At 36.4% G+C, this 72,089-nt stretch overlaps 1 protein-coding gene across 18 annotated transcripts; it reads left to right on the top strand.

Moving 5' to 3' along the window:
• Nucleotides 1-38,567: 38,567 nt before the first annotated feature.
• Nucleotides 38,568-55,223, top strand: LOC131072598 (uncharacterized). Of its 18 annotated transcripts, none has more exons than XR_009112719.1 (5): nt 38,568-39,471; nt 52,130-52,206; nt 52,290-52,359; nt 52,688-52,725; nt 52,838-53,255. XR_009112719.1 is itself a non-coding variant. In XM_058008803.1 (4 exons), the coding sequence occupies exons 1-3, from the start codon at nt 38,777-38,779 to the stop codon at nt 52,337-52,339; spliced, it is 822 nt and encodes a 273-aa protein (XP_057864786.1). In that variant the 5' UTR covers nt 38,568-38,776; the 3' UTR covers nt 52,340-52,359; nt 54,774-55,223. The 18 variants fall into 18 exon arrangements, 9 of the variants coding, with proteins under 9 accessions (XP_057864786.1, XP_057864784.1, XP_057864785.1 ...); XR_009112720.1 differs by having other exon boundaries at nt 52,805-53,255; XR_009112721.1 differs by having other exon boundaries at nt 38,573-39,471; nt 52,309-52,359.
• The last annotated feature ends 16,866 nt before the right edge of the window (nt 55,224-72,089 follow it).

Genomic DNA, 72,089 nt, shown 5'->3' with positions numbered 1-72,089 from the left:
CCTTATCCAGGTTGAGTTGGAAAGTAGCTTTCTTGACCTCTTCCAAATCATTTTTTGATATAAGTCCTTGTTCTATTCTTCATTAATTACTAGAGGGATGGAGTCCAAGATTTTATCACTTATATGTTTGTCCACTTGATTGTCTTTGTTTAAAGTTGATTCAAAGAATTTTACTGCCTCTCTACTAACCTCTTCTATGTTTTAGGCTATGCCACCATCCATTCTCCTGATTTCAGATATTCTTTTCTTATTTCTATTAGCAATTGTTGATCTATGAAAGAATTTGGTATTTCTATCCCCTTCCCTTAGCCATATTTCCTTGGATTTTAGCCTCCAATGGATCTGTTCCCTTTTTAAAATCCCATTGAGATCTTATTTTAATTTATTTTATTTTTGAAAATCCATATTATCCATGCCTCTACTAACCACTTTTTCATTTAATGCCTCAAGTTTTGCTTCCACTCTTCTTTTCTCAGCAAAAATGTTTTTGAATTGCTCCTTGTTCCACTCTTTAAGTTTAGTCTTGATGTATTCCAGGTTATTGTTTAATTTGTATAAGTATGAGTTGTTTCCCATAATTTATTTCATTCTACCACTTAGCAATCAATTCTGATAGGTTGGCATCTCTGATCCATATTTTTTCAAACTTGAAGGGGATGCCTGCCCCTGGGTGATCTGGATTTTCTATCAACTGAATAGGAAAATGATTTGACCCCAATAGTGGAAGAATGTTTGTTTCCTGAAGGGAACCCTATTGATTACAGTCACCAAACATCATAAATTTGTCTAATCTTTCAGTTATATTTGTGAAACCCCACCTCCTATTCATCAATGTGAAGAGATTGTTCTTTGGGATGATGTCCATGAGTTGATCCCTATCCATAAAACTCTGAAAATCTCTTTGTATAATAGTAGTTTTTTGTAAACCTCCTGAATTTTCTTGTGAATTCAGAGTGGCATTGAAATCTCCTACAATGATACCCTTCTCATTGCAACATAATTCCAATCTACTTGAGATGTGTTGCCACAACTCCCTCTTCTCCAAAGTAGTCATTAGTCCATACACATTTATAATGAAAAAACATTCATTATTATTCAAAAGTCATTTTTCTATTTTGACAACATATAAAAATGATGTCAAATGATGCCAATACCCCCTGATGCACCTTCGGCTTCCACAAACTACCCTGACCATTATTTCCAAACCTTCATATTTTTGTTAATTTCATTTCTACTTCATTTTGTTTATTGCAATAGTCAAATATCCCCCTTTTTCCTCATCAATTTGACGCTTGATCAAGTGCCATTTGTCAGGGGTGTTTAAGCCCCTGAGATTCTAGGTTGTGATCCTCATTGCCCTTAGGGAAGGGGTATGCCCTTCCTTGTTGTGATTTTGGTTTGATCTGTAGCCATAGCTGTCATTTCCAATTTAACTTTATTTGATAAATGCACCCTCTCCTCCTCTTGGGTTTGATGTTTGGTCTACTGATCTTAGAGATAGTAGTTTCAAAACCCTTTTCCTTGCAATCTCCTAGCTCTTCACCAACACTCTCCACCTCTTCTTCCCATTTTGAGTCCTCCTCTTCATTTGTTATTTCTTTCATCGAGTTATTAAGGAGATCTTTGACAACAAATTTTGGTCCTACCACTGTATTTTGATTAACCTTACTAACATCCAAAGGCTGCTTGCTCAAGATGTCATGGGCTTTTTCCTGAGAAAATTGGGCCACCATCCTAACTTCCTCTTTGCTTGATGAGACTCCAAGTTCCTCCCTATTCTTCGCCTAAGACCATTCCATCTCTAGTGGTGGAAGGCCTTTGATCTAGAACTCAATTTCATATTGTAGTGATTTAGGTTCCATCAATAGGGCTCATAGATTTGCTTCATTAGCACCTCCTCTCACTATAAGGCTTTTTGGATTTGCAGAGATTACTGCACTTGTCTCCTTGCTTAATTGGGTGTTTTCTTTGAGGGCAGGGGATGGAGCACCCATAATTCCATCTAGAGATAACATCATTTGTGAATCACTCCTGCTCAATTCATCCTTCAGATGCACGGATTCCACAGATTCAACTAGTGGATCATTGAATTGCCTATTCCAACTCATTTCCTCTTTCTCAGTGCCATGAATTAGTGTCTTTGCTTGAGTGCATTGATGTGCCTTCGAGATTTTAGCTACTAGTTCACATTTCAGTCCAATGTGTTCTTTTTTGAAGCATTTAGGACACATAAACATTTTATCTTCTCTCTCAATCCTCTGAGTCCAGACTTCTCCTGCTCCATGAATTTTAACACATGTTGTCATGGTTGAGACCTAGCTTACATTAACACGTATTTTTGCAAATCTCCCCCATATTCTATCCTCCAGGATATCATCAGCTAAAATGAAAGTTTCAAGGCTTTTGATCATTTCCTTAAGCATCTCTATATTCCACTACTCCATTGGGATATTATATAACCTTACCCAAGTCGAGCTCTCTGCTAAGGTATGGGTCTTGGGATTGAAATTAGGACACCAACTGATCAGATGGACACCTATTCCATCCAGCATATAGGGACCGTTGTTTAAGGCTTTCCACTAATCATCTTTTTTTTCAGGAACTCTATCAGGTAGTAATTGTTTGGAAGAGAATTAACTTGGATTCTCATTCCCCACTGTCCCCTATACCAATCTGCCAAATTTCCTTTGTCCTAGGAACCCCCACCTCGTTTGACAAACATCCCTTTATTTCGAAGTTTTTCTCTAATTTTCTTGATTTTAGTTTCTCCCAAGTAAATCGATTTGGGGGGGGGGGGGGGGGGGGGGTGGGTTCACAAGGCTTACCTTTAAGTTCTTCAAAATTTTGAGAGAGGCCACCATCCTTTGAGCAACATGTTTTCCTTTTCCACTCCTTGCTGGTGTGTGTGTGTGTGTTGGGGGGGGGGGGGGACACATGATTGCTGGTTCTCTAGTTGTTTGATTGATCCGCTGGAGGTATTTCTGTTTGCCCGAGTCTTCCACCTTTAGCCTTCGATTACTTCTTCCCTATTGTTGAATCCATGGGGGGCTCAAACATTTTTTATTTCTTTTTATGAACCCTATGTTTTGGCTAGTTCCCATTTGTATGTCTTCTTTTTTCTACTCATGATTAAGGGGAAAGCATTTATCGGACCATCGGCCACCTTCAAAAACCCATTGCGTAATATGTGTCAACTGGTGATTTTGTTTCGGATTCAACAACCTACAATCAACATAGGTTCCATTTCTACTTGCAAAGGGGTTTCACTGGATCTCAGGATTCAGAGCCCTTCACTTCTCCTTTGTTGCATGAAGTCAAATGGCTTCTAGGGGGAAAGTCTCTTTTGCCTCTTGAGCCCAGATTCCTACTTCTCTGGTAGCAACTCCATGTCCATAGACACGCTCTGCAATGTTCCCGCCAATCTGTGCCGACCTTTGATTCAAATGTTAGCTCCTTTGCGTCACCTCAAACCTCAAAATGATTTTTATTAGGTTAATTATTATTAATGATCCACATCTATGTTATTATTAATAGAGTCTCTCATATTTAATTGAGTCTTGGAGGTCATTTTATTGTCAATGCACAACTAACTATCCTCTAAAGTTATTAAAGATAGTCGTTGGTTAATTTCTTGACTTGGGGCATCAACTTCACTCCTAAGTTGAGTAATCTCTTATCTATTAATTGCACTTGTCATATCCATCTGGTTGTATCCCTTCTTCTCCATGCCTAGCCTCTCGACCAAATAAGACTCTCCAACCTCCACTGATTTTGTATTACCTTCAATCAAGTCCAAAGATTCTCCCTCTTCAATATCCTTCTCAAGAACTTGGCTTGCGATGTCTTTTGGAGGCCCTACCTCCATGGACTTACCCCCCTTTCCTTCCTTTACTTAAAGACAAGAAGTTGTTAGAGTGATCCTACTATCTACCTCACCTATCAATGGGGATTTACCTTTTACACTTTCTATACTCCCCAGTTTCTTAGGATTTTTTTGAGAATCTACACCTGCTTCCAGACAATCTCTCCTCCCTCTCTATATTATGCCCAATACCAAAATCTTTCCCTTAAGAGACATCTGCCAGGTTGTTTGTCTTCCAATACTTTCACTTTTTTATGCCCAATACCAAAATCTAATAAAATTTCTATTTCTTTATAGATTCCTAGGTTTGAATAAATCTCCACATAAATATTTGCTACATCCCTTGATTTGCCATTGAGAAAATCCTCTTCCACCCCCAGAAAGGAGCCTAGGGCATCTCCCATTCTAATCAGGGCTTCCCCATTCCAAAATTTAGTTGGTAATCCTACCAAACTAAGCCAAATTGGTGATATTTTAAAATTGTATTTAGTAGGATCAAAGTTGGGGGTTCAATTAATTCTATGGGAACTAGATATTTTGCAGAAAATTGGTTTCCCATATAGGATTTCAATTTTTAAATTCAAATCAATGCATTCTATAAGGAAAAAAGCATTTTGAAGAGGTCAAATAATTATCTTTCCTGAGTAGAAGTTCCTCCACCAGTCCATTATCTCTATGTTGATTCCTCCAATGCCACATCACTTCACCAATAATGCTTTATCCTTTAATTGATATGCGTTTGGAGCTATGGGGTTTGATGGCATCATAAATAACTTTCTACGAAGACTCTTCCTTGTCTTATTTTTTTCATCTTATGATATCTCTTATTACTAAGAACCCTCTGGTTATCACCCTCTAAGCCCCGTCTCCTCCTTCTAATCTGATTTTGGTTTTGAATCGATGGTTTCCCCTATGGATTTAACCCTCCCTAGCACTCGCTGAAGTATAAAGAGGAACCTTGGAAGCTTCAAGCATTGAATATTCCTTATGAACTCTTTCTACTTTTAGGGTCCAAATCTGAGTGCTTCTTGAAGCACTAAATATTGGATGATCCACCCATGCCGAGAGGAATCCTATTTGATCATGTGACAAATGTGGGCAAATACTAATTTGTAGGTATGCCGACAGAGTTTGTGGGTCCATTTTGCTAATGACCTTAAACTTTGTTGGGAATACTCTGTTGGTAGATAAGCTGCAAAAAAATTTGTAGACCTCATTTGTTTTTTCCTTGATGATTTATTCTAACTCAAGTATGTATCTTTTATAATTATGATTTTGTATATATTTTTTTGAAATCGTTCTATTTTTTATTAATACTTTTTGAAAATCATAATTTGTTTTTTATCATTTTGATATATACAATATAATTTTATAACATTTAATCATAAAATTAAATATTTTTTATTTAGTCATTAAAAAATACCTATTTACACTTTTTTGTTTATATTATATAATTTAATAATTATTAATAATTATTTAATTAAGATCAGTTATAATTAATATTACATGTTTAAAATTAAAATAATATATAAATTAATAATTAAGTTTAAGAATAATTTTAATATTATAATTATAACAACTGGTATTTGTTTTAATTAAGTAAAAGCGGGTTTTTGAAAGGAACCCAAACCTTTTACAAAGCAAGAAATATAGAAAAGACTAGAAAACACTGTGCCTGATCACTTCAAAAAGATAAAACAGATCCCAACCTAACAAAAAGGGACCACAACATTTAAAACAAAGCATTGCATAAAAACACCAGGACAAGACAACATCCGGAAAGCAGAACGAAAGAAAAAGATAGAAACAAGACAACTGCCAAGACAGACAGAGACAGCTATATACTTTTCATAATATCCTCAGCTTGGACAACCATCAGCTTCATGTTGTCCGTCGAAGTCTTTAACTCCTGCAGCTCACGCCCTTTGATGTCGCCCTTGATCCTAGTATTGGCTCTAGTTCTCTTCGCATGGCCTTTTTTGTCTGGTTGTTCCTTATAAACTTCCTTCTCAGTATTGCTCTCAAATCTATTGATCGAGATGTTCATGTTATCCACCGAGGCTTTAAGGATCTGGAAATTTTGTTCTGCAATCTTCTTAACAGTGAGCTCCATCTTATCAATTCTGCTACCCAGATTGTTCATAGCAGTGTCCATTTCTTTCCCCTCCTTATTTTCTTCCATCTCTTTAACCTTTTTTTCAATGGCAATAATTTTACCCGCCATGCTTTCAATGGCTTCCGCATTATTAATAGCAACTGCCAGTTCTTTAACATTTTCTGTCAGGGGTTTCTTTCCCACCGTAGCTCTTTTGACAGACAGCATATCTTTCTTCAAGCTACTGGTATTTGTTTAATTTATGAAGGTTAATTTAAAAAGGTAATAAAATTTATTAAAACTAATTACTAGAGTTATTAAAATTATTTAATCTACGAAAATTAATTTATTAAATTTAATTATCAAAGTTATTTAATCTATTAAAGTTAATTTATTAAAGTTGATATTAAATTATTGATATTAGCTTATTAATTTAATAAATTATTAAAGTTAATAATTTATTAAATTTATTTAATAAAAATTATAGTTTTTTTTTTCAAACTTTAACATACCGGAGGCCACATTCCAAATATATATTTAAAACCAAATGAATATACATATTTTAATTAAATATTTGGTTAACCTTTGAGTGCTAGAAATATTAAGGAAATGTAGTAGTAAAAAATACACATTGATAAATTTTAAATATTTAATATTTTAACACTGATGGAGAGCTTGGAGTTATTATACTTATAATAGGCAATCATTTAACTTTAATCAATTGACTTTTTGTACCAATCAAAAGTGATAGACAATCACTTAACTCTAATTAGTTTGATTATTTGCACCAATCAAAAGATTATTTATTTTGCTTTCAAAATAAATTTGATTTTAATAAAGTTGAGATTCATATTTTTAAATTAGAAATTATTATGTCGAGAGGCATAACCTACAATGGTATCATATAGGGGTCATCACCAGTAACGGTGTAAGAAACAAGAAGTGCTTTGTATTCCTGGGGAAGTGAAGATTAACCTGAGTTGTCACTGTCCAAGCTGTCAACTCACTGTCCAAGCTGTCAACCCGAGCAGTTTCTTTAACAATAGCTACAAATGCAAAGTGGTCGTGCAAATGACAGTTACAAAATGAATCATCTGGCTATATGATTCACATTCTCACAGTTACAAATGCAACAGACAATCTGGCAATTACAATCACACATTCAACAACCGAATACAATATGAATTAACTAATGCTATATTTGGAAATCACTTAGTTGGCGCGAATGTTACATTTTATTATTGAGGTGGAAGAGCATCCGCGTGGTGGAAGAGCAGACATTATAGTTTCATCTTCAATATCATGTATTTAAATGAAGTAAAGACTTTTTATTTTTAACTCACAATCGCTACAATCTTTGTTATACTGGAACTCCTGAAAGAACAATGTATGTTTGTCTTTGAATTTAGTTTTCTTTCATTATTCATATTATTTGAGCTTACTTTTCTTGCATAGATTATGAATAGCTACAATATTTGGATGCCTGAAAATAGTCTTCCTCTCTAGTGAGTGCATGTCATATGAGTGCTAGCAATAATACATGTATTAAAGTTTATATAATCAGTTAGTGTGGTAGTTGACATAATCTAGTCAGTATTCATATAACATTGTAATAGATGGACACAGTTTCAGTTCCCATGGAGTTTCATAATTCAATGTGCACAAGCCCTAATTGCAGGGTTCGGGTTCCATTAATGCGAGCGATAATCGACAACATCAACCAATGGATTTGTAGTAACCGAACGCAAATAATGAGATTACTTGAGAAGCTAGAGTAAGGTATGTTTCCCTTTAATGGAAGCCATATAGGAGAGAGAGTGTAAATTGTGGGCTTTTGAGCCCAAAAAGATTATTTTTCAATATTTTTCATATCTAGCACACAGTTGAAGATGGCCACTCCTAGTGAATAGATACTGCATTGATTTCCAAAATCAAGAATAATCGCAAGACAACCATGTCAACATTTTGTTGTAAAGATCAGTGACTGTAAGAACCCTCGTCCTTGTCACGATAAATAAGCTCATGAAAATCGTAGTCCACATTTATGAGCTTCTTTATCCTGAGAACTCGAGATATATAGGTGCTATATTGAATATTGTAATTTGAGCACCGTTGGGCATCATACAGTGAATCATATCAATTAAGATCACATGTAGGATATGACAAAGTGGTTGTTTGCAATATGATTTACTTACAGTATGAGCCACAACAAATCCATAAAATTCTACTTATCCATCCTTCTTCCTGTTAAAAGTTGGGGTTAGTTATTGATTCCCCCCACAAAAATTATTCCTTGTATTAATCATTTATGGACTTATTTGAATGGTTGCCCCATCACTTCAGTCTCTGCCCTCTATCCATTTCTTTTCTCTCTTATCTCTGGTTTTGCCAATCATAGATCTATTTGGGTATCCTCAAGTATTGTGATGATCTTATAATTAGCTTTGCATGAACATATGTCTGGATGCATGCTTCCCCATTAGGCGTGCATGTCTGCCACAGGAAATCCTTTACACTATTGTTTTGTTTGAACTGTTTTAAAATGTCTACTATATTTTGAATTTATATTAATAACTTTTGGTTTTTATTAAGATAATGTTGCGTGCATAGGATATTATTGTTAATTATTTTTTCTTTAGAAAAGTTAAGAATAGGAATAATGAAAATAGAAGCAATATTTTGAAAAAAAAAAAGAGGAAAGGATCTTAATTTTCAATTTAGAAAGATCAATAAAAAATTTCATGTTTCTAAATCTTAACATTCTATATTCAAAAAATGAAAAAAAAAAAAGAATTTTTATGTTTCTAAACTTCAACCATACAAATATAATAAAAATATAATGTTTCTAAATTCAAAAATCTAAATATACTAAACAATTTCAAAAATACTATATAATATCTGATATAAAAATATATTTATTATAAAGTTTCTAATTTATCTTATTTTTCTATTTATTGTTAGTTGAGTTACACAAAAATCTAAAAAATAACATTTAATTTTTAATTTAGAAACATGAAAAACAATGTTTATGTTAATAATTTTAATTGCATAAATATAATATTTCTAAATTCACAAACTCAAAGTTGCATATATACACAATTTTTTTTAAAATAATATATGTTTTAATATATAAAATAATTATTATTAAAAATAGTTTCTAATTTATCATGTATATGTTTAATTCTTTTTATGAAAATTTGAAAAATTAGTTCCATTATAATAGTTTTCTATAAATTTTTAAGTAAATCTATAAAAAAATTAAAAGGTTAAAAGAAAATAATTTTAATTAAAAAAATTTAAGCTATTGAAAAATGTGTTTATTTTATGAGAACAAATTTTAAAGGTATGTATTTCATAAAATTAGTGAAATAAGGAGGAAAAATCATAAGAATTGTATGTAATGAAGATTTTTATGAATGCATAATCCTACAATAGTAACCCCAATTGTACCATAACTTTAACCATAAAAACCTAATCTTACCATAATTGAAACCTAAACCAAAACTTATCTCTAACCCTATAATTAAACATTACCTACATTTTGAACCCTAACCCTAAACCAATCCCTAACTCTAACTATACCCTAATCCTAATTTACTTCTAACGCAAACCCTTACCTTAATTAAACTATAAATCTAATTTAACCCTAAGCCTAAAGTAATTAGATCATAATCATAATTCTAATCCTTATTAAAATCTATTATATCTATAACTATACTTAACCACTTATAATCAAACCCTATCTTTGACAATATACCTAATCTAGACCTAATTGAACCTTAACCATAACTTAACCCGAAACTTAGTCATAACCCTAGAATTAAGCCCTAGCTACAAGTTAAACTATACCCTAACAATACTTTAACCCTAGCCCTAGATTTAACCCTAATCCTAATCAACTCTAACCCTAACCTTAATTGAACTTTAATACTTATTGAACACTAATACTTTTTCAACCCTAACCATAGTCTACCCTAAGCCCTGATCATAATTAAACCCTCACCATAATCAAACCCTAATCATCATTAAACCCTAAATCTAATTAACTATAACATTAACCCTTAACTCAAAACCCTATCCCTGACTATTAACCAGGATGTAGACCCCATCCCTAACTATAATCCTAACCCTAACCCTTGACCCTAATGCTAACTATAAGCATGATATAAACCTAACCCTAGATATAACACTAACAAAAATCTTAAACTAACACTAACCCTAACCATGATGTAAACCCTAACAATAATTTAATCCAAATCCTAGACAATAAACCTAACCCTAAGCATGGTGTAAATCACAACCCTAAACATAACCCTAACCCTAACCTAACCATAATTCTAACCCTAAATTTGATCATAACCCAAAACCCTAATCATAATTGAACCCTAACTCTAATTAACTATAACCTTAACCATTAACCCTAAATGTATCTCTAACTTAACCATAACCCTAAACTATAACCCTAACAATAATCCTTAGTCCTAACCCTAAAACCTAACCCTAACCATAACCTGTAATTTATCTCAAACCATAACCCTAACCCTAACCTTAACCATGATGTAGACCCTATCCCTAACTGTAATCCTAACCCTAACGTTAAACCCTTTAATACTAATCCTAAGAATTATGTAGACCTAATCCTAACCATATCACTAACAATAATCTTAAACCTTAGCACTAACCCTAACCATGATGTAAACCCTAACCATAATTTTATCCATAAGCTTAGACCCTAAACATATCCCTATCTCTAACCATGATTTGAACCCTTTTGTAATAAAACCAAATCCTAACCCTAGCCTAACCATAATTCTAACCCTAAACTTTATTGTAACCCAAACCCTAAACACGATGTAAACCCAAACCATAATCTTAATCTTAACCCTAACTCCTAACCCAAACATAACCCTAACCATGATGTAAACCTTAACCATAATCCTAAGCATTAATTGTAACCATAATTCTAAGCCATTAACCTAAGCACAATCCTTATCCTAACCGTAACCATGAGGTATATAGATCCCTAACCTTAACACTAACCCTAATCATTATGTAAACCATAACCTTAATACTAAACCCTAACCCTAGCCTTAATATTAACCTTTACATTAAATGCAAACTATAACCATAAATATAACCCTATACCTAACTTCAACACAAACCTTAAACCTAACCCTAACCCTAACCCTAACCATGATCCTAACCCTAACCCTAATCATCACACTAAACATAACCATGATGTAAATCCTAACCCTAGCCCTAGCCCTAAACCTAAACCTAACCCTACCCATTATGTAAATCCTAAATAAAATCCTAACCATAACCCTAACCATGATGTAAACCCTAACCCTAACAACAATCCTAATCATAGCCCTAAAACCTAACCCTAACCATAATCATAACCTTACCCCTAACCCTAATCAAAATGTAAACCATAATCGTAACCATAACCGTAAACCATAGTCCTACCCACAACTCTAAACCATTACCCTAATCATATCCCTAACCTTAACCTAACCTAATCATAACCCTAAACCCTAACTCTAAAAATAGGGAATGACTCTACAACCCTTAGGATCCACCAATCATCTATTACAATGTATTGATAATAAATGAAGGGTATTGATATCTTTGTGCATCCTAAGTGTTGGATAGTTGTTTCTCAAAAAATAACCCTAAACCTAACCCTAACCATGATGTACACCCTAACCCTATTCATAATTCTAACCATGATGTACTCCCTAACGCTATCCATAATTCTAACCATGATTTAAACTCCAATCGTAAGAATAATGTAAACCCTAACCATAAGCATAAGCATAATTATAACCCTAAACCTAACTATAACTCAAACCCTAAACCCTAACCCTAACCATGATGCAAATCCTAACCCTAACCATAGCCATGATATAAAAATTAACATTAATCCTAAAACTAACCCTTAACCCTAACTCTAACTATAATGTAAACACTAATCCTAGACATAATCCTAATGATAACTGTAACCATAAGCCTAAACATAAACCTAACCCTAACTCCAACCTCGACCATGTATAAACCATAACCCTAACCATAATCCTAACCATAAATCTACACCTTAACCCTATCCTAACCATAACCATAAACCCTAACACTAACAATAATCCTTGGCCCTAACCCTAGAACATGATCCTAACCAAAACCCAAACCCTAACTCAAAACCTTTCCCTAATCCTAAGAGTAACAAATCCTATCCATAATCCTAATCCTAACCTTAAACCCTAACCCTAACCTTAGCCTCAATCTTAAACCCTAACCCTAAGCATGATATAAATCCTAACTCTAATCCTAAACCTAAGCCTAACCATGATGTTAATCATGACCCTAATGCTAACCCTAATCCTAACCTTAACCCTACCCTAGCCATAATCCTAACTATAGCCCTAACTATAATCCTAAACCTAACCTTAACCCCAACCGATGTAAACAATAAACCTAACCATAACTCGAAACCATAACCCTAATCATAATCCTTACATTAAGCCTAATCATTAGGCTAACCTAACTAAAATCTAAACCCTAACCCTAACAATAATCCTACCCTGAACTCAACCCTAACCCAAATTGAAATTTAATCCTAATCTATTCCTAATATTAATCTAGCCCAAACCCTAATCCTAATTGAACTTTAATACTAATTTAATCCTAACCTTAATGTAATTGAACCATAACCATAACCATAATTTTAACTCGGATTACTTTGATGTAAACCGTAAACCTTATTGTAACCTTAACACTATACCCTAACTATAAACTTAACCTTAACACTAAACCCTAACACTAACCATAATCCTAACCATAATCGTAAATCCTAACCCTAACCATAATCCTAAACCAAAACAATATCCTAACCTTGATTGTAACCCTAACCATGATATACACCCTAACCATCATCCTAACCTAACCTTAAACCCTAACCCTAATCATAACCCTAACCATGATGTAAACCTTAACCTTGACCATAATACTAACATTAAATCTGATCTAAAACATAACCATAAACCGAATCCTAATCCTAACCATACCCCCAATTATAATTCTAACCCTAACCCTAATTGTAATTATGCTCACTCTAACCCTACCTTTGATGTAAACTCTAAAGATAATTGTAACCCTGACACTAAACCCTAATCATAAATTTAACCTTCTATTAAACCATAACCATAACCCTAACCCTAACCCTAACCCTAACAATAATCCTAAATCAAAACCAAACCCTAACATTGATGCTAACCCTAACTGTGATATAAACCCTAACCATTATCATAACCCAAACCCTAACCCTAATCATAACCCTAACACAATCCATGATGTAAAGCTTATCCCCGACCATAACGCTAACCTTAACCCTAACGCTAACCATAACCATAATACTTTCCATTAAATAAAGTTTAATATATCTTACATTTTAGTATTTGCTTTGATCTCTCAACACATATATATTATTAAAAATAGTCTAAATAGATATATAAAATTTCATATATCTCCACTTAAAAATATAATAATATAATTTATTTAAATAAAAAGATACTTTATAATTATATATTGATTTATTTTATGTTTTCCATGTCACGTCGTGTGACTGCTACTAGCATATATACCTTAAATTTTAATTTAATCTATATAAAATACACCGAGAGATATCCTTCTCGAGGTGCCTATTTGACTCTAGGGTGCAATTTCATTAAAAATAGGCACCTCGAGAAGGATATCTCTCGGCATATTTTATATAGATTAAATTAAAATTTAAGGTATATATGCTAGTTTATCTACAATATAATTGGATGAAAAAATTTGGTGTTATAGGAACAAATTTAAGGGTTTTTTATAGATTTTTTTATATTTAAAAATAAATGTCTATTTTAAATAATTTTACATTTTTTATTCATAACCTTGTCAGTAAAATGATTTTTCTATATAAATGTGTAATGGTGGGAAAATGATGAGTGATGGATCAAGAGGAAAACTACCCTTTCCCTCAAAGAGAGATCAGAGTTTCACTACCGATTATCCTTCAAATACTTTTCACCATTACATTAGGAACAAGGGGATGAGATAATTCACTAGATTCAATCTCCACACGAAGATGATAGATTGAATTCCGAATGAATTGAGAGTGTTAGGATGATCCCCCTTTTCCTTGTTTGAAATGGAAAGGAGTTTGATTGTCTTATCTAGTGCAAAAGTGAAAAAGAATCGATTATAACTTGAGATCAGAATGTGAGATGAAGTTGTGCACCTGGATCTAGCAGTAAAATGTTGAGATGAAGTCGCCCCGCGAATTTGATGAAAAGTTGTCCGGACCATGGCGGGAATGTACACGGTCCTCCGAAAAATCCGTGAAATGAAAAGGGTTTTTCTGCCTCTGCAAATGGAGCTCAAATCGAAAAGTACAGTTGCGCACCTGCAACCTACACATAGAAAAGAGAGGAAAATGGGTTGGGATTGGGGGTTTGCCTTTAGGTCAAACCCCAGTTTTGGAATTAACCAAGTAATGAAAGAAAGTACTTGCAAGTAGATGTAAAAGACTAAATTGTAGATCACCTCAAGGGAGGTTGTAGTAGCAATGTTGATAGAAGCGCTTGTGTGGAATTGTATTTTGAAATCAATCTCCTCTTAAATGGTTGAATCCTTGACTTGAATGCAACACCTAGTCTTGAAGGGAGACTTGAGAATGCTCGATGGTGGAAAAGAATGCTTGAATGCTTGATCGCTTGTGCATACTCCAATCTTATCCAGCTTCAACTTATTGAACTTATCTAAATGAGAGAGTGAATGCCCCCTTAAATACATGTTGGTGGATTTGAATTTCGTCATGGGTCGACATCGGGGGAGTTTCTCGCCTGAGGCACGACCAACAATGCAACCCTAGGAAGGGTCCTGCCCCAAAATAGGGCAGGGATAGGGGTGCCACGCCCCTATCCTGTGAGGACAAGGGCTCCACTCCCCTGTCCAAGGGGGGATAATGGAGCCACACCCCTGTCCTACCCCTTTCTCCAGGGCAGAATGTGGATGGGGTGATGCAGAGGCCAAGGAAGAAGTTGTTTTCACAAGCTGAGCACTCTCCGGTCTTCGATCAGGCTAGAGGATTCGAGCTTGCATACGTGGGGACCCTAATGCAGTCGAAAATTGATAGGGTCGCAATTTTACGACACTACATTTAGCCCCCACTTTAGCGGGAGTATAAGCATATGCTAATACTGTCGGTAAAGTTCAAGGAAACAAGATTGAAAGAATTTTACCACGTCAAGGAGGCAAGATGCACCAAGCCCCCAGTGACTTAGGATCTTACGACTTCGATTGACAAAGTAAAAGGAAAGATTGAGAAGGGGAGAACCATGACTACAAGTAGCTAAGTTCCCTTCACTATGAGTCATGAAATCAAGGATACAAAGATTACAAAGCAAAACAAAGTTTCACTAAGTAATTCTAAGTATCACAAGAGGGAAAATATGAGTGGAGTGTATGCCCCCATGTTAAAGCAATCGCACGCGCCTTATCAGGAGCGATTGCTTTAAGGTAGGATACACCCAAGAAAGGAGGGAGCACATTATTGCAAGGATTTAGCCCCCAATCGAGGTATAAATCCAAGGATAATGAATACAAAACATGAGGTAGTGTCGCTTTCCTCGGGGTCAGAATGTTGTATGATAACTCATGTATATCATGTATGTACATGCATATAATAACCTGCATTCCCCAAAGAAGGAAAATACCTTAGAAGAAAGGGAAGAGAGGATGTATTTTGAGTCAACATGAAAGAGACCAAGAGAATATCTTGATGCTTTGCATCGTCCCCAAGTAGACATTAAGGGAAAAATAGAAGAACAGGGATACACATAGAAGAATGGTCACAAAAGAGAAAGAAAGGAGAGAGAAAAAGAGCTGCAGTACTAATATTGCTAATCTAGCACGACATCCACCTCTCGATCTTGCTGATCACTATTTCGGGAAGGTGAGAAACATGCCAGAGGAGTGACATCAAGCACATTAGATGGAGCTATCACAAGATATAAACAAGGACTATGCTCATGTTGTAAGTCACTTTGTTCGATTCTAGGAGCTAGGATTAGGGTTTGTGAAAACTCATCCGATAAATGTTTGTCCACATCAACATACTCATACTCACTATCAGAAGAATTAGGAGTTGTATTGCCATTATGAATAACATTTTCACCCATTTATTCATCAAATTTTAAAGAAAGACAAGCAAAAACATGAATAGGAGTAAAATCGTCACATGCTTTATGCAACTTATGATTTGGAGATGTTGGTTGAATATCTTGCTTAGGAGAAAAGGGAATCATGTCAATTGTTGGAGTCTAAGGAGACTGAGTATTTTGAGGGATAGCTTCATGAGCTTGAACATGATGTCTTCGTCGACGTTCTCTCGCACAATGATTCTGTCGAGTCTTAGTGGAAGGCTGAGAAGGAGGAGGAACACTTGAAAAAGTAGGAACGTTTCTCTCCTTGGTAGTGGAAGGTTTAGGTTGAGGTCGATCTGGTTGAACAATAGGAGAAGCAGGCCTCTTCTCTCGATAAGAGGAAGGATGTGGAACTGCGCCATAGAAGGAGGAATATTAGGTGTAGGGAGGAGACCAAGTCCATCATGAGGAAGAGGTATAGTTCTAACCTTAGGAGGAATATTGTGATTCTCCTTAAGAGAAGGTAAAGTCACATCCATGGGAGTAGGTGGAAAATTTTCCTTAGGAGGGAGATTAGTTCTATCTGAGAGGGGAAGAACCTCATCTTGAAGAATAATAGGAATGTCAAGTGTTGGTGATCTAGGTTGACTTAAGGATAATATCATATCATTCTTCCATTTTTTATAAGATTTAAAAAGAGCATCGCTCCTTGATGGAAGAGATTGAAATTGTTGAGGCTAAAAGAGATCAATAGGAACACTGGGGCTTCTTTCAGATGGACAAAATAAGCTACGGTTCACAATTATGATTTCTCCATTGTGAGGAAATTTCAAACACTTGTGGATTGGAAAGAAATAGCCTTCATGGAAGATAGCCAAGGATAGCCCAACTTCACACAAAATTGCTTAGAAGAAGGTATGATAACAAAGTCAACATCCATGGATTTAGCATGAACTTCAACAGGAAGGGTGATAGAGCCAATGGTAGGACAAGAGAAGCCATCAAATAACTTCACAACTACATTAGAAGCATCATAGATTGGCTTATGCAATCGTAAAGTGAAAAGATACTCTTCAGTTATGACATTAACCATGCAAGAGGGATCAATCAGGACACCACGACAAGGGATATCCTTAACCTTTGCAACTATGTATAAAGGGCCATCGGGCACTCTAATGGTCTCGCTAGGGTCAAATGTAATGCAAGGATCCTGAGGCAAATCTTGGGTTTCTACCATATTAACCAAGTTTGGAGCTATACAGGTGAATTCTTCAGAAGTGAGAGAATTAGGCACAATCTCAATAACGTTAGAGGTATGAGATGGCAAGGGATCAGTGAAAATATTAAGATTTTAATTAGGAGGAGCAACTGATTTATTCCCTTTATCATTCACACCTGCCACATATATAGTATTATTATCAATCAAGTCTTGAACCTTCTTTTTCAATGCAAAACATTTCTTAGTATCATGACTAGGTTGACGATGAAATTGGCAAAAGGAATTGTTATCAAAATAAGGAGATGCAATTTTGGAAGGATCAATTTGTTTTATAGGAGGAAGTTTGATAACATTTTTATGCAACAAATAAGACATAATACTATGCAAAGATTCATTCAAAGGAGTAAATTGCTTTTCTCTTTGGAAAAATTTAGAAATAGAAGGCACACCTATTGTAGCATTCACATGGTTGTTGTTGATTGGATCATTGAACTTGATGAAACTTTTTGTTGGTTTGAACTTCGCAAACGGTTGTTGAACACTCTCCCCCTTATCACTCAGAGACATAGGAGTAGATTTCTCCATTTGACTCACAACCAGTTGATAATTGTGGAGTGTTGCACACAATTGCGGAAAGGAAGTAAACTCGGACAAAAGAAGCTTTTCTTGATATCTTTTTGCAAATTAGAAATGAAAATTCTTTGAATATAATTATCAAGCACATGAAAAGAGATTTGATCACACAAATGCTTATATCTACCAATGAAATTAGTCACTTTTTCTTTAACACCTTGTTTACAATGCATTAAATCAGTCAAAGTGAATTTAGGACCAATTTTGTTTTGAAATTGTTGGATGAAAGCATTTGCTAATTGTTGAAATGAAGTGATAGAATAAGAAGGCAAAGAGCAATACCATTGTAAAGCCTTATCTCTTAGTGTTCTTGTAAACAATTTTGCAAGCAATCTTTGATCATAAGAAAAATCAATACACAAGGTTTGAAATGTTTTGACATGCGTAAGAGGATCACCTTTTCCATTATAGAGTTCCAATTGAGGAATCTCCACATGTTTAGGTGGCACAACTTTAACAATATCAATAGAAAGTGGGCTCACAACATCAAATGTGGGCACACTAAACTTGGATTGACTCATAGAAGCAATTTGTTGTTGTAAAGAAGACACAGTTTGAGCAAGATTGTTAATTGTCATTTCAGTAGAAGAATTGATGTTAGACATAGGTGACTGAGAAGGTGGTGTGATGTTGTGGAAAGAAGGCATGGACTGAGAATAAGGTGGTGGGATATTATGATAAATAGGCATAGGTGATGATTGGGTAGGAAAAGGGACACTTAAAGGAGGAATAAAGTTGTTGAAGGAATTGACCCCTTGTGTCACAATGATTTGTTGAGGAATAGTAAGAATACTCATGGAAGTCATAGGTAACGATGGAGGATTAAATGAAGAAGAGGGATTGCCCCCATGACCTATGGTTGTAGGAATGACATTTTGAGTTGAAGTAGCCACGATGTTGGATGTGAAAGTAGGAATAATAGTCATAGGATTAGTCAAAGGAATAGAGGAATTGACTTGTGTTGAAGGTTGTGAGTAACCTAGGGTTTCAGCACAACTCTTGATAGGCATGACATTAGAATCAACAATATGTGCAATGCCACACAATATATCAATTCCATTCTTATCACTTTGAAGCATGCGTTTAAGACCTTCAACTAATGGAATAGCTTCACTATTAGGGTATTCTTGGGACATCCATTGTTGAAAACTGTCAAATTGATTTTCCAATGTGGAAAGTTGATCTAAAGAAACCCTAGTTAAAGCTTATTCTTCATCATGAGATTCATCAATAGGCACATGGTTAGGATGGGAAGAATTAGCATGATCCTCATTAAAGAAGTCACCCAAATTAGGCTCCATCTCTTTGGGAATTAAACCTTGGGAACCCTTAATCCTAATGCTTCGTCTAACAGGGATAGGATAGGTAGGACTAATAGTGGTAAAAATCATGCACTAGAGGGAAAATTTGAATTTTGAATTGTAGAACAAAGCTTACAAAATTGAGTAATGCAAAATGTAAGAAAATAATGATTACACAATTTGAATTTTGTTGGGGAAAGAGGATGACACAATTTCCAAAAATGAAAGGAAATTGGAATTTTAAAATTAGGGCCAAGGGAATACCACTTACTTTTAAAATTAGAATTTTTAAAATTAGGGCAGACAATTATTAACCTCTTAATTTTAAATTTATTCTTGAAAGTCGAAATGTTGAATTTTGAAGGTATTTCCGATACTAGAGGATTCAAAAATCGATAAAATTAGCCAATCTTCTGGATTTAAGCTATTAAATACAGTCATAATAGTCTCCTAAAATTTCAAGCAAAAAGCCAAGGATCGTGGTGGGAACGCACATGGTCCGACCAACTTTTTTCAAAATTTTCAGGGATGGATATTATGATGATTTTAAAGCTAACCCCCCAAAATTGGTGAATTTTACGATCTCTAGATGGGTAAATGAAGGCAAACAGGTGAAAACAGGACCCTATTAGGGTTTTGAAGAAAAAGAGGAATTGAATTGCAATTTTGAAAAGGGTCAAACCTAATGGATATGGACACCTTGGAAATTTTTTATAAATCTGAATGTAAATGAAATTGATTTGAAATTCACACAAAATCCAATTAATTTTAAAAATTAGGGTTTGATGACCTAACCACTTAATTTTGAAATTCAAATTTTGGGAAAAAGGGGGGAAATTGAAAATTTGAATTGTAGGATTGAAGACAAATCTGAGAACAATCAGAAAATCTGAAAATTAAGTTGAAATCCAATTTTTGCACTAGTTCAAGATGTTTTTTGAAAATTAGAGTTTTAACAAGTAACCTCTCAATTTTGTAAATTTTAATTGCAAATTGAACAAGACAATGAGGAAATTGACTTTGGCAAACAAAGCGATTCTCATATCGAAGATAACCACAAGCAATTTTTACAAATCACAAGTTCAATGTTAAATTGAAAAACTAGGGTTTTGAATGATTTAACCACTAAGTTTGCAAAAAGTTGAAACTTGTAAATGAAAAATATGCAATTTTGTTCAAAGGAAAGCATGAAAGATGTCGGGTTCACCAAAATGTAATGGTGGGAAAATGATGAGTGATGGATCAAGAGGAAAACTACCCTTTCCCTCAAAGAGAGATGAGAGTTTCACTATTGATATCCTTCAAACACTTTTCACCATTACATTAGGAAGAAGGGGATGAGATAATTCACTAGATTCAATCTCCACACGAAGATGATAGATTGAATTTTGAATGAATTGAGAGTGTTAGGATGATCCCCCTTTTCCTTGTTTGAAATGGAAAGGAATTTAATTGACTTATGTAGTGCAAAAGTGACAAAGAACCGATTATAACTTGAGATCGGAATATGGGATGAAGTTGTGCACCTGGATTTGGTAGCAAAATGTCGAGATGAAGTCACCCTACGAATTTGACAAAAAATTTGTTCGGACCGTGGTGGGAATGTACACGGTCCTCTAAAAAATCCACGAAACGAAAATGGTTTTTCTGCCTCTGCAAATGGAGCCTAAATCCGAAAGTACAACTACGCACCTATGACCTACACATAGAAAAGAGAGGAAAATGGGTTGGGATTGGGGGTTTTCCTTTAGGTCAAACCCCAGTTTTGGAATTAACCAAGTAATGAAAGAAAGTACTTGCAAGTAGATGTAAAAGACTAAATTGTAGATCACCTCAAGGGAGGTTGTAGTAGCAATGTTGATAGAATCGCTTGTGTGGAATTGTATGTTGAAATCAATCTCCTCTTCAATGGTTGAATCCTTCACTTGAATGAAACACCTAGTCTTGAATGGAGACTTGAGAATGATCAATGTTGAAAAAGAATGCTTGAATACTTGAATTCTCTTGAATGCTCTTGAATGCTTGATCGCTTGTGCATACTCCATTCTTATCCAATTTTAACTTATTGAACTTATCCAAATGAGAGAGCGAATGCCCCCTTAAATACATGTTGGTTGATTTGAATTTCGTCGCGGGCTGACATTGGGGGAGTTTCCTGCCCGAGGCACAACAAACAATGCAACCCTAAGAAGGGTCCTGCCCCAAAATAGGGTAGGGATCGGGGTACCATGCCCCTATCCAAGGGGGGAAAGTGGTGCCACGCCCCTATCCTACCCCTTTCTCCAAGGCATAATGTAGACGAGGTGATGCAGAGGCCAAGGAAGAAGCTGTTTTCGCAAGCCGAGCACTCTTCGGTCTCCGATCAGGCTAGAGGATTCGAGTTTGCATGTGTGAGGACCCTAATGCAGTCAAAAATCGCTAGGGTCGCAATTTTACGACACTACAAAATGTATATAACTTGTAATATTTTTTTTTATATTTTTTAAAATATAGGTAATAAAATGGATTGACAATTATAGAATTTGATTTATAGCATTTAAATAAAATAAAATTTAAGTTTAAATAAATAATTAAACTATTGCATTACAAGCATTACACAACAAATATTTATATTAAAAATAAATAAATCCAAGTATCTTTAATAATTATAATTTTAAATAATTTTTTTTGAAATCATTCTATTTTTTATTAATACTTAAATTGAAAATCATCATTTTCTTTTTAAGCATTTTAATAAATACAATATAATTTTATAATATTTAATCATAAATTTCAATATATTTCATTTAGTCATTAAAAAATACTTATTTTCATTTTATTGTTTATATTATATAATTTTATAATTATTAATAGTTATTTTATTAAGATTAATTATTACTAATATAACATTAATATAATTAATTTATAATATATAATCTTAAATTAATAATTAATAATGAAGATTAAGATTTTTTTTTTTATAGTATATTTATTTTTTATTAGGATATCGAGTTTTAGCCTAGCTCGAACCAGATGGGGTTACAACCAAGGAGCCACCTCCCCTGAACGATTTTACAATCACACATCACTTTTGACTCTGCCCGTCATGAGAACGAAGAAGCATATTGAAGGTTCTCTCTTCCTTCTCTCTTGTCTCTCTTCCTCTTCACCTTTGTCTATCCTTCCTCTCGACTTTTCGATTCCAACTTCTTTGCCTTTGAATAATCCACGGTAGACTTCCTCCTTTCATCCAAACTCCTTGACTTGTCTTGAATTACAACTTCCCTTACTGCATCACTCTACCCTACTTGTGGGAAATTCAATGCTCTCTCATCCAAATTTTTGCCTTTTCCTGCCTTGTCCTCATTGCTACCAGTGTAAGCACTATTAGAAGCCAGAGTTCCAGATTTCCCTGAGGTCATAGTAGACCAAGGGACTTTGCACTAGGAAGAGGGGTCTATGTTCTGCATGTCCTACCCAACAACCATTACATTTAAATCTTTTAGGTTTTCATCATGGCTAGTTTTTCAATCACATAATGTTGATTAGAAACCTCCTTCCATCATGTTCTCTATCGATTCAATTTCTTCTTTTCACAATGAGCAGCAAAATGTCATGTTTGGAAACATCTACGACATCTAAAAGCAATGCATTCATAATCCACCAGTTGAAGCCAACTTATTTTCTCTAGATTTCAAAAGGATATTGACATGGAAACCTTTTTTCAAATCCAACTCAACCAAATATAGGTGTAAGTTGTATGCAAAATCCCTAAAGAGATTTCATCTACCCAAAAATTTACCCAGAGAATCTCTAATAGCTTTAAAACAAAGACTCAAACCAGAATAATTGCAAAGGAAGGTATGGAAGCCTTACCCAAGTTGGAATTTTATCAAAGGATTATGTGGTAGAGTTGAAGGCCAGATACCAAGGTTTCAATAGAAGCAAAAACTTATCTTCCAAACTCCACCGGTACTCATTGAGGATTTTCTTCCTATCTTGTCCATTTTCAAATACAACTACAAAAAAGTCCCATGCACTAGGATAAATCTCAACATCCCCTTCAAGAATGGGCCTCTAGAACTTAGAAATCCACTTATGAAGTTCAACTAGACTTGGCCAAAAGCCTTTAAATCTATTGATCAAGCCCTTCTAAGAAAAATATTTCTCATTTTCTCTTACTTCATATACTATCTCTGCACCAAGGCAAACTTGTCGGTCTATCAATAAATGGAACATTTTTCTCATTAACCCTAAAGCCCTTGTTTCTACTGCCATCCCCAAATTGCCCATCTCTTGAGCATTGACCTGTGTTTTGCCTCTGCTCACCAACTTTCCTTGCTCAGATGACACACCTCTCCATTATGTGCCTCCTTTGCCAAAATTTAGGTTGCCCACATGCCTCACACCTCCAACACCCATCGTTTTATCAACAAAGGTAGTCACAAGCCCCGAATGCCCCCATCCACCTCAAAATATTTGAAAGAAGGAGAAGCTTGAGATGAATAATGCCCCCATGAATGAGAATCAAAGCCCTAACGAGAAGATTTTATAGAAACCCTATTGGTTGAAAATTTTGTACACTTGGGGAAATATACAAAATTGTGGTTTCAACCACAACACATGAGTAAAAACTCTCCTAATTAAGGGAAGGCTCCCCCTATCCAAGTACAACTTGGAAAATAAAATAGGATGGGACAACAATCTTTCTTCTTTTTTGAAGAAAGACAATATCCTTTTCTCTTCATAGAAAAGGATAGCAATTGAATAACAATAGTAACCACTTTCAAGTGAAATAAGAGAAAGGAAATGAAGTTTCCTGAAAGCGCAAAGACTTCCGTCACTTCCTTTGAGACAGGACAACAATATCAAGCTCAAAGACTTGACTATTGGAAGTCCTATCTACCCTTTGCTATACTAAATTTTACAACGAATAAAAGATAACAACTCAAAGACTGGAATAATCTATTCTTTCAACACAAAGACAAGAACTAATGCAAGCTCAAAGACTTGCTGCTATTTCTTATCAAACAGTAATTTTTCCTCAAGAATAGACGCAAGCTCAAAGACTTGTTGCTCCTTCAAGAGTGTTTCCTATTTTAATTAATCTTCTCTACTTGCAACTCAAAGACTTCAAATCAAATTGGACTAAGCTCCTTTAGAAACACTTGGCATAGAAGAAATAAAAGATTCAAACTCAAACATGTAGCTCAAAGACTCAAAACTTGAGTAATCCTTCTTTATTATTCTTCAAAAACTTTCAATCCACATACATAAGCTCAAAGACTTCTTGTTGTAAATTTGGCAAAGTTTTTGCTTGCTTTCCAAAAGATAAAAATTACAATAGACCCCTCAAGTATTTATAGAAGAGGAGCCTTGAGAAAAAGGTGGGAGGATCCCAACTAACTTGAGAAAATCTCTCAACCACCTAGACTTATTCAAAAGCTAATTAAGACTTAAATAACTAACTAAGACTTCATTAACTAACTAAGACTTATTCCAACTATAGTCCTAATCGGACACAACTTGTAGTTGCCTTACATGTAATTACAAAAGTGCAAGTAATTTGTAACTTGCGTTTTACAAAAATACTTTTACATGTAACTTGTCAAAACAAAATTACAAATGCATAACTAAAACTATTCCATTTGTCTAAAGACACGACTCTAACTGCATTATCCTTTGTCTGTGATGATCTTCATGTCGCTTCAGGATGCTAGAACTTGAAGTATTATGGATTGGTAAAGACATCTTGAAGCGAAACGGGAACTTGCATCCTTGTCTTCTTGCTTGGGGTAGTACTAGCTTTTCAAGAGGGAACGGGCTGCCTTCCTCTTTTCATGTCATGACCATCTTTGTCTTGAAAGCATTTTATGCTCTCAACCATGAATTGTTGTTGTATTTCTTCTTTGTATCATCCTTCATTCTTGAAATTTGCTTGCAAAATAAGGCCCATGCCTTAATCCATTGATTTGGTAGATCGTGTGTGCAAACCGAACTGACAAGGGAAGAGAGAAATTGATGCAAAAATGGGCTCACAAGTGAATTTTGGGTTTTGGAAGTTGCATTACATGTGTGGGGAAAACAAGAGCATTAACTTGCAATTGCGGGGAACAAACATGCAACTTCATATGTGTAATGGGTAACTACAAGTATGCACTTGTAATTGGACCTTTAGAACTCATTTTCAAGTGTTTTTTGAGTGCATTTTGGACCAATTTTAGGTTCTGGATGGTTGATCACAGGTAGACTTTAAATGGGGAAATGAATGAAGGTGTGAAATGAGTAGATGAAATGGTATGTACGGATGATGGAAATGAATATGGAAAGATTTTGGGAAGATTATCTTCAAGAAAATGGGAAGAAATTTTCAACAAAAGATGGTTAAATCTTTTATCCGTAATGGAAGAACAATTATTTTTTATCCAACTTGTAATTGGGATTTAAAATCCCAAATACAAGTAAAGAGGTAAAATGGGGAAGATCAATGCAATTCTGAAATTGCTTTACAAAGGGGAAAATCTCTCTCACAAAACTGATTTTTTTGGGGAAGAACCAACATATTTGAAAACAAGAAAAATGAAACAAGAAAACAAGAAAATGAAACAAAGAAAGAAAAGAAATCAAACCTTGCTTCAAACTGAAAATGCCTCTTCAACAAGATGATCAATCTTTGAAATAAAGAAGAATATCTCTTAAAAAGAAATTAACCGTATTCCAAAACCCTAGCCACGTTTTTGAAAAAAATGCCCAAAACTGAAAAACGTGGCAGCAAATGCATGAGAAATGGCATGAAAAATGGCCAAGACCCTTTCTAACCTCAACGCCTTAGCATACCAAGCCAAAACGATTCATAACATTGCTGATTCATGGCATTCCAAATGGCAAAAAAACGTGGTTTTTTGAAAAAACGTGGCTGTTGTTATAAAGCTAAAAACCAGCAATCTTAACCTCCATGTGGAGTGAAAGGTGTTTGAAAATGCATAAAAATAGGGAGGAATCCAAAACACCTTCTATCTCCCAAAAAATCTCCACAAAAATTTGCCTAAAATCCTTAAAAAAAACGTTTTTCCTTGCAATTCGGGTTTTTTGGAACAAATAGCAAGTTTAAAATGCATGAAACAATGAAAATCGGGTTTTTTAGAGGATATAACAAGTTTAAAATTTCACTTTTTCAACATTTTAGGCAAAATCAAGATTTTTTGGCCAAATAGCAAGTTTAAAATGTCAAAAATGCACTTTATGAGCAAAATCGGGTTTTTTAGACCAAAGTGCAAGTTTTAAATTGTCACTTTTTCACTAACAAGGCAAAATCGGGATTTTTGGAGAGAGATGCAAGTTTTATGCACTTGTAAAAGAGAAATAAAACCCCTACAACAAGTTAGAAATACTTGCACATATGTAATGGGGATTTAAAATCCCTATTACATGTGAAAACCATTAAACTAGGGGTTTTTAGACCAAACTGCAAGTTTACTTGTAATTGAGCCAAAAAAATCCCTATTTTAACTAAACAAGACTAAAAACAATAAAAAAGATAAAAACAACAAAGGGGAAATTTAAAACAAATTACAAGTAACATCTTTAAAATAAAAGTGCAAATGTAATAAGTCAAAAATTCCCCTACAAAGACCAAAACAATGAATATCATTAAAACTTGCAGTTTGAAGAAAATTCTCCACCTGCAATCGGGATTTTAAAACCCGAAATTGAAGGAAAGGCATAGCAAACGAACCCAAAATTTGACAAAATTCGAAATGTAGTTCGAGGATGAACTGAGGATTAAGCCAGTCCAAGGATTAGTCAAAATTCTGCCTCGGGAAGCATGTCATAGAGTAAAATTTTTCATTTTTTCACAAAAATTTCATGTAATGGTCCTTCATTTTTGAAAACAAAAATGAGGACAACAAACCCCAACATCAATAGGGCACACCAACACCATTGCAACTTTCTTAAGATTAATTTTATTATTATAATTATAATTATATAGATTTTATAATTAAGTTAAGATTTATTTTTTTTAAATGTATATTTTCACTATAAAATTTTTATTATATTATAATTATTAATACTATTTTATTGAAGTGAGAGTTACGAGTAATATTAAAAAATATAATTAAAATAATATAATTTTAAAATAGCAATAATTCAAAATTATAATCTGATGGACCGGGTTTTCTTCATTTTTTGGTGCTTTTAAATGATGTTAAGTCTGAAGTATAGACTTGTTCTTAATATGTCAAAGCTAGTTGGACTCCTAAGGCATATACTTATTATAGCATTTAATGTTTTGCGATTAGGCCAAGATATGTTACTCTTGCATGTTTTAATGGATGGTATAGCTATACTAAATTGCCTTGGTCTCCTGCAAAAAATGTGATAATCTCTAGAGTAGGTAAGCGCAGATATAAAAATAAAGTTTCATGGTCTGGCTGAGAGGCGATTTAGCCATTCATTATGGATAGCTTGCTTTGTTTATTTTTATAGCTTTTGTCTTCTTGTTGTATATATGCATTGCTTGTTGTATTCTCTTTGTCTTCATAGATATTTATTTTTCAATAATATAGATAATCACTCTTACATATTTTCGTTTGAATAAAAGGGTAAATTTTTTATTGAAACATAGAATCTAGAATTACAAAGAGACCCGGAGCCCCAAGGCCCCAAAAGAGGACCATCAGACTAGCCCCCGATTAACCAACTTCAAAACCATCCATGTCCTCCTTAAATATCTTCGGCACCTCCTGACAGTAATCCCCAGAAAGATTCTCCCAACCATCAACTTTCCAGTCCCTATCCTATTCTGAGGCCCACTTGGCCAAACAATCATCTGCTCTATTCCATTCCCAAGGTATGTGGATGAAAGACACTTGTTCCATTAAAGAGCTAATTTGGAGAATTTGCTGAACCACCCCTACCAATTGCCACTGAATCCCACTCACCCTCTGCTCAGTCACTAAGTTAATCATGATCTGTCTGTGAGTCTGACTCACAAATCACCTTCCGTTGTCCCAACTCCCAAGCACGCTCAAGGCCATAGAGAAGCGCCAATCCCTCCATATAGTTGTTAGACTGTCTCCCTTTATGCATCGAAAAGAGGAAAACCACCTCCCCCCTACTATTCCTGCCAACATTGCCAACTCCAGTTGGGCCTGGGTTACCCCTAGACGATCCATCTGTGTTAATCTTTATAAAATCATCCTGAGGGGGTATCCACCTCCCCCCCCTCTGCACCTTCTTCATGGATCGTCTACCTCTCCTGGCACACACTGAGGCTGGAGATAACTCCTGCAAACCCAGCCTACTCACAATGCCAGCCTCCTCTCTACCCAAAGGAAAATTCACCTCACATTTCACTTCCACAGTCTCCCGGATCATTGCAATGATCCTATTCCAAACTTGCTGAACAAACAATCTGACCTCACGAAAAATCCTCCTATTCCTCTTGAGCCAAATCTGCCACAGAATGAAAATGGGCCCAATAAACCAGACAGTCTGGAGGAAGGAGGACAAGATAGGAGGTCTACCCAAACTGCTCCAGAATTCCACCAGAGAATCCACGTGGATACAAGGATGCTTCTAGGACCCCCACCAATAATGCCAAATAAGCATAGAGAAAGGGCATCTAAAGAATAGATACGAGGAATCTTCCCCCCCATTAGCACACAAAACACAAATAGAGGGCCCCAAAAATCCACGCTTGCAAATATTGTCCCAAGTAAGACATCTATTCAAAGCCAAAGTCCAAACAAAGCAATTACACTTCGGCCAAGACACATTACTCCATACCTGCTTCCACCAATTCACCTCTCTTCCCTCAAATCTCCAGTATAACAATTCCCAGTATTCGCTAGCCACTATGAACACTCCCTTAGGATTTGGAGACCAAGCCAACCCATCCCTACCCTTAAGGGAGCTGCATCATCTATTCACCAAAATGCCTTGCAGCTCCGCACATTCTTCCTCCATCCCAACAACTGGCCACTCATCAGGAGTCTTCCACCTCTCCAAATCAAGCCACCCACACCTATAGATAGTCTTGAAGTCACTCACCCTTGACCATCCAGCCTCCAAAAACCTTTGGCAAAAGTTCCCAAGGTTATGGAACTGATCAAGAATGGGAGGATATTCGTCCCAAGAGTCTTTCCAGAAGAGAACCGCTTCCCCCCTCCTGCAAATCCAGAAGAGTCCTGCCTTAATGAGAGAAGCCCCTCTCTTGAGAGTATTCCAAATTGAGGAGCCCTTTCCCTCCAGAGGATATCTAGGGATTTCCTCCATCGGGACCCTCTGCATATACTTGTTGGCCAGGATTCTAACCCAATTCCGATCTTGCTCTACACACCACCTCCAATACAATTTAGCCGCCAGCGCCTCCCCAAAAAGAACAGACTGTCTTAACCCAATCCCCCCAGATTGCTTCGGGCTACAAACCAAGTCCCAATTGACCAGGCTCCATTTGGAAGAGGAGAGATTACCTGCCCATAAGAATTGCCTGGCCAGAGAATCCAGCCCCTTAAAGAACCACTCAGGAGCCACTTGAAGCATACACCGGTAGATCAAAAGTGCCTGAACCACCGATTGAATCAGTTGAGTCCTCCCAGCAAAGGATAGCCATCTATGAGTCCAGTGTTCAACCTTCAAGCGGAATTTATCCAAGATACCCTGCCACGAGTCCCTAGGAGGTTTACCAGTGGATATAGGAATACCCAAATAGTTCAAGGGTAGAGAGCCAGCTTGGAATCTCAAGATAAGAGCAATCCTCCTTTGAATAATTTTAGGAGTGTTGAAGAAGATGATAGAAGACTTGTCCTCGTTGATCAGTTGGCCCAACGCTACAAGATAAACATCCAAGACCTTACGCAGATTATTAGCTTCTCTGATTCGAGCGAGCCCCATAAGAGCCGTGTCATCCACAAACTGCAAATGGGACTGCGGCTGCAATTCATTACCCCATCTCCAACCCTGAATAATACCCTATCCCATGTTATGTTTAATCAGCCTCCCCAAACCCTCCACCATGAGAATGAATAAATAAGGGGAGAGTGGGTCTCCCTGACGAAGACCCCTAGAAGCACAAAATAGCTCAATATGATCTCCATTGATAAGCACCGAGAAAGAAGTAGGCGTAACATAACTCATAACCCACTGGATCCACTCGTTCGCAAAACTAAACGCCTTTAGGATCTTCTGGAGGAAGGACCATCTGACTCTGTCGTACGCCTTAGCCATATCCAGCTTGATAAACATAGCTTTTTCCTTGGAGGTAGCCATAGAGTGAATGGTCTCCATCGCAATGGCCACCCCATCCAAGATTTAACGCCCTTCTACAAATCCACTATGTTCCTCAGAGATAACCTTCCCCAAGCACTTCTTCAATCTATCCGCTATCAGCTTAGAGATGATTTTATAAATCACATTGCAGAGAGAGATGGGGTGGAACTAGCCTAACCGGTCAGCCCCCTCACACTTGGGGATAAGAGCAATAAAGGTCGCATTCAGTGCCCTAAGCATCTACTTGTTCCTCTGTGATTCCTGAACCACCTCCAGCAAATCTAGCTTGATAATATCCCAGAATTCTTGAAAGAATTCAACTGGGAACCCATCTCGTCCTGGAGCTTTTCCTTTCCTCATCTGAAAGACAATCCTCTCAAGTTCTTCCAACAAAATAGGACCCAAAAGCTGCTCATTCATCTCCCCTGAGACAAGAGAAGGAATGCAAGTGAGAACCTGGTTCTCCTCCCATGTTTCCCCTTGGGGATCCTCCCTGAAGAGGGACCGGAAAAACTGCGACGCCTCCCTAGATATCTCTGGCAAGGATAAGCATTGCTCTCCTCTATCATTAACCAGAGCAGGGATCGAGTTTCCATGCCTTCTAGCTTTTACTGAGTTGAAGAAGAAAGTTGTGTTCTTGTCCCCCTCCTTCAGCCAATCAATACGGGCTCTCTACTTCTAGTAAATTTCTTCCCTTAGTTCCCACTCCTCTACCTCCTTGACCACCTTGGCTTCCTCCTTGAGCAATTCCTCCAAAAAACCTTGCTCTCTGATTACGCTGGTGATCCCATTCAACACCATGTGAGCAACTTTTTTGGCATGAAAGATGTTCCCGAAACCCTACCGGTTCCACCGTTTGAGCTGAAACTTAACAAATTGTAGCTATTTGGCAAAAGAGTACATGGCAGTGCCAAAGGCCGGCCTCCTTTTCCTCCACCACTCAGCTACAAGAGCCTGCAAAGAGGGATCTCAAAGCCACATAAGTTGGAATTTAAATGAAGGTGAGCAAGCAACCCTAGCCAGAGAAGATACCAGCTTGATGGGCTAATGATCCGACCCTCTTCAGTCAAGAATCTCCGAACTGGTGGACCATCCCCCACCAATCCAAAACTTGGAGACTAGGAACCGATCTAACCTCTCTGCAATCCAATCCTCTCCCACCCTCCTATTGTTCCAGGTGAAACAACCATTACCAGGCTTAATGTCAACAAGCTGCAACACAGAAATATTATCCTGAAAGAGGAAGGAAGAAGGTTCCAACCTCATCACCCCCCCCTTCTTCTCACTCTGCTCAAGGATGGCATTGAAGTCTCCTGCCATAATCCAAGGATGATAAGGGGCCAACTTTCGCATACCAGAAATATGAGACCATAAGTGTTGCTTACCCAGAAGATCAGTGGCAGCATAAATGTTAGAAAACAAAATGAATTCCCCAGTCTCAAGACTAGAGAACACCCCGGATAATGATGATCGGGAGGCAACCCACCAAATAGGGCGGATCCTTAAGGGGTTCCAAATACAGGCCACCCCTCCAGAGGATCCTGTTGCCCCAACACACTGACATTCTCCTCGATTCCACATCCTCGGCACCAGGCCCATCATACTCTCTACTGTAAGTTTAGTTTCTTGCAAAAAAATGACATCAGGCGAATGATTCCTAATCAAGTCCCAAACAACTTTTTGTCTAGGGCCGCTATTCAAGCCCCTCACATTCCAAGAGATCACAATCATTTCAGAGGATTAGAAAAGTGAGTATCCAAAGTCCTTACCGACCCTGACTCAACCAAATTCTCCCCCATCAATTTAATCTTGTCCAAATCCTTCTTTCTTCCTGCCTTTGAGCTCCTCTCTAAGGAGTTTTTCTTAATATCTTTCTGATGTAAACCCAGATGGGCAACAAACTTATTGCTCTTAACCCCAGCCAGATCCAACTTCGACTCTATCAGAGAGCCTTCCCCTTCCACCACAATCACCTCAGACCCAGGAGTGAGTCCCACATGAACCCCTACTTGCTGATCCATCTCCATCTGCTGGCTTCCAACCCCTTGCAGAGTCTGGATAGGGACCTCAACAGTTCTTACCAAGGCCCCTCCTGACGCTCCTTGATCCAAAGGGGTTAGCCCCGGATTAACCTCCTAATGGCCCAGGTCATCCAGAGCATCAAATTTGTTGAAGGTGTCCTCCTCCTGCCTCTCCTACAACGACCTCTTTTGTCCACGGTTCCTGTTCTTTGTCCTACAGGGATAAAACCACCAGCACCCCCAGCCTCGACAGACATAGGAGCTTTCCCTTTTTCAGCCCTATCTTGGCTCGGTTTCGACGACTAAGGTTGGCGCATCATCGGTTTATATCTAGGGCACTTACGCTGTAAGTGACCATACTCATGACACAACCGGCATTGGAAAGGTAAAGTCTCATAATCTAACTACTGAACCCAAGAGTAAGATCCTGCACACATATCTATAACATCTGGCAAGGGTTTACTAAGATCAATTTCGACACAAATACGTGCAAAAGTCATTACCTTTCTCCCCAGGGTTTGCGTAGAGGATCCCACTGGCTTCCCAAGCAGAGCAGTAAGCATATGGAGCACATCTTCTCGACAACATTCCACAGGGAAGCGTGGCAAGCGAACCCACACAGGCACCCTATTCGGGAGCTCCTCCGAAGGGTTAAACCCCACATGCCAAGGTTTGATAAACAACCCCACCTGGTTGTAAAAATATGGACCACCTTCGAAGACCCTATTTTGATCCTCCATGTAGTTGAAGGTAACCATGAAGTAGTTGTTTGCCAGCAACATAATCTCCATTTCCCCCTGCGGGGCCCAAGTCCTTTGCGCCCAATTTTCCAAGAATTGCAAAGAAACCCTCATTCCCAAAAATTTGCAATATAGCGAATGTTTTGAGAAATATTCAATGCCCTTTGCTATCATCTCAGGAGGAATTCTCAGTTTTGGCCTCTCACTGCATCTCTCCAAGCAACCATTAATCTTCAAAATGCGCGAACTCCCCGCACTACCAAATCCCCCATCTGAGGAAAAGAGGTTATTATTGAATGTCTTCATACCCTGCGGTGGGGGTTTTGATCCCACCGCCACCCAAAAATCTAAGGCTGTTGTGTCCTTCAAACCATCCCCGCCAATACTCATCATGCGCCACCAAAGGGCAAAGTCCAAAACCCCAAAGGGGCTTGAAAGAGAAAAAAGAACCCCCAAAAAACCCCACCCCTCCCCAACACTCCCAAGATGGAGGTCCCCAACCCCACGACCGCTTGCTGTTTGAAAAGAATGAAAGGCGAGTCGCTTGGCCTACACCCACACGTAGACCGTCGACCTTCACCCCTCTGCCCTTCACTGCTTCCCGCACCACCTAAACTCCCCCGCACTACAACCCCTTTGCCGCTCTCCCTGGACCCCCCGCGACAACCCCCGATCACGAGCTAGGGCTTCGAAACCCTAGCTCGACCCTCTACACAGACCACCCGCGCGACATCTTGTCCTTATTGAGATGCTCATCAACTCTTACATATTTTCGTTCATGTTGTTTGTTTGAGGTATTTATTTTGGTCTCTGGCTCCTATTTAACTTAGCGGTTCATACGTTGAGATTAATGAAAGCATTTTATAACTTTCTGCTTGTCTTCCTTTCTTTCTTCTCTGACCCCTTTATGTTTGCTATATTGCCTTTAGTAGATCTATGGAAATTTTAAGGTTTGTATACGCTGAAATTTGTGCATATCCTTCTATTATCTTATGCTCTTTGTAGAAATTGACTTTGTTGAAGATGTCGAGGAGCTCTCGTGGACTTTTCATTTCTAGGTTAGATAGGAAATTACAAGTCTTGCTAAGACGATGGGTAGGGTTCGGTTTAATCCTTAATAGGCATCTACATGATCGCTATGGGATTTATATTTCTAACTTGTTCTTTAGTTCCTCTTAAATTTGAATTCAAATGGTTAATTGATGTAATATGGAGTTATGTGCTAACCGTGTGATGAGGATAATAGGTTGGAAGGCAAATCTGTTTTTTGCAAGAAGTTGGATTAAATCGGTCCTCAGAAGACATGGCAATGACTTATTTGGTGAAGTTGTAAACACTCTGTTCTAAACATGATTGATGTAATTGAAAGGAAATATCAAATATATAGCTCCGTAATGAAAAATTGCCACTTAATGTAACTGATCAACATAAAGCTAGGAGCAATATTCCTTGGGCAAGACCAAAGGTTTTCTTTGTCCGATTCTTTCCTATCGGTGCCCACACTGAATCAGGTTGTAAATTTTTGTAAATTTTCTTTAAAATTAATAAAATTATTCGGCCAATGGCCCATTACCTATAAAAAAATAAATCAAAATTATAATAATTAAGAATTACAACAAATATTTTTATTACAATACTATAAAACAAAGTGTAATATGACATTGCTAAAATTAGTTACAAGCTATTAAAAGTTTGGATATATGGTTTTCATAATATTATATCTATTTTCTTTCACTATGACACCATTATTAATAATAATAAAATTAGTAGTTATAGGTTCAAGATTGTGATGTGTGGATAAAACATTTTACAAACAAGATTAGTTTTATAATAAAAAATTAACTTTCGTTATATTATTTTAAAAAATAAGTAACTAAAATCATTTTGATGATAATCATTTTAATCTCTACCTTTAATTATGTCGAAGGCATACCCTAGATATGAAGTTTTTCACTCACTTTGTGAAATCAATGCTTCAAATTTGAGGAGAAGGATGCAAGACTATAGAATTAATCACAATCACATACTTAAATTTATATTAATTTTTTTAAAAAATATTTTTTATGATAAAAAATAAAAAAATACATATTTATATATTATTAATTAGAAAAAAAATGTTGGTAAAGAAAAAAAATCTAATAAGAATATTTTTTCAATATTATTTGTTTTATAAAGATATTCTATCTTGTTTTCTAAGTTTCTAAAAAACAAAAAGAAAAAGAAAAACTAAGAAAATAAATATATTATTAAGTTTCTAGAAAGAAAAAAATAAAATTAAAAAAAATTAGCTTTATTTTAATTCATATTTTCCTTTTCTTTTTAATGATTAATTTTCATTATGTGTAAAATTTATTTTAGTTATTTATGTCTTTTTTATGAAATTAGAAATAATAATTAAAAATTATTAAAATTAATTTAATTTATAGTTATTTGTCTTATCAAAATATTAGTTATTATAGAATAATGAGATTTAGAATTAAAATATTTCTTTTATTACTATTTTCTTTGATGAGAATATTTTTAATGTTACCTTCTTTTATGAGATATTCTATTTTTTAATTTATTTTAATTCTTCTACATTTTTTTTTCAAGATTATTTATTTATTAAGTTAAAATTTAATTTTAATTATTTATGTCTTCTCATGGAATTACAAATAATAATTAAAAGATATTATAATTAATCTAACTTGTATTTTTGTCTTATTAAAATTTAATTTATTGTAGTGTAATTAAATATTTGAAATTTCTTTTAATTTATATAATAAAATAAATTCCAACTTAAAACCTAAATTAAACGTTTAGAACAAGAGAGCAAGAGAGAGCAACTAACTATTGATTGGTCATTTCATACCAATAATTTATAGATAGTTGTGTCTTTGAAGAGTTATACTAAGGGTAACATGTCATTTGATTATTATCTCCATCTATATCTCTCTATGGGCTATCTATATCTCCTTACCTCTCCTTGTATCTCTCTCTTTGCCCTTCTCTCATTCCCACTATATCTATCTATGTATCTCTCCCTCTCTCCCTCTTGCTCCTCTTTTTATATTTCTCTACTTCTATGTCCTCTTTCTCCCTCTCTCCCTCAATATATCCATTTATATATTCCCCCCCCCTCTCTCTCTCTCTCTCTCTCTCTCTCTCTCTCTCTCTCTCTCTCTCTCTCTCTCTATATATATATATATATATATATATATATATATATATATATATATATATATATATATATCTTTCACTCACAAACATTCCATATTTCTTCTTCCCTATCTCTATCTTTATATCTCTCTCACTCACACAAACACATACTCCCTATTTCTCCTTGTCCCTTGCTATCTCTATCTCTATCTCTATCTCTATCTCTATCTCTATCTCTATTTCTCTATCTCTAGATCTTATAAACTCCTCTTCCTTCATCTCTCCTACCGTCTCTCTATATCTCTCTCTACCTCTTCACATATCACTTCCTATGTCTTTATCTTTCTACCCCCCCTCTCTCATTGTTGCTCTCTTTATATCTCTCTGTCTCCCTCTCCCCCTTTCTATCTCCTTCCATCTCTTCCTCTCTCTCACCACCTTTATATTTTACAATCTCTCTCTCTCTCTCTCTCTCTCTCTCTCTCTCTCTCTCTCTCTCTCTCTCTCTCTCTCTCTCTCTCTCTCTCTCTCTCTCTCTCTCCCCATCACTCCCTCTTTTTATATCTCTCTACTTCTACTCTTTCTAATGTGTATATATATACACTCCCTATTTCTCCCTTCCCATCTCTATCAGTTTTATCTCTCTATTTTCCCCACTCCCTATCACTCTCCCTTTTTCTAAGGTCTAAACGTTTTTGTCTATTACTTGTCTGTCGCCTTCTTTCTCTCTCACTCTTGCACCCTCTATCTTTATCTCCATATATATATATCCCCCTTCGAATTTATCTCTCTCTCTCTCTCTCTCTCTCTCTCTCTCTCTCTCTCTCTCTCTCTCTCTCTCTCTCCCTCTCCCCCTATCTATCTCTTTATCTCTATTCATCTCTCTCTTTCTCTTCCTGTATATCTCTAATTCTCTGTATTTCTCTTCCGATATATGTGCATCTATCCCTCTATCTCTCCCTATTTCTCTCACCCTCTTTCCATCTCTTTTTGTTTATCCTTAGATCTCTTTATCTCTCTCCCTCTCCCCCTCTCTATATGTCCTTTGATATCTATCTCTCACTCTATCTCACCATCTATTTATATGTATTTCTCCATGTTCCTTTATAGATCTCTCTCTATCTCTTCCTCTATATTCCCTTATCTTTCTATCTTTCCATCCCCCTCTCCCTCTCTCTATCTCTCTATCTATTTTCCCTCTTCCTCTCCCACTATATTATATTCATCTCTACCCATGTCTTCTCCACTCTCCCCTATATCTCTAGACATGCCCCCCCCCCTCCCCCCCTCTCTCTCTCTCTCTCTCTCTCTCTCTCTCTCTCTCTCTCTCTCTCTTTAGACCTCTATATATCTATATCTCTTTTCCTTTCTATATCTATCTCTCCCTATCAATTCTTTCATCTATCCCTCTATCTCTATCTAGTTATCTTTATCTCTCTCTACCACTATATCTCTCACTCTCTTTATATATCACTTGCTATCTCTATCTTTTTATCTCTCCCTTTCTCTCTTTTTATATTTATTTTCCATCTTTATCTATCCTCTCCCCTCTCTCTTTTATTTCTCCATATCTCTATCCTCCTCTCCATATTCATTTCCCTATTCTCCATCTCCATCTCTAACTTTATTTATATCTCTATCTTTATCTCTTTACCCATCACTCTCTCGCTCTTCCCCCCTCTATCTCTCCCTTCTTCTAGCACTATCTCAACCTCTCTCGCTCCTCTCTCGCTCTCACCATATTCTGTTGGTAATGAAACTTGATTTTCTTCTCAATTTAAAGATTTTGCTTCAATTATGATTCGATTGTTGTAAGTGAATGCATAATTGATCTAAAGTTATTACTTTTCTATTGAGAACTTTTGCACAAATAACATTATGACCTTCCAAATGACCTCAAATATTACCCAATTCTATTGCTAGTTTATATAATTCAGGAGTAAAAAACGATCACAATATTTATCATCCCAACGACTTATCCAAAGCACGAGTAGAAACAGCCACGAAAACTTCCTCAATCCTAGCGTGCCCGAAAAGCATAGGATCAAAAGAGGACCGGATATGATTGTACACGTGGCAAAGTCTGGACCATGCAGCTGTCTCATCTCCTGTCCCTCTCTCCATTGCTTTTACCTGCAAAACCGTCCAATTCACAACTCAGGGTCTCATTAGAGGTTCACATAAAACTGTCTTCAATTCCAGACAGGCATAGCTTCTTCTGTGCTGTGATTCCGTCTTGAATGATCGCTTGAAGACTTGATATCTTTGATATTCAATCTTGTGAAGATAGAAATACCCACAAACAAAAGCTTGATAAAAACCCTTAAGGTAAGATGGAGCCTGTGGGCTTCTTTGGAATCTTTGAGGAATCCAGGAGAATCATCACTGCACACTCAAGGCATTTTTTGGGGCTTTCTGTGCTGTTCCTACTACCTATCGCTTTCTTGACCTGTGCCGCATCAACATTCAGGAATTGGATTAACGTCAATGAAGGTCATGAGGAGCTTCTCCGCAGCACTGTATTAACATATTCCAACCATGGTGATGATGACGATAATAAGGATTTCTTCCTTGCTTACACCAGAGGCCTAATGGAAACCAAGGTAGTCCTCCTTTTAAGCTTGTATGGTTTACTGATGTTCGGTCTAGCACTGTGCTCAAATGCTGCAGTAACCCACAGCACATGTAATGGGTTTTATGGGAGAGGGGTTAAGCTCCCTGGGGCAATCAAGTCAATACCAGGGTCAGCATGGAGGCTTTTGTTAACTTCAGCTTGTGGAATGGCTGTTCTTGTTGGGATATCTTTCACTTTTGGGCTTTTACTGTCATTGGTTCTTTTGGGTTTATCAGCATTTAATGTAACCCTAGAATCTATGACCCCTGTTCATCTGGTCATAGTAGTTTTGGCTGGACTGGTGGGTTTGTACCTTCAGATCCATTGGATCCTGGCAACTGTTATACCCGTGGTGGAGGGTTCGTGGGGATTGGAACCCTTAAGGAGAAGCAGTTACCTTGTTCAAGAAATGAGGTGGGTATCATTATCTCTCAATCTGTTTTTCGCCATTACTGGATTGGCTTTGGCTCTTTGGGCAAGTTATTTGCAGTCTAGCTCTTCCGATTCTTTGAATATGTTGTCTAAAATTGTACAGAGTATTACAGTTTTGGCATCGATGACCGTGTGGTATCTGTACAACATAACAACCACTACCGTGTTCTATATGTATTGCAAATCTAATCACAATGAGCTTTTAGATGCAATTATTGAGGAGTTTTCTAGGGATTATATGGTTCTTCCATTCGAATACCAGAAAGTTCCTCAGCTTGTATCCGTGTCTGAAGTTGTTTGAATCATGTTTAGTTGTTCTGGACTATTTATTGGCTTATATAGGGGGTGACCAGGAATTAGCATAATTTGGCAAAACCTAGGTGGTATCAGACTTTTGAATGATCAACTGCAGTTGCATTCAAAGATATAGTATGAATATTTACAGTTGGCAGGTTGCGATCAGCCTATTATGTTTGAACGATTATAAAGGGATGTGTTTATAGTCATGAAAAGGAACTTATCACATAAGTACAAAACATTAATATCAAATGCAGGACTAAAAGAGCATGCACAAATTATAGTGGTGCTCACTATTTCATGTATTTCCCAAGCCTATCTGTATAGGAACTGTAATATCCTTTTTCTAAATATAGTTTCTTACATGTCTTGTTTTTATCTGGAATTTCTGAGTAGTTGGCTGCAAGCATCTGAAATTTTGTACAAAACTTTTTTGTTGATATCATTGATGACATTATGTATTTCCTGGCGTCATTCTTTATGCATTTTTTGATGAACGTCTCTTGTTTTTTAATTGCCGTGGAGATCTTTTGACTCTTTGTTATTAGCAAAAAATCCTTCTAAAAACTTCTGACGTATCAAATTCTGCTAGTCCAGTGTGGAGGCAGAATACTGTTAGGCCAAAGGCAAAACAATTATAGTTTACATTGACCTGCACATATTATTTTTACAAACTGAGATTCTATCAAGCAGTTTTAGTTTGCTGATGCCCTTGTGTTCATGGTTGTAACGAGAAGTTAACTTTCGTAGTTTCTAAAATGTGTCATTCTATTTATATTGATTCATCCTGTATCTCAAAAGATTTTGATTATGTAATTAGGACAACTGTCTTGGAGAAGAGTGGTAACGCATATGTTCTACTCTTTTGTTGCCATGCTAGAAAAGTGAGACTATTAAATATCTGCTGTTATTTTTGAAATCATCCCAATAACTTAGTTGGTCTATTGTCTGGAACATGCCATTGACATACTTGTTTTTATAACGTCCATAAAAATATTTTCCCCTTTCATGTTGTTTCTAAGTTTAGAAAATAAAATAAAGTACAAGTTCAAAAAATAAAATAAAGCATGAGGTCATGAGATCCAGTCTCCCCTTTGGAAATCGCTATCCCTTCAAAATAGGCATAGCCCCTTTCTTAACCATGTCTCTTCAAATGACATCTCTTCATCAACGTTACCCCTATCATTTCTTAATCCGCTTAGTTTATTAGTGGCTGCTTGTGCGACTATGTTTAGGATAACTTAATCGCTGAGTTTACTAATCGTTGCTGTTGTTAACCCTTCATCGCTGCCTTATAGAAATTTGTGATGACTTGTAAATAAGACAAATTTCTGTTGATTAAAATAAGTTTATTACTACTTCTTAGGCTTAGGCTGGGGCATAACAGATGCACAGTTTCATTGCACAGTTTCATTCATACAGTTTCATTCATACTTTTAAACTAAGTTTTTTTTCCTTTCTATTTGATGTTTCAGAGATCATGTTAAAATGTAAATGCCATTCATCAGAATTTCTCTCTATGGACAGCTAAGGCATTCTTCATACATCATGAATTAACATTCCAAGTTTTAATAATAAAGGTCACTTACAGACCTCAAAGGTATTTGTAAAATGGCCTTTATGGATCACAATTTGCACCTCTTACTATTATCAACCTATGAAGCAACTGGTGCCCACCCAATACCAAGTAGATGAAAACTCCGCGTGGTTCCTACAGTAATTTAACTCTTTCCAACATGCAACAGTTTATCACTTTACCTATATATTGGGGAAGAGAGAAGCAGCTAAGAAACACAGACAAGTTAACAATAGAAACAATAAAACACTTATCACGTGTTACTAAGTATGCTTTATTTACTGTTAGATTCATTGAATAATTTTTATTTTATAAACTAATTTTTTTAGACTGCAGGAATTGGATAGCCCCCCTGTAAACTGCAGTGTGCATGGTAAACTTTTTAATGTGACCGGTGACACTGGCACGACACATTCTCCAGTACCACATGGGCTGGGCTCTCCTCAAAGAGACATAAAGGTATAATATAGAGAAGACCTGATAGGGGAAGGGCATCAAGGAAAAAGAATAAAAACAAGCATCTGTATAAACAGGAGCAGCTCATCTCTTAATATATCTGCAATCAGGCATCTAAATAACTAAATCAGAATCCTTAATATTTCAGGAAGTGGCATTGTTACACATTTGTGGTATGCACGGAGATGTGCTTAATATTGTATGCTTAATATATGAAGCCTGATAATGTCCTTATGCAGAATTTTTACAGATTAATATAGGCTGTAATATGTATGAGTCTATGACTATGTATAATGATCTATTTGATCTCTACTATATTGATATAGGCAGTAATGTGAAATGTCTAGATTTCCAATCTATTTGTCAATTTGCTGCAACTAACCATGAGGAGGTTAGTAAAGGATAGTAAAGGAGTACATGGACGGAGAAAAACTGTTATGAGGCCCCCTTCTAAGTACACCACCTCATGGTGGATGACTGATAGCCCCAATAGGCCAAGGGGGAGCAAGTTGTGCCCCGCCCTTGGTCTTAGAGGGGAAGGATACTTTGGACACCCTATTGTGACTTCCCACCAACCTCAACAAGGGTTGATTATTGGAATGGCTTCCAAGGGATCTCAATTACAGACCACCAAATAAGGTGGCACAAGTAGGGAGAGCAAGTACAAGTGTTCTCATTAGGTATACCACCTCCACCTCATGAAGGATGAATGGTGGAAGGCCACATGAGGCCAAGAGGGATGCTATATTCGCTCTTGGGCCTAGGGTAGAGACCCTTATCCGGGCCGTTATGGTTGAACTCAAATAATAAATTATAGATATTATATGTGCTCTAACCCTAGTAGAAATAATTGATATTGTGTATTGTTTTTTTTTCGATGATTGTAGGGTTACAACCAGGATTTATCTTGCTTGTATTCGTTGGGTAAAGGTTATATCTCTAGCTATATTATGTTCTTATTGAATTTGTGAGTCTAGGGCAAATTCTAGAGTAATTCTCAAAAGGGGACATTACAGCATCATTGATTATGAAGAAATTTCCTTTTGTACAACTTATATTATGCAAGTTTTATTAAGATATTATCCTTATTTGTTTATGTAATGGTTAATCATGTATTTCATTGTAATTTTAGGAGTTTCTATTTTTACTTCTGTTATTGCTTGTTTCTTTTTAGAAACATCGATCTTTGTATTTCTATTTAATGATCTTCTCGATCATTTGTAAATCAATCAGTTTTTACGAAATACTTGTGTATTATGGTATCAGAGCAGTTTCGTAAAAAATTCTTTTGAAAATTTCGATCGAAATTTTTAAAAGTTTTTTTCAGAAATACGAATTTTCACTTTATGTTATTGCTTGTGTCGGTTCGCGCGACCTATTTTTTGACAACTTTCTTTGTATAATTTTTTGGGATCTGTTTTCTCTAAAATTGCGACCTGTTTGGTGGGTTTTCGTGGTTTTTTCGCACGAAGATCTGGTTCGTGGTTTTTTGAATTTGTTATTTTTGTACGATTTTCGCAAAAAAAAATCGTAGTTTGTTTTGCCGCGTGTTTTTGTCCGCGGTTTCTAGTGATTTCCGCGATAAAAAAAAAAAGAAAATACTTTTTCGGCGCCATTTTCATGTATTTTCTTGCGACCTGTCATGATCGTGACGTTTTCTGGGCGTGCGTTTTTTCGTCTTCTGCTTCTGCCCACGCATGTATTTCTGGTTTTGAGTCACGAATCTGGATGCGAAAAGGGTTTCGTTTATTTTGTTTTTTGGCAAATGTTTTGAACTCACATTCTGCATTTTCTTTGACGCGATCTTCTGCAAATTCCGCGCCTCCGTGAAGATTTTTCTTGGGTCATTGCCTTCATTTCTGCCGCCTAGGGTTTTAAACCCTCTGTACTTTTATTGGCGGCCAGGGTTTTTCAGAAAATAATTCTCAAAAAAAAATCAGCGACCTAGGTTTTTCTTGGTTTTTTGAAAACTCATTTGGGAATTTGTCAGATTTTTCTGGGTCCTCCAAAAATCTGTACATTGGGATCAGTGCCAAAATTTTCTTCAAATCTACCTCGAAATCAGTGAGTCTTCTGCCTCCGTTTTTCTTGCACGCGTCACGTTTATGTGATTTCACACGTTTTCTACCTCGATATTCGTGCCATCTTTCGGTCAACCATCTTTGACCTCAGTTTTCAGCAATGGCATCTTTGACAAATATTTTGCTCGGGGGCAATCAAAAATTCAATGGCAGAAATTATAACCCCTGGAAACAACAGATGCTCACCATTTTTGAGTATCGCGTTATTGATCAGTTGGTTCTTGGAAAGGCCACTTGTCTCATTGCAGCCGGTCCTGAACAGACAAAGTTTGATGAACAAAATCGTGAAGCAGTCATGCACATCAAGCTCTCGGTGACTGGCGATCAGCTTCCTCAAATACCTTCTGATAAAACAACTGTCGAGATATGGGAGCATCTCAAGACGTTGCATGAGACGTCTGATAAGAGCAGAGCCTTCTTTCTGAAAAATATGCTCTTCTCTATTGTCATGGATGAGCGCAAATCCCTTCAGGATCATCTCAATTGGATCAAGGAAATCTGTGACCAATTGGAAGCCATTGGCCGGAAAATGGAGGAGCACATGGTCGTGATAACTTTGAAGAGCTTACCAAAGTCCTATGAGCATTTTGTTGAATCACTCAACATCACCTCAACTGGTGTTGATCTAAAGTTCGCTTATCTTTGCACTAAACTTCTGCAGCAAGATCGGTGGAAGCAGCAGTTCGACAGCGGTAATAGCTCATCCGCTTCAGAACAAGCATTCGCAGCTAAATCCTTCCTGAAGGATAAAGGCAAATCACAATCTTCTCAATCTTCTCAGCAGAAATGCTTTGCTCCGTCATCCGAAGGCTCCAATAAGAAAAATGTTCAGTGTAATTACTGTTATAAATTTGGTCACATGAAGCTTGAGTGCCGTAAACGCTTGGCTGTGCATGCTATAAGCAAAGCAGTTCGCAGCCGAAAGCAAATGTAGCAGAGCACATTGAGCAGAGCTAGTCTGCCTTTTACGCCTTCATGGCTAAAAGACTTGCAGACCAAGTCAAATCCTTTGCCTGGTATATAGATTCAGGTGCCTCACGCCACTTCACTCATTGCCTAGATTGGTTCATTGATTTTCAGCCGTGCTTAGATTCAGTTATATTTGGAGGAGGGGAAGAGTACTCCGTTGTCGGAAAGGGCAATGTACAAATTCTGTTTGGCGGGAGGAAATTAATTTTCCTCGATGGGTACTATGTTCCAGGAATGGAACTCAACCTTCTCTCAGTCAGTCAAATTTTGAGACATTCTCCTTGGCTCCACGTGACCTTTAGTTCACATTGATGTAGTATCATTGATCAGGAGATTCTCTGGAGCTCGCCATGGCAGCCAAGCGCTCCTTTGTTAGTACACTCTGGCATCAATGGTATGGGCACTTGAATGTGCACTATCTTTCTCAGCTTGTTTGGGAAGATCTTGTCATTTGATTGCCATAAATCTAGACTTAGAACCTTGGAGTTTGCAGAGCATGTCAGGCTGGCAAGCAACATTGGACTCCGTTTTCGGATGGTGACCCTTGGAGTTTGCGGAGCATGTCTGGCTGGCAAGCAACATTGGACTTCGTTTTCGGATGGTACCCTTGGAGAGCTTCTAAGGTATTGCAACTAGTTCATGCTGATATTTGTGGGCCTATGGCTACTCCTTTTGTTACTGGGTCTAGGTATTTTCTACTTTTTGTTGATGATTTTAGTAGAAAAATGTGGGTGTATTTTCTTCATCAGCAATTAGAAGTGTTTGCTGTGTTTCAAAAGTTCAAAGCATTAGTAGAAAGAGTCTGGTAATCATATTATTACTCTTCAATTTGATAATGGGGGAGAATTTTGTTCTTCTGCCTTCTCCCATTTCTGTGAACGACATGGCATCAAGCGCCAACTCACTACACCATACACCCCGTAGCAAAACGGTGTCGTTGAGTGGAGAAACCGCACGATTACCGAAATGGCTCGGTCTATGTTTGAACACGAGTGTTCCGAAGAAATTTTGGGCTGAAGCAGTTAATAGTGCAGTCTATCTTTTGAGTCGGTTTCCTACTGTGGCCGTGAAGAAGAAGACTCCGGAAGAGGCCTGGTCAGGCCGCAAGCCCAAAATCAGTCACCTCAAGGTTTTTGGCTCCATTGCCTTTGTTTGGATCCCTGATTCGAAATGCACCAAGTTGGATGCTAAGAGTCAGAAATTTATGCTCACCAGCTACAATGATAATCACAAGGCCTATCGACTGATTGACATTGAGACAGGTCGTCTCATCTTCAGTCGAGATGTGGTTTTTGATGAGGATAGAGGGCCATTTCAGCTCTCTTCTCTAGTTGTGGATTCCACAAATCAGCCTTTGAAGGCTTTAGACTTGGGTGTTCGTCTTCCATTAGGTCCACTCGATGGGAGGGCTCTTGCTGTTGCAACTCTTGCACCTTCACCAGTTCCTTCTCCTGCAGGATCACCTAGACATGCAGCTGCAGCACCTGATTTTCCACAAGATTCATCCGATCTTCTGTTAGATGACCCTGATCTTGTTGCACCTCCTGCATCTGATGTTGGCACTTCTACTCTCTGGCCTAAATGGTGGGCTAAGGCACTTGTTGATCTTCATGATGATGAGCTCATTGAAGGTAGAACTGCTCGGAAAAAGAGCAAGCAGCCTGATTATGTCAATCTTGCTTTCATGGCCAACATTCACAGTGTGTGTGAACCTCAAACATACATAGAGGCGAAAGGGATACCTAAGTGGGAGCAAGCTATGGCGACTGAGCACTAGAGCTTGCTAAAAAATAACACTTGAGTTATGTCAGATCTTCCTCCAGGGAAGAAACCCATTGGGTGCAAATGGGTCTATAAGGTAAAATACAAGGGATGGCATTTTAGATAAGTACAAGGCTTGTCTTGTTGCCAAAGGCTTCTCTCAGCTTGAAGGCATTGATTACAAGGAAACCTTTGCTCCGACTGCAAAGATGAGCACCATCAGATTAGTCCTAGCCATGGCAACTGAGTATGGCTAGAAGGTCCATCAGATGGACGTCAAGAGTGCCTTCCTGAACGGTGAACGGTGAGGTACAGGAAGAGGTCTACGTGACACCACCTCTTGGATTCAAAGTTGCCGGCAAAGAACACCAGGTGCTCAGACTGGTGAAAGCACTCTATGGCCTAAAACAGGCTTCTCGGGCATGGTACATGAAAATTGATAAGTACCTCACATATCAGGGTTTCCAGAGGAGTCTTTCTGACTCAAATCTGTATGTCAAGACTTATTGGCAGTGATATCATCATTCTGGTTATTTATGTTGATGATCTGATCATCAGTGGCAGATTAGTATCTTTGGTTCAGGGAATCAAATAGAATTTATGCCAGTCTTTTGACATGACCGACCTTGGGCTTTTACACTACTACCTAGGTGTTGAGGTTTGGCAGCAGTCTCATGGCATCTTCATTTCTCAGTACAAATATGCCAGGGCTCTGCTAGACAAGTTTAGAATGCAGGACTGCAAACATGCATCTACACGTATAGAGAGAGGCCTGAAGTTGTCGGCCAAATCTGGTTCTCTAGTTGAGAATGAATCCGATTTCAGGCAACTAGGGGGCAGTTTAATATATCTTACCTCCACTAGACCTGATCTGAGCTATGCAGTTAGCTACATATCCCGCTTCATGACAACTCCTACATCAGAACATTGGGCTGCAGCGAGGCGGATCCTGTGCTATGTTAAGGGCACTTCAGACTTTGGTATCCTTTATGGATGAACCAAAGATCCAAGACTCATCGGTTACACAGATTTGGATTGGGCAGGCTCTGTCGATGACAAAAAGTCTACATCCGAATATGTCTTCAGTTTGGGCACAAGTGCTATCACTTGGACCAGTAAGAAGCAACAGGCCATAGCTCTTTCCTTGACTGAAGTTGAATACCGAGGAACAGTCAGAGAAGCTTGTGAGGCAGTTTGGTTTCGTCGGATGCTTTAGACATCCAACTGTCTCAAGCCGATCCTACACCCCTCTTCTGTGACAATCAAGGGGTGTTGAAACTCGCAAAGAATCCAGTTTTCCATGAGAGAACCAAGCATGTTGAACTTCACTGTCACTTCATCCGCAAACTGGTTGAAGATGGATCCGTGGATTTGTAGTATATTCCTACAGAGGACCAGACTGTAGATATCCTCACCAAGTCCCTACTTCCGGATAAGTTTGCTAAGTTTAGAGGGCTCCTTGGTGTAGTAGACAGATTAACCATCAAGGGAGGGTATTAAGATATTATCCTTATTTGCTTATTTAATAGCTAATCATGTACTTTATTTTAATTTTAGGGGTTTCTATTTTTACTTCTGTTATCGCTTGTTTCTTTTTAGAAACATCGATCTTTGTATATCTATTTAATGATCTTCTCGATCATTTGTAAATCAATCAGTTTTTACCAAACACTTGTTGATACATGATAGCCTCGGTAAGATAAATGATTGAATGAGAGATAAATGAAGTCTATCATTCAATCATCCATCTTATCGATAGACTATGATAAGACTTTAGTTATCATTCCTTCATTTGATGATTACTCTTCAATATATATATATATATATATATATATATATATAAAACCTTGCTTGCAAATTCCGATCAACATCGGATTCTTAACCAATGTCTAACTACCGATTATTATCGGTTGCAAATCATAAAGCACAGAATACCGATTGGTGTTGGTTTACCTTGTTAATCGTATGCAAACCGATTAGTATCGGTCTAACATGTTAACTATATAAATACCGATTGTTATCGGGTTTATTAAATGATTGCATACATATCGATTAGTATCGGTTCACTTGTTAATTATATGCATGCCGGTTAGTATCGGTCAAGGTATTGCTTGATCCTCCTTGTTGGCATGTATATATATCAATCGGTGATTATGAGAAGGACATCGAAATTCATAAATGCTCGTTCTCCATCTGCAACATACCAGATAATAATCAGATCTATTTATATTAAGAAATAACATATACTTGAAAGAAGAAAAATAACCTTGAATATGACTTGCATCTTGAATTGAAAATCAAATAACATTTACAATACTTGTGTATTAAGTTTGTTGGTTAATAGATTTGTCACCTTACTGTATATTCTCACGCCCACAGTGATGACAAATGTAACCACAATTGAACCAGTCTAACAAACTATTAACTGACTGATTCTCTGCTTATTTTACAAGGTGGCAGCTACCTTCTAATGTTTTTCAATGAATGAACAAACAACTCATATGCTTTTAACTAGAAAGCAAATAAGGAAAGAGCTTTTAACCAAAAAGCTTTGTAAAGGCATTCACAATACTAACTACTATTCTTAGGATTTTCGGATTTTAAAATAAAGCCACTATGAAACACCATTCATAGATAATATTCCACAACAATTGAAATTTTCAAATCATCTACCACTTCAATATAAATTCACCAACTGATATCCATTTCAAAAAACACAAAAACATCCACGCACCATAATTCAAAGATTACGAATATATGAAAGCCACCAGTAGTTCTTCTATATTAAAATAGCAAATAACCACATGCATAAAGTTTTTGCTCTTATGAGAAAAACAAAGTTTGCCCCCAAAAAGCCCCTCCAAAGTTAACTGATCTACCTATTTATAGCTACTACCCTCTTGTATTTTCCATTTCAAGAAATGGTTACTAAAGATAATGGTTTTGAACATGACCGTTTCCAAAACAAAATTTTTATGGAGTAACCTCAAGATATAAACCGCCTCACAATAGATAAGACTAGACTCAGGCTCCATCACTAGGTATCGAGTTCAGCTCGGCGATCTGTCTGTCAATCTCATCTGCGTTTTCTTTTTCTTTAATCAGTGTCAACAAGATATCTTTGAATTCTTCCCAGTCAAAAACAGTAGCTCGGAAAAAGTCAGACAAATTTTAAAGAGTATGCCACTGCACTGGGTTGGCATCAGGCTGCATTATGGGACCTCTTCCAGCTGGGAGCACCATTTCATCGAAGTTAATTATCCTGATTTCTTCTTGCTGCTAGCTCGTCCTGCAAGTGCTGTTCGTGGCTTTCAGCTTGTTCTGCAATCTTATCTAATATGAGGACGACCTTCCTATATTCATTGAAATTAGTTTGTGCTTTCCATGCAAAAGACCGTAACTGCCAGACTATATCCTCTTGCTCTTTTTCTGGCCAATTCAAATCTAGGTTATGGAAAGGCAGTTCACCGTCATGAGGCAAGACCATTCTGATACATGCAAAAATGACAACAATTTTCTCGTTTAGCTGTCTTTAATGATTTCTGACAGTATCAAATGAAGTAACGCATGTCGCCACCTTTTTTCTTATTTGGATTTCTTAATGATCATTAATGACAGTACTCCACAAATCTTACTTTGATTTGTTCCCTTAAAATAATGCATGGCATGGCAATCAACGAGGAGGAAGAAGAAACAACAAGAAGCTGTTATTCTTATCAATCTGACAGTCTCATTTAATTCCGTTGGCTCCCAAGCAAGACCTATCTATACAATCATTCGTGCTGCCGGCTCAAAGTACCAAAACCACTTGAAATTATTTCACCAAATGTCCTTACTTGGAACCAATAGTGTCCTTTAAATTCTCGAGAGAGCTAGACATTCGCTACAACACCAATAGTGTCAGAGAGTCGGAAGGTCGGGCAACTTCACAACCATCAAACTCCTTTCGAAAGTGACCACAAGTCCGACTTCCTGAAGGTGCCAACATTATGCAAGCTTCTCTAAGTTGGTCGGGCGATCAGGCGTTTTTTAAAGTCAAGAATTCTGCAACAGAAGTTAGGAAATTCGGAAAGGCCGTGATAAAGAGTGAATGAGAGAAATAGCGGGGGAAAGCGGCTTTTTCAGAGTTAAAAAATTTAATAGGTAACAAAGTTGCAGATAGCAATTTTTTAGGGATTGATCCACAATGATTGAAACTGAAATGGGTGCTCAGTTTCTGAGGGTGGTATATTTACAATCTGCCTGTGATTTGGGACCTGTAACTCTATGGGCTATTTGAGCTGGTGTCCAATGAATCACATGGTGGTTTGAACTGGGATCTTCATTAATGCAGTTCTCTGCCTTTGCCACTTAGTTGCAGATTTCAATTTTACTCTGTTGTTGATGGAGTTTTTAGATCAGGTTTGCAACATAAAACTCAAGATTCCTCAAAATTTAATTCTTATTTCTCAGCTTAGAATGTACTCTTAATGGATATGGTGCCCTGGATCATAGAATGTCATGTTTACTTTCTTCCTCCGTGACAGCTTTTTCTTGATAATCTATAAGACAGTATATAACCAGTTACCACTATTTGTGAATTATTTCATCTTGTGGGATGATACATACTTCTCCATTTATCATACAGAAAGTTGAATTAGGTCTATAATGTGTTTAATGAGTGGCATTTTAGTTTGTGAGAGGAACTGTACATGATTGGATGCATGGTTCAGGTCTATGTGAAGATAGGGATCTAGATGAAAAGGAATCATAATGGTACACTTTATTACAGGCCATATAAAATTGTAAACATCTTAAAGTTGTGATGAAATTCATGGATGGTTGCAACCTCCAACATTCCTAGAATCTTTAGATCAGTTCGCACCATAAAGCAGAACCCACAAAATTTGTCCCTTTATCTCTTATCTTTTAGATCTTTGGCTCATTTACCTTCTCTTTACAATTTTTTCTGATTATCTCTATCATCAAGTGAGCATATCACTTATTGTTTATAAATTGTTTCATCTCAGTGGGATAATACTCCTTTCAAGTATTTAGAAAGATGAATCTTGGTTCATTTCATCTATAATACACAGCTTTCTAGTTTGTAGAGAATTTGATCACGATCACCTGCACAAATTCGGGTCTATGTCTAGATAATAATCTGGATGAAAGGTAAAAGCATGGAGCAATTTATTACTGATTTGAGTGGAAAAATGGTTAAGATGTGTTGTAGCTGATGGATGGTTGTAACCACCAGCATTTTTGCTCTATATTTTGGTGAGATCTTTAGATCAGGTTTACACCATAATATAGTCATCAAATTCAATTTTTACAGCTAATGTTATCAATAGCATTCAGTATTTAAGATGATCTTCATGTTTACCTTGACTTTTCATGACAAGTTTTACCCAAGGCTGCAAGTTTATAAGTTATAACCAGTTGGTGTGTTTAAATTGCTTCATCTCAGTGGAAATGTAAATGTTTCTTGATTTGATAAATTTTTACTGTATATGATCAGCTGTGTGGGTTCTGGTCTATATCAGGATAATGATCTAGATGAAGAGGAATATAATGGTGAACGATACTGGTATAAAGGTAAAAGTTCAAAATTTAAAAATTGTCATTAAGCTTATGGATGGGCAAAACCAACAGCATTGTAATATGCTAATAGTTTTCAGCTTTTACAACCTCAAGCAGGTGTCATATTATGAGGATAACAGCTACATAGTTTTCTTGATGGCAAAAGAGGTAAAAGCTAATAAACTTCCCTTTATTTAGAATTTTTTTTCAGTAAAATTAGGAGTAGTAACATCATGGTGCACTTTATTACCGATCAAATGGAATATGGTAAAGTCGTGTTGTACCTAATGAACTGTTGCAATCACTGCATCGTTGCTCCATGTTTTGGTGGGATCATTAGATGAAGTTTGCACCATAAAATAGACATCATAATTCTTTTATTAGGATGTACTATTTCATAGGGATATTGCTCAATGCTTTGGATCTTTGTCATGTTTGCATTTCCCTTCTTTGACAAATTTGATTCAAATTTTTATAATATCAAGTGTTTAACCAGTTATCAATGTTTCTGGATTGCTTCATCTCAGTGGGAAGGTAAATTCTCCTCGATTTGAGCATTCAGGAAGTTAAATTTAGATTCATTCTATTTATTGATGCAATTATATTTTTTCAGAGTGGATGTACATGATCAACTGTATGTATTCAGGTCTATGCCAGGATAACAATCTAGATGAAGAAGTAGCATCATAGTGCACATTAATTCTGTTCAAAGGTGGAAGTGGTAAAATTGTGATGAAGCATTATAATAGGCTAGTAGCTTTCAGCTTGTGTCAATAGAAAGCAGGTGTCATAATTTTGAGGAGAGCAGCTACGTAGTTTTTAGAGGCATAAGAAGTAAGAACTAATGAGCTTCTGTTTACGGAGGGGAATTTTGGAGTGAACTGAACATTTGTAAATTGCTTTCACGTTGCAAGATGGAAGGCCACTTCTATTTAGAGAATAGGTAATTGGTCATTGGATTGACTCACTTTTATCAAGATACTTTAAATCCCCATGTCTTCACTCTTCCACCTTTGATGATGGTATAGATGATAATTGTGTGGGAACTTATTATATTTGCCTGATTTTTGCCTGTCATACTGAATTGGCTTGAAACTAGAAGTTTCACTTTTGCAAGATGGTTTTGGAAGGTGAGTCGTGTTCATGGAATGTGATATAGGCTTTAGAGATTATTGTTTTTTAGCAACACAACACAATATAATTTGTAGCTAGATAATGTTGGAACGAGTTATATCCTTTGAAAGAGGGGTATATGAGGTTCAGGTTTTTGGGCGGTTGGGTCATAATCAGTTAGTTGAACATTTTATTCTCTATCAAGCTTTCCCCATCTGCATCGGTTGTAGTTTACTGCTTAACCTTTTTATTCAATTATGTGATGGCCCGGACCTAGCCACTGATTCTAGATTCTGGAATTCAAATTAGATTGCTTCTGATTGTGTATTTTTGAAACAATGTTTTTGATTAAAATTTAAAATTTATAATCTATCATTAGGAAGAGGAGGAAAACAATAAAATCGCAAACTTGACTTACAATTAAATAAATGAGGAAGGTTGATGAAAGGAAAGGAAGAATCAAAAAGTAGGATAGATGAGGGATACTTTAATTTAAAACTTATAATGGTAAGAAAAGGCAAAAGATAAATATAAAAAACAGAAAGGACGTAAGTTTAAGAAGTTATTAATAATATAATATAATTATTAATATCATGTTGATATAATTCGTCGAGTGTACAAGATGGTCTAGGAACAAATAAATGCCAAATCATAGTATTTTAGGAAATAACATTATGATAGAATTTATGATACTAGCTTATCAAAATTACAGTTATAGAGATGGTCTTAATATAAAATTATGATAAAAAGATAGAATAATAGAGATCATGACAGCACAATTTGGCATGAGGGATCAAGGGCACACAGTTCAGTGAAACACATTCAAGGCGATGTAATTTATTACCACCTTACACGTGGATTTTCAGAAACTGTGCTCGAGTAATTTTTCATTACCGGCTAATGACAGTAGAATTCAATCCAAAGTATTAATTAAAAAATACTCAATACATTTTTTACAGAAAACAATTAAGTTAACTACCATAGAAATAGCATATTTTCTAATTCTCAAATCTAAATACATTTTATATGCAATCTTAGTTTGACTTCATTCTCTTCATTTGTTTCTTAGTGCAGCAAGACCTTCCTCTACTATTCCTCCTGTCGGGATATTGTTTCCCTTGATTCATGCTTATTTCTATAGCCTGATGAATGCAGCTTCATTTTATCGTAGGTTGTCCGCTTGTTGAATGGTAGCCATATTTGTAAGAACAGGAAAAATAACAGAACAGAAGAGAAGGAAAAATGGCAAAAAAGAATAAAGAGAAGACATGCTGCTGGCAAAAAATGTTAGTCTCGTTGTATGATATGCCCTTAAATTGTTCTTTTGCGTTTCTGTTTTCTGAACAAAATTTGATTGAGAAGTTGCCTTGCACTTTACGATTTTTAGGAAATTTTCCACTTCCCATCAAATGTTCAACCAGCCCAGATAACATCTGGAATAGGGTTTTAAGTAGAATTTGCTGATGCAGGTACAGAGTTCCAAATGGAAGCTACAGTTCTGGATGAAAGCTTTATCCTCATTTACAAATTTTAATTTAAAATTCTGCAGTAAAATGTGGCCATACATCAAGCACAATTCTGGGAAAAATGCCAACTTTTTGAACTAAATGACTTTATCTTCTCTGTTCACAATTCAACTGTGGATATCATTTGTTAGCATCAGCTTCTTATCTATGCATAAAGTAGAAGAGTCGTAGAATGAAAGTGAAATCGAGGCATTTAAGCAATTGGAAGAAGTTTACAGTAGCTAGAAAATAAAATCCAGTTGCCAGAGTTGCACTTGAGCTCATATTCTTCAATGGAATCACCTTGGCATGGCTTTAACGATAGTGATAAAACGAGTAAAATAATTGCAATTGTTGCTTGGAATGGACAGAATACTCTTTGTATTTGTAATGAAAAAGTGGGTTGCTAGAGAATATAGATGGCCCATAGTTTGAATCTTGTTTTTGATCTGTCACAGTGCGTTTTAAGCTACTACCAAAATTGAGTAATCAACCACACAAGATATCAAAATGACAGTGAAATGTTACATAATTCAATGTTATTGCAAAGAGCAATATGAATTAAAAGTCTGTTGAGTGGTAAATCGTGTGTAAGGTCAATTAGAATGTTAGGGTGAAAAGGCAAGCAGTCATTTTTATCCCTGTATTATATGGTTTGGTTTAGATATTGAGTTGTTCATCTGATATCACACTAATTTACCTAAGCAAGTTAATTACCCTGCTGCACTACCAATACATGGTGTAGGTTGATTTTATGCTCTCACTCACTCAATCTGGATTGGCCATCAGAAATGGAACTTAATTTTATTTTGAATCCAATCTGACTCACTTCTAATTAGTTAATTATCATTTCACCTGCCAAAACTTTATAGAATGATATTGTCCCTAAGTTACTTATCATTTATCATCCAAGATTGATCTCCATCAATTGGAATCACTTATTTCTAACATTGATGCCCCTTAGAATTACTTACCTCTAGTCGCAACATTATTTTGCATTGGTCATTTCAATTGCATTAACCTCTGTCAACAAGTTGCAAAATCCCAGTTCTTTTACTTGGTCATTCCATGGATACCCTTTTACACTATTCAAGTTTCAAGTTATTATCATCACCATTATAGTATTTGTATTTTGTTGCTAGCTATCTTTCTAACATTTATCAAAATCAGTGAATTGATAAACACGACTTGTCTAAGACGAGGATTCTTTCATAGCAATTTTTCCGAGTGTTCCTTAACAACACAAATATTTGAGAGTTGGGGGGATGTGAATTAGTACAATGTCAAATTTTTACTTTTTCAACTTAATAACAAAAGCACATAACTTAATCCCAAAGCATTTTCATTTCGTATAAACATTTACATGAAATTTAACTACCATGTAAGACCAGTAGAACACTAGATATATACGTGGAAACTACAGTAAAACAGATTTCTTAGATATAGAAAACTAATTTACAAATTTGTAGGTATCAACCCACTAGAGAGACCAACCCCTCATTGGTTTGTGAAACACTTATCCACAAATCTGCTATAACATCTTTCCCAAAATTGCTATGAAGTCTTCCACAAATTTATCACAAAATGACCACAATAACCTCCAAAATCTGCAACAACTCCATTTTAAATTACGACTGTAAGTTACCCACAGAATTCTCTTCAGTCTTTTGCTATAATGAAGTTCTTGTACCACTTTCAAACCTGACATAAATCAGACCACAAAACTGGCACAATGTGGTCACAAATTCTCTCTCAAAATCTGTTCTACACTTTTCTTCAGATCCGCAATAATCCTCAGGTCTGCGATGATCTTCCAGGTCTGCGATGATCTTCTTGTATATGTATATCTGCTCTTGGTGTATACAACTTATTTATCTTCCTTTATCAACACCACACGCTTCTAGCACACACATCAAACAATGAATTGCATCTCCCTTTTATATCTTTCATATAACCTTTCTGTGAGTTGTTAATGTGAAGACAACCTCTGGTAGTGACCTACCTTAATTAAAATAATTTCTATTTACAACTGCACCTCTTCACTTACTAGTCGCATCCTTCAAACATAGATTCACACGTTTTACCAAGCGCTACTTTGTAGTCATTTTCTAATCACATCCTTTGATCATTCACTGCTTTTATGTGGCAGTTAGCTGCTTTAACTTCAAACATTTTTATGCCTGTTTGTTACCGACTCTTTTACAAACCTATCACTGCTCATAATGGAAGATCACTGGCATTGCATATATGGATCGCTTGCTTCATTAACCCGCCATCTCCAAAACAAACTTCTTTATGATGTTAGACTTTGCTTTTATCATAATCGATGGTTTCTGATTTAGATTTATGAAATGGCTTTGTTATCATAGTCGTTTTCCTTGAATCGGCTGTCTCAGTAGACCATAAGCTGCACATAATAAAATCAACCATTACTAATCAAGTCGTTGCACTTAAAGTTACTTCCATGGTCTATGATTAAGGCATTGTATCTATCACACAAACGTTGCTCTTAATCATTGTTTTGCACATTAACAAATTGGTTGAAGTCGCTGTCCAGTCCATTATCAAACAAATCTGACATCCATGACAATATTTACAACAATTTTCATATCAAAATCAGTGAATTCATCAACATTTTCATTGCAAATTTTCTTAGTGTTCCTTAACAACACCAATATTTTTAATTGTAGGTGTTGGTATAGGAATGCTTTTCATTGGAGGTTATAAATGTTCATGATTTAGTCAAATCAACAACACAAGGTCTGTGCCACAAAAAAGTTCCAATTTGTAGACGCATTAATCATTTCCATGCCTCTAAAGTTTACTTAGTTTTTGCATAGCTTTGGAGCTTATAGAACTCAATTGTTAAGTATATTCATCTCAAATCCATTGTTGGATTTTTGCATGACATTGTCTAAGATGGTTATTTTAGGTTCTTTTGTTCTCTATTACTAAGGTACTTAAATATTTATTTATTGACCTTATTTATATCTTTGATTTTTTTTAAATTTTTTTTGATATGATATGCCTAATTACTTGCATAATTTTAAATATGATTAGGGTTTGGATCCACCCACACTTGTACATTTTAGTGAAAGTGAACTTAACATTTGAACTCCTTTAGAGTTTACCTAAAGGTTTTGACTTTATTTATATCTTTGATTTTTTAGATATGAAATGCCCAATTTACTCATATAATTCTAAATATGATTAGGGTTTGGATCCACCCTCACTCTTGTTTCATTGTTTTATATCGATTAAGGTTTGAACTTTCATTGTTTGCTACCTTTACAATCTTTAACTATCTAGCTTCCCATGTGCATGATTGTTAGATCATTCATTATGGTTGTCTTTTTAGTTTTGTCTAGCTACCTTTGTTTCCTATCTCATTATGCTTTATGATATTACATTATATTTATTTGATACATATAGGGATATTGATTCATGTGTTGTTATTACACATTATGAACATACTCTTTCTATATCTTATATAGCTCTTCTATTACATTTATGAACTCTCCTATATATGCCATTAAGTGACATCTTTCCTTTAGGATGTGTTTGATGAGTTTCTATGTGACATCTTGCTAGGATTTCCCATCTATGATTATTATCTTTGTGATGTGCTTTATGGTTATTGTATTTTCCATCTATGATTATTATCTTTGTGATGTGCTTTAGGGTTATTGTATTCCTTACACCACTAGTTATAACTCTCGTTTTCTATCTTTTGGTTTATGGTCTATTGATATATTTAGTAAAATACTTATTGTAGATTCTTTATTTTCTCAACATGTGGTTGATGGTTATTTGCTTCATGGTGACATTATTGATGCTTATGATACTTTATTGTATACTAGTGCTATAGTTCATGTTTTTAATGGCCACATTATTTGTGATCCTAAGCTATTTACGTAGCGTTTTGGACCCAAATTTTATGGATTCATCTAGGGTTTCTTGTTTATGAGATTATGCTCATGTCTTCTCTTTTTCTCTTGATGATTTATCTATTGATGACCTTCACGACACTTGTTTGTTTGATGATGATGCTTTACATCATTGCATGTTGCAAATGATGATTGTGCACCTTAATTAACAAATTAGTGATATATATTGGTCTAAATGCTTCTATACCTTATGGTGTTTTGAATCCCAAGTTATATAATGCTCATTGTTAAAGATCTACTGATTTATGCATTTAGTGGTGATATACATGGCGATTTGAGAGGTGCAAGTCAATAAAATAACTCTTTTTATATATTATGCATTCAATGATGACGTGTTTCTAACACAAACATTAAATTATTCCTAATAAGTCTTTTATTCCTCATTATGTGTGTAATTTGATTCCTTGTTACACACAATGAGGAATAAAATAAGGTTTGCATACAAGTATACATTAATAGAGTGATATATGGTAGTGTGTTTATAGGATACATAACAAGAAACCAAGTGAGATGAAGTTTACCAAGGATAAATCTCAAGATATCTCCCAATAAAATTTTGGTTTTCCAAAAGCTTCATGACTACATGACAACTTTATTCGCTAAGAGACATGTTACCCCAAAGGGACATTTTACTTTATTTCCCACAATAGTGCAACTATGGCAAGTATAAAAGGACATTTATTATCACTCATCATCCAAGATTGACCCTTGTTATCCAGAATCACTCCAAGAATTGATGCCTCACGTAATCACTTATCCTTTTACACTTTGTTCAATTTTTAAATTGTAGTTATCACCATCATAATATTATATTTTATCACTTATCTTCTAACATTTATCAAAACCATTGAATAAATTATCTCTGCTTTTCTTATTGGAACTTAGATGTGCTATTCATGTGTAGAAAATTCCCAAAGGGTTTATATGTAGATTGGTAGAACAATATTAATTGTATATGTGATAGAATGTAGTGAGTTTCAAGCATTTCATTTCGATGTGGAGGTTTATCTACATGTGATGTTGTGACAACTACAAGTCATTTAGAGAATTCAAAACCACATATTGAATTGAATGTTGGATGCACGTATGGCTATGTAGGTGTACATGTGGCAGAGTTGGAGTAGATGCAACAACTAAAATAATTTTTTATATTTTGGAGGATGTTCTAAGATATTGCCAATAGCAACAGTTAGGAAGATGTTCTTACTAGCACAAGTTTAGCGTTGGTTGTACATGAAAACATATTCATACTAGGAGTGTTTGACCAACAACTATGTGATCCCTTGTGTGTAGGATCGACTTATCTTTGATGGTGATTATCCATGTGGATATGTCATGTTCGGTAGTATGTGTGGAATGCTAATATCATTATATGAACATGACACAATTGTGTGACAATGTTATTCCACAAGGTGCTTAGAAAACTAAGATGGTTGGTGTTCCATGAGGTAGTCTTAGTGGCTGTATCTAATTTCTTGTTTTGACAGGCCAATGTTTGTTGGCATGTGTATGTGATGATAAATATTGAATTTCATGGCGAGGATGTGAGGTTTATGTAATCTTATGATTGTAGAAGTAAACACGTAGATTGAGTTTGGCAAAATACGTATTACATATTTATGTTATTAATAATATAATTGTGATGGTCGTCCTTTGCTAATGAATTTTCTTCGCATAAGGGCTTCACATGTAAGTATGTTCTCTCAATCCTTAAAAGCTACATTATTTTTTGGGGGCAATCTCTTATGAGGCACGAGAGCAAAAATTTATCAATATATGATGTAGTAGTTTTTAGAGTTCATGGTACCTATAATGTTCTATCTAGACCTATAAGTGGATATAGGATCCCTCCACAATAAACTCTCTCATCTTTTATCATCTTGACATCATTTGACCATGCTAAGAATGGATACATTCTTGCAAAAAACATCGTTTGAGATCAACATAAATGTGTTGACAAGCATCTTTTGCATCATGTGCTTCATGGGGTTGAACTAGTTGCTTCAACACATCAAGGTTGGGAGGTAAATGCAATTGGAGGCTTTGGGTTTCCCAATCCTTCTAAGGTAGTCTCTTGAGAGCCTTGAGAGCAAAGAACTACCAAACATTTTCCTACATGTTATCTCATTTGTGGTTGCCATGTCCCCTTTCTAAAAATAGTAATTTCAAGATCATTATTAACCCATCCTATTTTTTCATGTTTTAATTGGCCAACATAGGAAAAATAATTTATCTAATATCTAATATTGTCTTGGTGCAATTTCCACTTTTAAATAATTGAATACTAAATAAAATATCTATCAACACAAGCGGGGGTGTTGGATTTTCTAAGCATATGTGTGTTAATGTAAAATTTAAAAAGAGTATCTTTGATAGTCTTACGAACAATTATGACAAATAATATGAGAATTGTCTTGCACTAATTTTAGCATCCACTTGAGGAACCTTCATCAAGAATGGCCGTTGAGATTTTGGGCTTAATGCATATAAAATATGTGTAGCTTTTGATTTGCAAGTATTACATCTCTACACAATTTGATATTGAGCACTTGTGCTTGTATTTTCTTCAATGGACAAAACCCATTAGTGTTGGAGGCTTGTGGATGAAAACCCATGAGTTTCAGGTTGCCAAAAGAGGAAAACCCTTTATTCATAGAGAGGAATCTCATCTAGAGGTTACATTGGTGCTGAAGGCTTTAGGTGATTTTGCTAGTATCTAGTGTTTGTTTGTAGGCCATCTTTGTTGTAGTTTTGACATGTCTAGAAGTGTTGTTTCTTGAAATACTGTTCTAGAAGTATTGCCTCCAAAAGTACTATTTAGTGTCGCTATTGTGTTTCATGTGCATTTCTACATGTTTGTTATTGTTCATCCATCTTAGGCATTGAATATCAACTCTTGCAAGTTTCAACACTATTTGTTGTGATTCAACCATTTTGGTTGAAATATACATTGTTTGTTTCCCATCATTGTTTGGTGTAGTTTCAATAGATCTTTGGGTTTATGTTGCAGAAGTTTGTTGATGTTGCAAATTAGTTTCTTTGACCTAATTTCTTGTTATTTATATTAAAAAACCAAATAATTTTTTTTGTGATATTTTCTAGCTCATTTTGGCATCGTTGTTCCTCAAACATTGTAGTTTTCTAATTTAGTTTTTGCGATTCGTAGTGGAATTTTTTATAGTGAAATCAGCCCAAAGAATTCTATAATCCATTGAAGATCAATAATTAATGATTTGGGAAGATTACAACAAAATCTGGGAGTTTAATGGTATAAACTAAATGCCTAATTATTGTGATTTTCTAGGCAAGTTATGGAATGAATTTAATGTTATTTGAAAAATTATTTTATTTAGAACATCACACTAGTTTCAATGCTATGATCTTGCCAAAATGATAGGCATGTTGAAATTCTTAAGCACGAGGAGATTCTTGAGATTTTTAAAGGATGAGAAAAATGCAGATTTCATCGAAGAAAATTTGAGGGAAATAAAGAGGAAACAAAATGAAATAACCAATTTGCTTCAAAAATTACAATATAACATGAATTCTTTTTCTAGATAAAACATCTCAAAAAGAGGAAAAGTCAAACAATTTTACAATGAACTAGAAAGGACAAGGGAACTTGAAATAATAAAGGATACACAAGAATAAAAATCACAAGGGAAGGTTAAGGAATCATGGAGAAATCTATCATGCAAATCAAAGAATTGCAAGTCAAGGGTAAAGATTATTTGGTAGAAGAAAATGTTTCATTGGTTTCTAATGATTTCATTTGACAACAAAATATATATGAAGTGAGAACAAAAGAGGTTCCACTTGTTAGATATGAAGAACTCAAGTTGAATGAAGATGTGCCAAATCATTCATCACCTTTCAAACTTTTGAATGTTGAGTTATTGATTGATGAACATACACTCGAGGAGATTACTTTAGGTTTCCCTTTAAGTTGGAAATTTTGAGTCATAAAAATGGAGGTGTTGAGGATATCTCAACAAATTATCTTTTATCAAAAGAGGTTGAGTATTTTTTTCCCATCCTAAGCAATGCAAATATTTTAGATTTGTTTTGATTAGATAAAGCACAAGAAGGACCTGAACCCATCACATGACAACCATCAAGGCAAATGGAATGCATCTCACAAGAGGGGAGATTGGGAAAGAAGAAGAGAGAAATATTTTGATTAGAGTTGGGAATTGATAGGAGATAGGGGCCTTCAACCTAAACAAATTAATTCTCTTTCACCAAACTTGAAAGAGTAAGGTGAAAAGGGGATTGACCTTTCCTCCTACAAACAATAGTCCAAGAAATGCTATCATTTGTGACCCCATTACAATGAGGGAGACCCCTCCATTGGGTGATCATCAATAACCATGAGAGAGGGGGTAAAATTGGGAGGGAGACAGTCATCAACCATAGGAGGAGGTAGAAGCCGCGTGCAATGACTTGAAGTTGATAGAGGTGGACACAAAATAAGATGAGCCATTGTAGGAATTTCTTGGCACGACACAACATGAGTCACATTGGGAACTCTCAAGCGTGAAACAACCAAAGCAAGGCTCTCAATAGGACCCCTAGAAGAGCAAACCTCATCAAAAGAAGGAACCTCAATGGTTAAGTGATCTTCCTTGGAATTCTTCCACCAAGTAGCAGTACCATTCTAACACAAAAGAGAGAAGTCTAAAGCCAAGTGACCTGTAGCAAAGAAGCAATGGCAATGGAAGAGGAGTCCCTCATAATCCAATGGTTGCAGCCAAAGCCTATATCCCACCATCAAGACCACATCCCTAGGAAGGGGTTTAGAGGTGTTAATGTCAACTAAGAAATGAGTAAAGGTGGAGTGACTCATGCGAGAAGTGGAATAATTAGTTTTCAAAAAATGCCCAATTGAGTTGCTGATGGCCTCATAACAAGACTCCTCCAAAATCAAAGGGGGAGATTTTATAGTTTGATGCAAACTAGAGGCGCATGAAGTGATTCAATGAGGGGATTGAAAGAAGGGGACTAGGTTTTAATGGAGAGTGAGTGCTCTCCCCAAGCCCAATGTTGACCCAACACCAAGTCTCTATTCTCAGAAGAAGCAAAGAATGCAATGAACAAACCTTTGGTGTAAGGGAAGAGTTCAATCTTACTGACATGAGATGCTTCTAGAATATTTTATATCTATTGCTTCCTATGTCATTACAAAAATTCTGTCATCATGGAAAGCATGCAAAAATGGATGATAGAGTAAGAAATACAACTTGTAGTATAGGACATGTTGACTCCTTATTTTTGCATATGGGATTAGAATGATTGCATAAAGATTAAAGCGAAATGAGACATTGTTGTTATTATTGAGCTCTCCATCTCTTACATTTGGAATGACTCTTTTCTATGAGGAATCACATGGGATTTTTAATGCATTATAATTGTATTGTGAATGGTTGATGTTGACATCTTATAGATCATTCGTGGGAGCCGAGTACCATATTTGAAGACAAGACTATGGGTGAGTTTCAAATGGAAATAGTCACCTCAAGGTGTTTGGTGTTAGATGGTAAAAAAATTAGTTATCATTATGATTAATTGCTATCAAGATTCAACTATGTAGTTTTTGTGTCAAACTCATTGACCCATGTTTCATGAGTAGTGTCTCACAAGAATCCATCTCTCATGAGAATGAATGGTCCACTTAGCACTCATTGCATCTAGGTGATGCTCATAGAGGTGAAGCATTGGGCCTTCCCGAGAGGTCACCCATCCTAGTACTACTCCAACTCAAGCATGCTTAACCACAAAGTTTAGTCCAAAGTTAAACCCACTTAGCTTGCAACCCCATTTGCAAAACCTTTAGCAAGTGTTGTGCCTTATGAGCCATTCATTATAGAGTTTGATGTTCAATATTTTTGTGACTAATTATGATATGGTGTTTTAGATATCAAGTTACAATCAAGGTGAAGGACACAAGAAGAATGAGACACTACACAGTTCTAGCATCATGAAGGCAAGATGATGAGTGATCCTTTTGAATGAGCAAAAGATACACCAAGATTTCTATGTCATGGGTTTAAAAGCTACAATGGTTACATGGTTGAAATATTATTGGGTGACATATCCTTCACCAAAGGCGGTACATTGTGGGTTCCCACCATAACATTTCTAAGTCTAAGCAAATGAATGCAATACCACAACCATGTTATGATGCTTCTACTACTCACTTTGATAATTCCATCATTTGAATTGTTGTTATCTCCCATGAGTATAGATAAACATGTATATTTTGTGAATACTTCCTTACTTAATATGGTGTGTAGAAGGTCTCATCTATTGGGGTTACTAACTACCATCATTTTAGTCTATAAAGTCTTTTTTGGACAAAACATTTAAGGATCGACGTATGATTGTTACAACCACTTTACAACCCACATACAATCTGATCCATGTCATGTTCTAAAATACATAGTTGAAAATATCATGGTAAGATCCATTCAAACATAAGGACACCATTGGATTCATTTAAGAGATGTGTATATGCATATGATAACATTTGAGAGACACCTCAAGAACTTTACGTTCATGATCATGTTATGTGGTTTGACTCATGCACTGTTCATATCCCAATTCAGGGTGAACAAGGTATTGAGTGATCATTTTGGAAAATTCTCCAAATGATGAATCGTAATAAAATTTTAATGTGTAAAAAGGTGTGAGTTTTATATGTGGCACATGGCATTAGCTAATGAAGTTCTAAAGCAACAAGCTCTAGCTATAGAGGAATCTCCATATGAATTTGAAGCTACAAAGCTTATATTCTAAAGCCATGACATTAAAATTGGATCCATGTAGGGAAATACCACAATAGGATAATTTGATAATGGGAGATGGTATTAATCTCATGCCATTTTATTATTATTATTATTTATTTCTCACAAGCACTTTCTATAGGGCATGAGTTTTTGGGAAAGAGATTTATTGTGACTACTATGCATAAATGGAAATCCATGAAAATGAAGGCACAAAGTTTAAATATTAAAAAATACCTTGACTAGAGATTGGAGATTTTCTACCATGGTAGATTATGTTGAAATGTGGCGACTGATCAGTAAAGTACTGTACACTCAGCACGTATCCTCGTCGGGAAAATTTTTTTTGCCGTTTTTTTTTTTTTTTGATGAAAATCGACATTGTAATAAAACCCTAAAAAGGTCAACTTTGTTTGTTGCCCAAAAAATGCATGTTATAAGCGTCTGGGATGCTTAAGGCATTGTAAGGTTGATGTACTATTTTTGTTGGATAATAAGAAAGATTGGACGACTGTGTATGGTGGACGTAACCCATTCTGGGTGAACCACGTTAAATCTCTGTGTTATCTGTGTCCTATTTTATTTCTTTATCTTTTGTATTTAAATATGCATATAATTGTTAGTTCATATTTGCTTCGGATCTACTAGAAACCCTAACAGATTATGCAAATAATATATTTTTTATTAAAAATTTAAATGAAATTATGAAAGGTGACAAGTATGTGCCAGTGGATGGTCTCAAGAAGCATGCCATCCTCCATTAGAATAAGTGGTTGCTTGCGAATTTGACATTCAGAGTGTTGTGGTGTGATGTTACTATTGTAGAGAATAATTGCTAATTCTCTATTGTGCTCCTAGATTAGTCCATGAAGTTGAAATTAACATCTCTCAAATTGAGGTAAAGTTTGGGTCTATTAGTATATATTTCAACAATGTGTGTTTTAACATTATAGAGTAAAGGTAGTGATGCTCTGCAAAATGGACAATGTTAGACAAAGGCCTGTGGTTGTATAACACACAAAAACACAAGAAACAAAGACAAACGTTAGTGTTAATCAACCAAAAACAAGTCTAAGCAGACATACCAAAAGAGATACTAAAAACATGATAAAATATTTAACTATGGAAGTAAATACAACAAGGCATCTCCAAATGCCTTCTACCATGCTCTTAGCTCCTTCTCCCTTGTTCCTCTCCTCTCCAAGTTCCAAATTAGTGTAGCTCTCAGCAGCTTTTTGCACTATGGATGTCTTATGGAGATTCAAGATTGAAAATGCTTTTAAATTTATGCTATGCAAGTGTAAAAACAAGCTAAATATGAGATGCTATGAAATGAACTAAGATTTATTTTAGTCCAAAATGACAATATATTAGTAATTTTATGCTAAAATGCTCTCTAAAATTGACTATAGATTAAATGCATACAAGTTTTCAGGATCTGGATTATGAAGAAATGAGCTCTATTTATAAGAAAAATGGAGCAATAGATGGTTGAGATTGAGTAATCTCAACAAGGGTCAGGATTGAGTGATATTCAATCCATGTGAGGACTTTCAACCCAATCCCAGGATGACAAGTGTCAACATGAGATAGGTTGAGAGGAGAGGGAAGAAGCATTAAATGCTTGACATGACCTGAGAGTTAACTTGGGAGTTAAGGTCAAGGTTGGGTTGAGTGAATAAATTCATTATTCAAAGAACAATGCTTTTATCCAATGGATAAACTCTTGTGCAAGGGTTAAAGGGATAACCATGGTCAAAGCAATAAATGCTTGAGAAGACACATGGGTCACATGAGGGTTGAGTTAGGGGTTAAAGCCTTTAACCATGGGTGCAAGTGGATTTAACCATTAATGGTCATGTAAGAGCCATAAGTGGTTTGGAAGACTTTTTAGAGGTTAAATTGTTGAACACACAAAGCATTAAATGCTTTTCAAAGACTTTGGAGTCTTTGAGAAGTGACTTCAAGTTGCTTAGGAATGTGACAATAATTAAGGGATGGATTAGGCTAATTAGGAAGGGGTTAGAAGAATCTAGAAGGGCGTTTAGGAGTGCAAGTGGATTTGGTGGGTGAGGGAAAATATAATTTTTATTAAAAAAAAAATTAATTTATTTCAATTTGTGGTTGCAACTTGTATTTGTAGGAAAATGCAAGTGGGAGGGGATGAATGATTTAAATAAATATTTTTAATTATTTATTTAAAAGAAGAAAGGGGATTAAATTAAATAAATAAGATTTATTCATTTAATTGATTTGTGAATTTGGTTTAATGAATTAATTAAAATAAATTGAATAATTTATTTAATTAATAGGAGAATTTTTGAAGATGAATTAATTAAATGTTAATTTAATTAACTGATGGCTAATGGGTTTTTAATCAAATAAATAGCAAATATTCATTTAATTAAAATGCACAGATTTATGTGACTACATTTGCCCCTCTTTGAGACGGTGCGGTTTATCGCGTTGTTTCAAAGAAAGAAAAATAGGTGCGAAGAAATATGCCCCATAAAATGTTAATTTAATAAGTGGTATGCCCTCTCGAGAGATGGGTCGAAAAATTTCAAAAAATCGGGCGATCTCTCGAAAAAGAATGAAAATTGGCAGGGTGGTAATAGAGAAATGCCCCATAAAATGTTAATTTAATAGGTGGTATGCCCTCTCAAGAGATTGGTCGAAAAATTTCAAAAAATCAGGCGATCTCTCGAAAAAGAATGAAAATTGGTAGGGTGGTAGAAGAGAAGAATTTAGCGATTCTAGTGAAAAATAGAAGAAATCGGAGATAAAATGAAGAAATGGGAGGCTCGGGAAGTTCACGGGGACCACGGCGGTTAGCGGAGGAAAATTAGGGTTACGGCAAAGGGTATATATGGGGGGAAGGGGTGAAAACAGGTTCATTTGCATTCGCGTCCATAGTGAAATTTGAGCTCTGAGAGTGACCTTTTGGAAGAGCAAAGAGCAGTCAGAATGCCGGTTCCCATAGCAAAGCACCGTTTAGAGCGAGTCCGTCGATTCCAGCGGCCAGACGACTACGGACCACCGGTATGTGTATTTAAATTTTTGAATTTCATGTATTTTTGGTATGTTTTTTGCTTAGTCCAAGTTGAGTCAACACAATAGCGCTAAAATTGTGTTTTGGCATTGTTGTCAACTAAATGAGCACTATTGTGCTGCTATAGTGTTATTGCATAGTGGTTTTAGTGCTTTTGTCAAGTCTAGCGCTATGGTATAGCTGCTTTAGCGCTTTTGCTGTGTAGCGCTATTGAGTAGTTGATTGAGTGCTGTTGTTGTGAGGTGGCACTATTGTATAGTTAATGTAGCACTATTGTTGAGTTAGTGCTATTGCATAGTTGATTTAGCGCTTTTGTGAACATATTAGCGTTGTTGTGTTCAAAATAGTGCTTTTGTGTAGGAAAATAGATGCCCAGTGTGTTTGAAAAAGAATCTCCTGATGCTAATGATGGATGGATGGAGATGTGAGGTGAGAGTTGTCTTGAATCATAGCAGCCCTGATGAGACTTAGGTCATTAGGATAAATGCCTGTTGTAGTCTAGGTGTGCCATGATTGCTTACCTGTTGAGACCTGAAGATACTTGATCAAAATATTTGTTGATAGTCTAGGTTTAAACTTAAGAAAGTTTGAAACAAAACAACTGATGATGATGGTCAATGCACGTGTGTAGGAGGATCTTCGCGTCTTACAGATGCGCGAGAGGCATCCTGCCACACAGGTGCTACGTGATCGATTGAAAGAGGCCGAGGTGGATTGCATTGCAACGACAGACCTATATGATGTTATGTATATGCCCGTGACTCGAACGAATCGTGGGTTGATCACAACATTGGCAGAGCGATGGCATAGTGAGACATGCATGTTTCACTTAGTGCAGGGGGAGATGACAGTGACACTGGAGGATGTATGCCACATCCTGCACATTCCTATTCGAGGAGAGCTGGTGACGTACGACCGAGCGTGGGGGACAACAATAGTGTATAGATTTTTTGATGAGGATGTCTTCATTGATAACAGATCGATAGCCTGGGAGGATATAGCAGCCTTGTATGAGCCATTACCAGCAGTGCTATTAGGGATTGTTGGGGGACTTCTAAGTCCAGATCGACGATCGCATGGACTTGCCGTTGGGTGGGGTCAGGTGATCAAGCATATGATTACAGAGGGGACTCGGTTTGCATGGGGACCGTGCGTTCTATCGCACTTATATAAAGATCTTCATGAGGTAGCATACCGAGGGGTGGGCTCATTGGGAGTGGAGATCATGTTGCTGCATATTTGGGCGTGGGAGCACTTACTGGTTACCCGACTAGTTAGTATGAGATTTTGAGCAGTGGACTGGCTATATGTATACATGTATGGAGGTATGATGAGTCAGCCCCACCTGGGGAAGTTAGAGTGGTGGCGACGGGCACTAGATGATTTGGATACAGTGATCTGGAGGCCATATATTAAGTGTGAGCCCTAGGAGGATGATGCAGAGGCGTTGCTGTATGTGTTCATGACACGATACCTCATTGTTAGGACAACCTACAATGTGGAGAGACAACTTCCTGGCAGAGTTTTGAGATAGTTTGGGCGGCGACAGGGATTGCCTAGTGGATCGGGAGAGTATGCACGTGTGGTACGAGAGAGGTACTTATGGGGCCAATGTTACCTTATGATCAGGCATTGGCAGAGTTCCACACCTTACAAGTGAGATCATGGCAGATGAGGCCGAGGGTAGTACATGTTGGGGTGTCAGATGAGTACACTCAGTACATTGCAGCACATCCGATTCCTCGGATATCAAATCCAACATAGCCGATTCTAGATTTTGAGGAGGATAGGGGATGAAGATGGAGGAGGAGAGGAGGTCGCGGAGTGGTAGGTGGATGAGGGAGAGGGGATGGTGGTGGTGGGGATGGAGGAGGTGGGGGTTTTGGAGGAGGTGGTGGATTCAGAGGTGGAGGGGGGGATGGTGGACGATTACAACAGAGAGGGAGAGGTGGGCAGCCTTTGCGGCTATCTTAGGGACCTTTGATGTAGGGAGGCATGAGATTAGGTGGAAGGGATGCATGTGAGGGACAAGTACCTATGGATATAGGGGAGGGAGCTATAGGAGAGGGAGCCATTGGAGAGGCACCTATGGATATGGGGGAGGGAGCTACAGGTGGAGATCTGCAAGACCATATGATATTATTCTTGCGGACTCGACTCGATGATATGGAGGCAGAGGTAGTAGCTAGAGATGTGTAACTGTTTGCACGAGAGTCAGAGTTGACTGTAGTGCTGCGGGAGAGAGATCAGGTCGTAAAGAGATTTGTGGCGTTGCAGTAGAGAGTACGGGTGGGAGTAGGAGTAGGAGCACAAGGTCCTACTGGGGATGCGATGAGGGAGATGCGATGAGCATAGGAGGAGATATATTATTGGCGGGGGTTATATGAGCAGGTGGTGCTAGCTAGTCAACGAGCACTTAGCTATTCACAGATGCGGCGGGCAAGATCAGAGCAGTCTCAGAGGATGCAGAGCAGTGGTGGTGTGATGGGTCCTCCACGGAGAGATAGATCAAGTGGTGCGAGGGCTAGTGGGGGAGCAGGTGGTGATGGTGGTGCAGCATCCGGTCAGAGTGGCATCTGAGAGAGCATTTTGTATGCGTTTACATTGTCATTTTGGACTGTGTCTTGGATGGCTCTTGGTAGCTGATATTTTGGACTTCATTGTACTCTGATACATATATGTTTTTGTCGATATGATATGATATATGAGGAGATCCCATATGTCTTTGTTGATATGCATTTTGATGATATGTATGGATGCTTATGCAGGATGATGATCTTATGATTTTGCTTAGATGGATACTTGTACTTGCTATATGGATGTGTTGATGAGATGATTTGTTTATGCATGTTTCATGATGATTTATTCCTACATGATGTCTACATGCATGTTTTATGAATGGGATGCTAATATGTGGATACAGGTTTATATATGTGCATGATGTGTTGGTGAAATGCTTTATGTATGTAATGCCATGATGCTGATGTATGCATATTTAAATGATGATTATGATGGTATAGATAGTATCTTGTACTTTATGTTGATACAATGATGAGATAATGATATGCAATGATGTTAATGTAATGTGTTGAATGAATGATTTATGTATGTAAATGCATCTAGATGGTTTTTTGATGAATGTAATATAGATAAACAAATGTAAAGTACAAATGTTTAAATGATGATTTCTAAATGAATGCATATGTATAATGTATGAACCAATGTTGAGACAAATGGTTTTGTTATGATTCTAAATGGCGAACAATATGATGAAGTGAAATGATAATGCAACTCATGGGTAACGAATAACTACACCTTAATGCAATTAAAAGGATAATGAATGTATTTTTAATGAATCTTTAAATGGTACTGAATGCATCTGTAATGGTTAATCATGGTAGTAAATGCAAACAAAGACAATTTTATCATTTAAATGAATCTAAATGTCACGATTATGCAATGATGAAATGATATAATGGTACTAATGTAAATAAATGAG

This window comes from Cryptomeria japonica, chromosome 10 (assembly GCF_030272615.1).
Source record: "Cryptomeria japonica chromosome 10, Sugi_1.0, whole genome shotgun sequence".
Taxonomy (NCBI): Eukaryota; Viridiplantae; Streptophyta; class Pinopsida; order Cupressales; family Cupressaceae; genus Cryptomeria; species Cryptomeria japonica.
This window is presented reverse-complemented; position numbering and strand designations above follow the sequence as displayed.

What these genes read in the sequence shown, in the direction of transcription:
- LOC131072598 (XM_058008803.1), top strand. Translation starts at nt 38,777, where the DNA reads ATGGAGCCTGTGGGCTTCTTTGGAATCTTTGAGGAATCCAGGAGAATC. An exon ending in TACCTTGTTCAAGAAATGAG is followed by an intron (nt 39,472 to 52,129) that starts GTGGGTATCATT and finishes GTATATGATCAG; the next exon opens with CTGTGTGGGTTCTGGTCTAT. An exon ending in TGAACGATACTGGTATAAAG is followed by an intron (nt 52,207 to 52,289) that starts GTAAAAGTTCAA and finishes AATAGTTTTCAG; the next exon opens with CTTTTACAACCTCAAGCAGG.